Below are 72,089 nucleotides of genomic sequence, written 5' to 3'. Positions count from 1 at the left end.
GTTTGCACAGTTAATGCTTACTGCCGTGTTATTGGGGTTCAGTAACGTCAGCTGATCCCCAGCTGTGTGTCCGGCAAATTCTCCTGCTCTGTCCACATCCACTGTACTACAGATTTAAAACTTGCTCCAATTATACCTCTGGCTCCTCTGTTTTTAGTATTTACCCTTGGCTCCAGCATCGCTAGTTGCTGCTCAGAAGTGCCGTCTGCACAGTCAACGCTTGCTCCAGTGTTATTCGGGTTCAGTAACGTCAGCTGATGCCCAGCTGTGTGTCCGGCAAATTCTCCTGCTCTGTCCACATCCACTGTACTACAGATTTAAAACTTGCTCCAATTACACCTCTGGCTCCTCTGTTTTTAGTATTTACCCTGGGATCCAACACTGCTAGTTGCTGCTCAGAAGTGCCGTCTGCACAGTCAACACTTGCTGCCGTGTTATTGGGGTTCAGTAACGTCAGCTGATCCCCAGCTGTGTGTCCGGCAATTTCTCCTGCTCTGTCCACATCCACTGTACTACAGATTTAAAACTTGCTCCAATTACACCTCTGGCTCCTCTGCTTTTTGTATTTACCCTGGGCTCCAACACCGCTAGTTGCTTCTCAAAAGTGCCGTCTGCACAGTCAACGCTTGCTGCCATGTTATTGGGGTTCAGTAACGTCAGCTGATCCCCAGCTGTGTGTCCGGAAAATTCTCCTGCTCTGTCCACATCCACTGTACTACAGATTTAAAACTTGCTCCAATTACACCTGTGGCTCCTCGGCTTTTAGTATTTACCCTGGGCTCCAACACCGCTACTTGCTGCTCAGAAGTGCCGTCTGCACAGTCAACGCTAGCTCCAGTGTTACTGGGGTTCAGTAACGTCAGGTGATCCCCACCTGTGTGTCCAGCAAATTCTCCTGCTCTGTCCACATCCACTGTACTACAGATTTAAAACTTGCTCCAATTACACCTCTGGCTCCTCTGTTTTTATTATTTACCCTGGGCTCCAACACCGCTATTTGCTGCTCAGAAGTGCCGTCTGCACAGTCAATGCTTGCTGTCGTGTTATTGGGGTTCAGTAACATCAGCTTACCCCCAGCTGTGTGTCCGGCAAATTCTCCTGCTCTGTCCACATCCACTGTACTACAGATTTAAATCTTGCTCTAATTACACCTCTGGCTCCTCTGTTTTTAGTATTTTGCCTGGGCTCCAACACCGCTAGTTGCCGCTCAGAAGTGCCGTCTGCACAGTCAACGCTTGCTCCAGTGTTATTGGGGTTCAGTAACGTCAGCTGATCCTCAGCTGTGTGTCCAGCAAATTCTCCTGCTCTGTCCACATCCACTGTACTACAGATTTAAAATTTGCTCCAATTACACCTCTGGCTCCTCTGTTTTTAGTAATTACTCTGGGCTCCAACACCGCTAGTTGCTTCTCAGAAGTGCCGTCTGCACAGTAAACGCTTGCTGTCGTGTTATTGGGGTTCAGTAACGTCAGCTGATCCCCAGCTGTGTGTCCGACAAATTCTCCTGCTCTGTCCACATCCACTGTACTACAGATTTAAAACTTGCTCCAATTACACCTCTGGCTCCTCTGTTTTTAGTATTTACCCTGGGCTCCAACACCTCTAGTTGCTGCTCAGAAGTGCCGTCTGCACAGTCAATGCTTGCTCCAGTGTTTTTGGGGTTCAGTAACGTCAGCTGATCTTCAGCTGTGTGTCTGGCAAATTCTCCTGCTCTGTCCACATCCACTGTACTACAGATTTAAAACTTGCTCCAATTACACCTCTGGCTCCTCTGTTTTTAGTATTTACCCTGGGCTCCAACACCTCTAGTTGCTGCTCAGAAGTGCCGTCTGCACATTCAACGCTAGCTGTCGTGTTATTGGCTTTCAGTAACGTCAGCTGATGTCCAGCTGTGTGTCCCACAAATTCTCCTGCTCGGTCCACATCCACTGTACTACAGATTTAATACTTGCTCCAATTACACCCCTGGCTCCTCTGCTTTTAATATTTACCCTGGGCTCCAACACGGATAGTTGCTGCTCAGAAGTGCCGTCTGCACAGTCAACGCTTTCTGCCATGTTTTTGGGGTTCAGTAACATCAGCTGATCCCCAGCTGTGTGTCCGTCAAATTCTCCTGCTCTGTCCACATTCACTGTACTACAGATTTAAAACTTGCTCCAATTACTCCTCTGGCAACTCTGTTTTTAGTATTTACCCTAGGCTCCAACACTGCTAGTTGCTGCTCAGAAGTGCCGTCTGCACAGTCAACTCTTGCTCCAGTATTATTGGGGTTCAGTAATGTCAGCTGATCTTCAGCTGTAAGTCCAGCAAATTCTCCTGCTCTGTCCACATCCACTGTACTACAGATTTTAATCTTGCTCCAATTACACCTCTGGCTCCTCTGTTTTTAGTAATTACCCTGGGCTCCAACAACGCTAGTTGCTGCTCAGAAGTGCCATTTGCACAGTAAACGCTTGGTGTCGTGTTATTGGGGTTCAGTAACGTCAGCTGATCCCCAGCTGTGTGTCCGGCAAATTCTCCTGCTCTGTCCACATCCACTGTACTACAGATTTAAAACTTGCTTCAATTACACCTCTGGCTCCTCTGTTTTTAGTATTTACCCTGGCTCCAACACCACTAGTTGCTGCTCAGAAGTGCCGTCTGCACAGTCAACGCTTGCTGCCGTGTTATTGGGGTTCAGTAACGTCAGCTGTTCCCCAGCTGTGTGTCCGGCAAATTCTCCTGCTCTGTCCACATCCACTGTACTACAGATTTAAAACTTGCTCCAATTACACCTCTGGCTCTTCTGTTTTTAGTATTTACCCTGGGCTCCAACACCGCTAGTTGCTGCTCAGATGTGCCGTCTGCACAGTCAACGCTTGCTCCAGTATTATTGGGGTTCAGTAACGTCAGCTGATGCCCAGCTGTGTGTCCAGCAAATTCTCCTGCTCTGTCCACATCCACTGTACTACAGACTTAAAACTTGCTCCAATTACACCTCTGGCTCCTCTGTTTTTAGTATTTACCCTGGGCTCCAACACCGCTAGTTGCTGCTCAGAAGTGTCGTCTGCACATTCAACGCTTGCTGTCAGGTTATTGGCTTTAAGTAACGTCAGCTGATGTCCAGCTGTGTGTCCCGCAAATTCTCCTGCTCTGTCCACATCCACTGTACTACAGATTTAAAACTTGCTCCAATTACACCTCTGGCTCCTCTGCTTTTAGTATTTACCCTGGGCTCCAACACGGCCAGTTGCTGCTCAGAAGTGCCGTCTGCACAGTCAACGCTTGCTGCCGTGTTTTAGGGGTTCAGTAACATCAGCTGATCCCCAGCTGTGTGTCCGGCAAATTCTCCTACTCTGTCCACATCCACTGTACTACAGATTTAAAACTTGCACCAATTACACCTCTGGCTCCTCTGTTTTTAGTATTTACCCTGGGCTCCAACACCGATAGTTGCTGCTCAGAAGTGCCATCTGCACAGTCAATGCTTGCTCCAGTGTTATTGGGGTTCAGTAACGTCAGCTGATCCCCAGCTGTGTGTCCGGAAAATTCTCCTGCTCTGTCCACATCCACTGTACTACAGATTTAAAACTTGCTCCAATTACACCTCTGGCTCCTCTGTATTTAGTATTTACCCTGGGCTCCAACACCGCTATTTGCTGCTCAGAAGTGCCGTCTGCACAGTCAACGCTTGCTCCAGTGTTATTGGGGTTCAGTAACTTCAGCTGATCCCCAGCTGTGTGTACGGCAATTTCTCCTGCTCTGTCCACATTCACACTACTAGAGATTTTAAAGTTGCTCCAATTACACCTCTGGCTCCTCTGTTTTCAATATTATCCCTGAGCTCCAACACCACCAGTTGGCGCTCAGAATTGCCGTCTGCACATTCAACACTTGCTGCCGTGTTATTGGGGATCAGTAACATCAGCTGTTCCCCTGCTGTTTGTCGGGCAATTTCTCCTGCTCTGTCCACATTCACACTACTACAGATTTTAAACTTGCTCCAATTAGGCCTCTGGCTCCACTCTGTTTTTAGTATTTACCCTGTGTTCCAGCACCGCCAGCTGTTTCCCAGCAGTGTCTTTGGCACGGGTATTCCCTCCTGCCCAGCCTGGTTCCAGCACGCCAGCTGTTTCCGGGTAGTGTCAACGTCACTTTGCCTCCAATGCGTTGTCCTGTCGTGTTGCGGTCGTGTAAGCCGACTCTATGGTGCCTGCAGTTTAGGTGACTCCTATGTGGGCTGCGGGATCTAGCAATGAAGGTTGGTTCCATAGTGCCAATAAGACAAGCACCCACCTGTAGGACTGTGGGTTTCGATAACTGCGGCCGGCTCGCGGCCTTGCAACTTTTTTTTTCATGGGTACCTTCTGCTACCCATCCGGGTTCCAGTACCGTCAGCTGGTTCTCGGAAGTGCCTTTGGCTTAGGTGCCTCCTTCTCGGTATCCAAGTTCCACCAACGTCTGCTGGTCCTTGGTAGTGCTTTCTGGCACAGGTACCTCCTGCTTAGTAACCGGGTTCCAGTACCGTCAGCTGATCCTCGGTAGTTCCATTGGCTCTTGTACCTTCTGCTACCCATCCAGGTTCAAGTACCGTCAGCTGGTCCTCGGTAGTTTCGTTTGCTCTAGTACCTTCTGCTACCCATCCGGGTTCCAGTACCGTCAGCTGGTTCTCGGCAGTGCCTTTGGCTTAGGTGCCTCCTTCTCGATATCCAAGTTCTACCAACGTCTGCTGGTCCTTGGTAGTGCTTTCTGGCACAGGTACCTCCTGCTTTGTAACCGGGTTCCAGTACCATCAGCTGGTCCTCGGTAGTTCCATTGGCTCTTGTACCTTCTGCTACCCATCCGGGTTCCAGTACCGTCAGCTCGTTCCCGGCAGTGTCTTTGGCACGGGTACTCCCTCCTGCCCAGCCTTGTTCCAGCATGCCAGCTGTTTCCGGGTAGTGTTAACGTCACTTTGCCTCCAATACGTTGTCCTGTCGTGTTGCGGTCAGGTTAGCCGACTCTATGGTGCCTGCAGTTTAGGTGACTCCTATGTGGGCTGCGGGATCTGGCAATGAAGGCTGGTTCCATAGTGCCAATAAGACAAGCACCCCCTGTAGGACTGTGGGTTTCGGTAACGGCGGCCGGCTCGCGGCCTTGCAACTTTTTTTTTCATGAGTACCTTCTGCTACCTATCGGGGTTCCAGTACCGTCAGCTGGTTCTTGGAAGTGCCTTTGGCTTAGGTGCCTCCTTCTCGGTATCCAAGTTCCACCAATGTCTGCTGGTCCTTGGTAGTGCTTTCTGGCACTGGTACCTCCTGCTTAGTAACCGAGTTCCAGTACCGTCAGCTGGTCCTCGGTAGTTCCATTGGCTCTTGTACCTTCTGCTACCAGTTCGGGTTCCAGTACCGTCAGCTGGTTCTCGGCAGTGCCTTTGACTTAGGTGCCTCCTTCTCTTTATCCAAGTTCCACCAACGTCTGCTGGTCCTTGGTAGTGCTTTCTGGCACAGGTAACTCCTGCTTAGTAACCGCGTTCCAGTACTGTCAGCTGGTCCTTGGTAGTTCCATTGGCTCTTGTACCTTCTGCTACCCATCCGGGTTCCAGTACCATCAGCCGGTTCTCGGCAGTTCCTCAGCCTTCTTGTACCTTCTGCTACATTTCCAAGCTCAAGCTTTTTGAAATGGTTCTTGGTAATCACTCTGGATCTCCCTGACGAGGACCCTGAAGACGAGGACCCTGAAGACCACCCCGAAGAAGACGAGGACCCCGAAGACAAGGACCCTGAAGACCACCCCGAAGAAGACGAGGACCCCGAAGACAACGACCCTGAAGACGACAACCCTGAAGACCACCCCGAAGAAGACGAGGACCCCGAAGACGACGACCCTGAAGACGAGGACCCTGAAGATGATGACCCTGAAGATCACCCCGAAGAAGACGAGGACACCGAAGACGACGACCCTGAAGACGAGGACCCTGAAGACCACCCAGAAGAAGACGAGGACCCCGAAGATGACGACCCTGAAGACGACCCTGAAGACCCCCCGAAGAAGACCAAGAAGATGACCCTGAAGAAGATGACCAAGAGGACAAAGAACAAGAAGACAACCACCAAGATACAGAAGAACAAGAGACAGAAAACCAAGAAGCAGAAGTACAAGAAGCTGCAGAACAAAAAGCGGAAGAACATTAAGCATAAGACTAAAAATCAGAGCAAAAGATATTATCTAAATTATAAGCAGAAGATGACTAAGCCTTGTATGGGGGTGAGTCCATTCCTCCTGGTGCCCCTGGAAAAGACCTGCTGCTGCAGGCCAAACTGAACGCGGACAAATCCTGTTGTAAATCTTTTGTGACGGGCAGAATGAAAGGTGTAATGTTCAAACTTTTATAGATAACAACTACAGGAATGCCTGTCACAAATAAGAATATGATGAAGAAGAAGAATATGAAGAAGATGAAGAAGTAGAATATGAAGAAGAATAATAGTTGAATAAGAAGAATGTAAAAAAAAGAATAATACAAAGAAGGTGAAGAAGAAGAAGATGAAAAAGATGCTGATGCTGAGGATGATGAAGGAGAAAGTGTGGGAGAAGTAAAAAAGAAGGTGAAGAGCATGGAAGTAGTGAAACATAAATATCTGACAAAATATAAAAATACTTAACATAGTCAATATTTCCGTAACTCAGAACTAGAGATGAGCGTTGTTCTACTCGAACTGTTCGCCAATCTCAAATTCGAGCTGTTTTGGGCGGTGTTCGAGCCGGTCGGCGAACACGAACAATTTGAGAAAAATTCGGCTGTTCGAGGTTATGTTCGATAACTGTTCGTGCACCAAAATCATAACTGGATTTTTTCTCAGTAATGATGAAAATTAATGTTAATACGCAGTTTGAGTGTACAGCGGGGCGGGGGGAGGGGCAGGGGATGGATCTCTGCAGGAACAATGAAGATCTCCATTTTTTTTTCTCTTTCCCGCATTTGCAGTGGGGAGGTGCAATCTGTCAGCCTATCAGCAGCGCACACACGGAGCGAAGTGCTTTTTTTCACACAAGCAAGGGCATGTGTGATTGGCAGTGTATGTCACATGTCCTTGCCCTATAAGACCAAGCCATTTTCCCCGTCGCCACCATTTTCTCACTGCTGCAGCTGCGTGTTAGACGGCACCGCTGTTGCTGTGTGCGCTATACCTTGTTAATTTCAAGCCAATTTTCGCACAAATATACAGATAGCTTGGGAGTAGGGAATAGTTGTGATTGCAGTCCTTTTAAGGACTAGGTTACAGCATTTCCTACGACTTTTATCAGGCAGGTCTGTGCTCTTAAATAGATAGATTGTGGGAGTAAAGACTAATTGTAATTGGAGTCCTTTTCAGGACTAGGTTACATCAGTTCCTATCAGTTTTTGCCAGGCAGGTCTGTGCCAGTGCTGTGCAAGTTTTTTTCACAGCATTTGGCTGAATCTAGCAAAGCTAATCCTTTTTGGCCTATTGCAGAGTGTGTTAGTCAGTGGAGTAGCCTATCTGTGTTGCAAGATATACCACCTGTGTATAGAATACCAATTTTTTTACTGCACCTAGTGAAGTAAAATCTTTTGGGCATAGCATCATTCTATTAGTCCATCTATACTGACCTCCATCAGGTTGCAAACTGAATATAATTTTTTTCTGCATCTAGCTCTGAAAAAATATTTGGGCTTCTAGCAGTGTGTGGGACTTGTTCTATTAGTCCTTCTATACTGACCTACAGCAGGTTGCAAATTAAAAATAATTTTTTTCTGCATCTAGCTCTGAAAAAATATTTGGGCTTCTAGCAGTGTGTGGGACTTGGTCTATTAGTCCATCTATACTGACCTCCATCAGGTTGCAAATTAAAAATAATTTTTTTCTTCATTTATCTCTGAAAAAATATTTGGGCTTCTAGCAGCGTGTGGGACTTGTTCTATTAGTCCATCTATACTGACCTCCATCAGGTTGCAAATTAAAAATAATTTTTTTCTGCATCTAGCTCTGAAAAAATATTTGGGCTTCTAGCAGTGTGTGGGACTTGGTCTATTAGTCCATCTATACTGACCTCCATCAGGTTGCAAATTAAAAATAATTTTTTTCTGCATCTAGCTCTGAAAAAATATTTGGGCTTCTAGCAGTGTGTGGGACTTGGTCTATTAGTCCATCTATACTGACCTCCATCAGGTTGCAAATTGAATAAAAAAATTTTCTGCATCTAGCTCTGAAAAAATATTTGGGCTTCTAGCGGTGTGTGGGACTTGGTCTATTAGTCCATCTATACTGACCTCCATCAGGTTGCAAATTAAAAATAATTTTTTTCTGCATCTAGCTCTGAAAAAATATTTGGGCTTCTAGCAGTGTGTGGGACTTGGTCTATTAGTCCATCTATACTGACCTCCATCAGGTTGCAAATTAAAAATAATTTTTTTCTGCATCTAGCTCTGAAAAAATATTTTGGCTTCTAGCAGTGTGTGGGACTTGGTCTATTAGTCCATCTATACTGACCTCCATCAGGTTGCAAATTGAATAAAAAAAATTTCTGCATCTAGCTCTGAAAAAATATTTGGGCTTCTAGCGGTGTGTGGGACTTGGTCTATTAGTCCATCTATACTGACCTCCATCAGGTTGCAAATTAAAAATAATTTTTTTCTGCATCTAGCTCTGAAAAAATATTTGGGCTTCTAGCAGTGTGTGGGACTTGGTCTATTAGTCCATCTATACTGACCTCCATCAGGTTGCAAATTAAAAATAATTTTTTTCTTCATTTAGCTCTGAAAAAATATTTGGGCTTCTAGCAGTGTGTGGGACTTGTTCTATTAGTCCTTCTATACTGACGTCCAGCAGGTTGCAAATTGAATATAATTTTTTTCTGCATCTAGCTCTGAAAAAATATTTGGGCTTCTAGCGGTGTGTGGGACTTGGTCTATTAGTCCATCTATACTGACCTCCATCAGGTTGCAAATTAAAAATAATTTTTTTCTGCATCTAGCTCTGAAAAAATATTTGGGCTTCTAGCGGTGTGTGGGACTTGGTCTATTAGTCCATCTATACTGACCTACATCAGGTTGCAAATTAAATATAATTTTTTTCTGCATCTAGCTCTGAAAAAATATTTGGGCTTCTAGCAGTGTGTGGGACTTGGTCTATTAGTCCATCTATACTGACCTCCATCAGGTTGCAAATTGAATAAAAAAAATTTCTGCATCTAGCTCTGAAAAAATATTTGGGCTTCTAGCGGTGTGTGGGACTTAGTCTATTAGTCCATCTATACTGACCTCCATCAGGTTGCAAATTAAAAATAATTTTTTTCTGCATCTAACCCAGCCAATAGTTTTGGCCTAATACCACAGTTTGGCCACTCAGCTCTGCTCGGTTACCATCCATTGTTTTTTTGTGCAAACAACTCCAGAGTTGTGAATTAGTTAACCACCAAAATGAGTGGAAAAAGGCCTGCTGCTGGTGGAAAGGGGAATAGGCGTGTTGGGAAGGGGAAAAAAGGTTGTGTCCGTGGGGTAGGTGCAGAAGAAAGACCATCTTCCAGCCAAACTAAAATGTCTACTTCTTTTAGCGGACAATGTGATAAGATCCCTTTCTTACGGCCACGCCAATCGCTACAAATTCCAGATGAGGCACAAAAACAGCAGGTGCTTCAACGGATATCAAGTGCTCCTTTAAGTGGGCTCTCCTCCACATCAACTTCAACATCACAAATACTCCAGTCCTCAAAGGTGTCACCCAAATCGCACTTGCTTCCTCACAGCTCCCAAATCTCCAGCTGCCCGTCTGAGTATGAGGTAGAACAGATGGTTGAGTCTGCAGAGCTGTTTACTCATACTATAGCCTGGGAATCAGAGGTCGACTCCAGCGCTTCTGTGAATCCAGACGAGGAAATGATCTGCACTGATGCCCAGAATCTTTATGAGTCGGATCCAGGACCAGACGCAGAAGGTTCTGACCATAATGTAGACCCTCATTCCCAAACTGTAACTCCTGTTGGTGGAGACAATGAGGAAGACGATGATAAGACTCAAATACCTGATTGGAGCGACAACTTTAGTTTTTTGTCAGGGCAGGAACAGGTTGGCTCTGAGGACGACGGGTGTGATAACGCACAGGGTGATGATGATGAGGTCGGAGATCCCACTTACTGTCAACCCACAGTCAGCCAAGAGATGAGGTCAGCAGAGGAGGTGGAGGAAGATGCTAGTGACGACGAGGTCAGGTTGCGCCTTCCTGGACAGAGACGTAGTACTGGAAGCACGTCAACAACTGCATCCTCAAACACAACTCTGCCTCTCACCACAAGTCGTGGTGGCTCTTCAGGTCGCATGGGTGCTAAGCCTTGCATAGCCTGGGCATTTTTTCAGATCGATAAAGATGACCCAACTCGTGTTATCTGTAACATTTGTCAGCAAAAGCTAAGTAGAGGCCAAAAAATACATAGTTTGAGTACTTCATGCATGAATCGGCACATGGACATGAAGCATAAGTTGCAGTGGGAAGCTCAGTGTGCTACAATGCGGTCTAGCCGGCCGGGCCAACCACCGTCTGCCATATCTTGTGCATCCGCGGCCTCTTCATCCTCTGTGACTGGGGGGAAAGCAGTCACACCTGTTTTGGGGCGCAGACCTGCCACCTCTTTACCCGCAACAGCCAGCGTGATTGGCAGGTCATCATTTTCTTTGGAGGTGGTAACACCAGCTGGTCTTGAGCGCTGTCCGACATCGATAGCACCACCTTTGGATCAAGGCAACCTAACATGTCCGCCTGCATCTTCCTCACAGACCGGCAGTTTGCCGGGGACACCCTTATCAACCCCGTCTAAGCACAATAGCCAGCCCTCGGTCCCTCAGATGTGGACAAGTAAAAGACCATTTCCTCCTAGCCATGAGAAAGCTAAGAGGTTGAATTTCACCATCTGCAAGCTCTTGGCTACAGAAATGCTGCCTTTCCGCCTGGTGGACACAGAGGATTTTCGAGACCTTATGTCCGTCGCAGTGCCCCAGTACCAGATGCCCAGTCGGCACTACTTCTCAAAGAAAGGTGTGCCTGCTCTCCACCAGCATGTCGCACACAACATCACCGCTTCTTTGAGAAACTCTGTGTGTGACAGGGTGCATTTCACCACAGACACTTGGACGAGTAGGCATGGACAGGGGCGTTACATGTCGCTGACTGGGCACTGGGTAACTATGGTGACAGCAGGACAAGGGGCTGCTGTCCAAGTCTTGCCGTCCCCACGAGTTGTGCGTCAATCCTCTTTATGTCATTTTTCCTCCACTGCTTCTGCCTCCTCAACCTCCTCTCGGTCTTCCACCTGCACCCAAAGCCTGTCTGGTCATGCCACAAGCTTTCTAACTGCGCAGAAGGGATCCTGCACACCTCCTTACTATGCTGGCAGTAGGGCTCAACGTCATCAGGCGGTTTTTACATTGAAATGTCTGGGAAATGTGAGTCACACAGCTGAGGAGTTGTGGTCAGCTCTGGAGAACCAATTTCATGAATGGTTGTCTCCACTGGACCTGAAACCAGGGAAGGCCGTGTGCGACAATGCTGCAAACCTGGGTGCGGCCCTTCGCCGGGGCAATGTCACACACGTGCCTTGTATGGCTCACGTGTTGAACCTGGTTGTCCAGCAATTTTTAGCCCACTATCCCAGACTAGATGGCCTTCTGCAGAGGGCACGGTCGCTGTGTGCTCACTTCCGCCGTTCGCATCCCGCAGCTCAGCGACTTACATCTCTACAGAAGTCGTTGGGCCTGCCACTTCTCCGGCTAAAATGCGATGTGCCTACCCGGTGGAATTCAACTCTGCACATGTTGCAGCGACTGTGGCAGCACCGACAAGCCCTGGTGCAATACGTTCTGACATATAGCCTGGGCCAACGAGATTCAGAGGTGGGGCAAATCACGCTGGAGGAGTGGTCTCAGATCAGGGACCTATGCACCCTTCTGCACAGTTTTGAAATGGCGACGAAGATGTTTAGTGCTGACGATGCCATTATCAGCATGACTATTCCGGTGATTTACATGCTGGAGCACATGTTAAACAGAATTCGGAGTCAGGTGGTGGCACAAGAGGAGGTGGAGGAAGTAGAGGAGGAGGAGTTGTATGCGGAAGGGCTAACATCTGCAAGGTCCAGACGGTCGGCAGCACCAAGGCGGCAGGCATGTGAGGGTGGGGGAGATGGTTTTACCAGGGCGCATGGTAGCAGCCAAACTAGTGAGGAAGGTGCAGGAGCCCAGGAAGAAGTGGAGGACGAACTGATGGAAGACTCATCAGATGAGGGAGACCTTGATCACATTTCTGTTGTGCAAGGTTGGGGGGAGAGGACAGAGGAAGGAAGCATGATTGTTACCTCGCCACCAACACAACAGGGACTTGGTGCTCCTGGATGCGCAACACACATGAGTGCCTTCTTGCTGCACTACCTGCAACATGACCCTCGAATTGTGAGAATTAGAAATAATCCTGACTACTGGGTTGCCACACTGTTAGATCCCCGGTACAAAAAGTAAATTTGCAGAAATTATTCCTGCCATAGAAAGGGATGCACGCATGCAGGAGTATCAGCAGAGACTGTTGCAGAATCTTACATGTGCTTTTCCACAAAATACCAGTGGTGCACGTAGTGAATCTCACAGTTCCAACTTGCCAACCGTGGGACCGTCAAGTGTTCAGCACTCAAACCGTAACAGAACCACAGTATCTGGTGGTAACATCAATTTTGCGGAATCATTTCACCACTTTTTTAGCCCATCCTTTGCAAGGCCACAGGAGACAAGAAGTCTGACACATAGTCAACGCCTAGAGACGATGGTACAGGAGTATCTCCAAGTAAACATTGAAGCCACGACTGTGTCACTGGACCCTTGCTCTTTTTGGGCTTCCAATCTGGATAAAAGGCCGGAGCTAGCCACTTACGCCTTGGAGATCTTGTCATGCCCCGCAGCCAGCGTTCTGTCTGAACGTGTGTTCAGCGCTGCTGGTGGTGTGCTGACAGATAAGCGCACGCGGCTCTCCACTGATAATGTAGACAGACTCACGTTCATAAAGATGAACAAATCATGGATCCGAAACGACTTTTCTACCCCTGTGTCATCCTGTGGAGAGTAAAAGCTTGATGATTGTTTAAAATCACCCTACCAACCGTTTTAAGCTTTCAAATTACTAATCATGTTTATCTGTATCTTGACTGGAAAATAATTTGGGCTTTGTAGCAGTGTGCAGCACTGATCCTATTAGGCCATCTATAATAAGCTCCACCAGATTTCAAATTAAAAATAATTTTTAGCTGCATCTAGCCCGGAAAATAATTTTGGGGCTCCGAGATGCGCAAGACACATAAGTGCCTTCTTGCTGCACTACCTGCAGCATGACCCTCATATTGTCAGAATTCGAAGTAATCATGACTACTGGGTTGCCACACTCTTAGATCCCCCAAACTTTTCGATCAACCTTTTCATTTTAATAAAGACCAAAAAAATGGTCATTTTTGAAATTATAAGCATTAGCAGGTTGTTAGAAACTGAAATCAAACAGTTTTCAACTCAAAACTTTATTCTAGGTGATGTTACATTTTCACATAGGACCCCTTGTTCGAAAGGAGCTTCTGAACTCTCTCGTCCATTGAATTTGTCAGGTTTTGGATGGTTTCTGCTTCAATTGTTTTGCATGAGGACAGAATACCCTCCCAGAGCTGTTGCTTAGATGTGAACTGCCTCCCGCCATCATAGACACTCCTTTTAATGATGCTCCAAAGGTTCTGAATGGGGTAGAGGTCAGGGGAGCATGGGGGTCACACCATAAGTTTGTCCCCTTTTATGCCCATATCAGCCAGAGATGCAGATGTTTTATGTGCAGCATGAGATGGTGCATTATCATGCAGAAAAATGATCTTGCTGTGAAATACACGGTTCTTCTTCTTGAACCATGGCAGGAAGTGCTGTTTGAGAAAATCCACATACATTATGGAGTTCATCTTTAGCGCCTTCAGGGATCCTAAAGGGGCCGACAATCTCTCTCCCCATGATTCCAGCCCAAAACATTACTCCACCTCCTCCTTGTTGGCGCTGTAGCCGTGTTTGCGTGGGGTGTCCATCAACCAGCCATCCTCCACTCCATCCATCTGGACCATCGAGCGCTGCACGGCACTCATCCGTGAACAAAACAGTTTTGAAATCAGTCTTCATGTAATGTTTGGCCCACTGGAGCCGTTTCTGCTTGTGTGAAGTGGATAGAGGAGGTCGACAGGATGGCGTATGCACAGCTGCAAACCTCTGAAGGACCCTGCATCTTGTTGTTCGGGGGACGTTGGAGGCACAAGCAGCTTCAAAAACTTGTCTGCTGCTATGACAAGGCTTTTTTGCCGCTGCTGTTTCAACCTGACGTAATTGCCTGTAGGAAAGAGTCCTCAATTTGCCCTTATCAGCACGCACACGTGTGTACTGTGAATCAGCTACATACTTCTTGATTGCCAAGACACTTCATCCTGATCATCGCACAATGTTGATTGTAGTCATGCCTTGACCTAAACACTCCACAATTTGTTGCTTCTCAGCAGCCGACACATCCTTTTTCTTTCCCATTTTGGTAGAAAATGTAGGCTGCTTAATAATGTGAGAGAGCCTTCTTAAGTAGTCTTGCCTTTCATTGGACACACCTGCCAAACTAATTAGCACAGGTGTCTGCAATTGCTTACAGTGATATAAAGAGCCCTGACACACATCACCATCAATGAGTTTAACTGACAAACAAACAAATTCTTCCCTTATCACTCCTAAACACTTTTTGCATAATAATTTGGAACACAGTGTACATGTGCTTTTCCACAAAACACCAGTGGTTCACGTAGTGAATCTTACAGTTCTAACTTGCCAACCGTGGTCTGTATGGAGTTGTTCAATAAAGGGCCCAAAATTAAGATAACATAGATGGGAGAGGTCTCTATGAATAGGAATTCCTAAGTATGTGATACCCTGTGAGGGCCAGGCAAAGGGAAAGTTGGACTGGATGGAATCCTATATGGATTTGGGGAGGGAGACATCGAGGGCCTCAGACTTCGCTGCATTGATTTTAAAATTTGACCATGTAACAAAGTGATCTATTTCAGCCATAACAGCATGGATGGATATATGTGATTGAGTGATATATACTAGGACATCATCAGCAAATAGAGAGCACTTGTACTCGGTGCCTCCCACCTCAATCCACCTAATATTGGGGTTATGGCGAATTGATGAGAGCAGGTGCTCCGTCACTAGGATGTATAAGAGAGGGGACAGAGAACATCCCTGCCTTGTCCCATTGGTGATTGTGAAAGGTGATGAAAATGTTCTGACGCGCCCCCTGGGCCTTGGGACACCCGGAGCCGGACCCTTTTTGGTGGATGCTGGTGGTTGTAGTCTTCGTGGCGGCGATCCGGTTCCGTGGCTCAGGGCGGTCAAACCAGTGGCGGAACTATTTATGTGGTTTTGATGTTTAAATGTCCGACTACGCCACCCGTGGATTGCGGTCAGAGTGAACCGCCGCTACAGGGCAGACCGCTAAGTCTGGTGTTGTGGGTGCAGCAGAGCATAGCATAACTCCCCACGGGAGGAGTATAGCCTCAGGGCAATGTATGCGGAGGATGGGGGTGATGGTGCAGGGCAGCAGCAGTAACGACACGGAGTCAGTGATGCAGTTCAGGGCCTTTACTCACAGTTCTTATTATCCAGACCACGTCTGCAGGTAACGGCTGCCCACGTCGTACTGTGCTCACCAGGTGAGGGGCTCAGACAACTCCCAGATAACTTTGGAGCGCTTCACAGGACCCCCTTTGTGTGTCCTTTGTCTGGCCTTTCTTACCAACACTTCTGTCCGGCTGCCTCGGGCCTCCTCTTGGTAAACTTGGCGCCAGTTTCCCTGACCCTATGTGGTGCCTTCCTAGCGGGTGGAGCAAGGGGCTGCGCCACATAAAATGTCAGAGCCTCCGGTTTCTAGCTGAGGGTCGTTTCCTGCCTCCACTAGTTCGGGGACCGGTCTCCCCCTTTGGCCTGACCCCTCCACGCAGGTGGATTCGGGCGTGCGGTGGCGACTCGCCCGTCCGCACCCCTGGGATCCCTTCATTCCTCGTTCCTGGAGCCTTCTCCGCTCCTCTTCCTTCCTTCTCCCTCTTGCAGGCCTGGGCCTCTGTTACTAGGCCCGCCTCCGGAGCAGAGCTCATGCAGAGCCCCTGCTCCCTGCCACTTCTGCTCAGACTTCTCTGCACTGAACTAAGATGGTGCCCACCTTTTATACTCCCTTCTCAATGCACCCAGGAACTGCTTCCTCCCTGCTCCTGCACTGCAGGGTTCCCCTTCCTCAGTGTTCCCTCCCCCCACTCCAGCCAGGGACAGGGACTGTCGTGCCCATCTCAGGGGCATATTGGTCGCCCTGCCCCACGGCAATGTGGTGTAATGCATGCAGGTGTCGGGTCCTGATCCACACTCCATCCTTATCTGAGAGTGAGATATCACACCTCTGGGTGAGGTGCAATACGTCTGTAGCAACCGAGCCCTCGGTGCTACAGTTCCATTTATCTTCAGCCTAGGTGACGTATTGTGATACAGGGCCGTGATTTTGGCTATAAAAGGGTCCCCTAGACCCCTACCCCAAGCTTTTTAAGAGAATCATATATGGCGTGCCAGGAGACTCTATGGAATGCTTTCTCAGCATCCAACGAGAGTATCTACTTACAAATTTTTAACTGCATCTAGCCCAGGAAATACTTTGTGCCTAGTAGCAGTGTCTGCTAGTCAGCGGATTATCCTGGCTGTTAAGCAAGCTACACCACCTGTAGTTTGGACACTTAATTTTTTCAAAGGAAATGCTTCGGGACCACGGGATACTTAGTGAAGAGCATCAGGAGGCACCCCAAGGCATAGGGGCTGGGACTGGCACTAGGATGCCTTGCGGTGGACAGCCGAGCTCGATCCTTATAAAAGCTTTTTAACTGCAGCAGCTTTAGTGGACGCTACTGGAGCTGGAATTACGCGGCTGCTGGCATGAGACTTGCCCTCCAATAGATCCTTGTAAATGGATTTAAAGTGTATTCATTCAAATTAGAGGGACAATTTAAATTAAAAAGCTTAGAGCTGCCTCCACCACAGGGGGGCTCTCTCGACCCACCAGCGGACAGGCACCAGTATTGGGAGAGGGGGGCTGGCCGTCAGGGTTCACCGCGGCTCTGGCACAAACCCGGCGACACGGAGGTGGCACGGGCAGGAGCGGACTGGCCGTCTCGGCTTCTCACTTTTTGGATTTTAGAAGAGCATGACATGCCTATATCTGTGTCTCCCCCTCCTTTTACTCCTCCACCTCTTTTCTTTTCGCATGACTATATGTACTTGTCACTTTTCCATGTGTTAGTTGTGTCTTCTGAGCAGTTTGTCAGCTTTTGGACACCTTTGAAGGTGTTTTCTATGTGTTTCTATGTGTTTTTGTTTGCCTGCCACTGGTTTTAATGGTGTTCGAAGGTGTTCGACGAACAGTTCGACGAACAGTTCGGCGAACACACGGGTGTTCGACGAACCGAACCGAACTCGAACACTACGGGGGTGGCTCAACACTACTCAGAACGTCTTAAAAAAATATTAATTCCTGCTATTCCATTTGATTGGGCTAAACCTCTATGCCTTTATTGCCTCCCCCACCTCCCCCAATATATTCGACATTATTCCTAGTTGTTTTCCTTCATGTAGAATTAACCTACAAGGAAAGAAAGGGTTTATTTTTATTCCGATATTTCTGTCCCATTGACTTGCATTGCGTTCTGGTATCGGAATCGGCGATATCTGATACTTTTTGGGTATCGGTCCGATCCAATCTGATCCGATATTTCCCGATATCGGAAGGTATCACTCAACACTAGTTAGCACATATACCAACATATGCTCCGGCTCAATTTTTTTGTTTTTGTTTTTTGTACTTTGTACAAACAGTGGTATGGCTCCCTCTTTTTGGGCTGTTCATTTTGTTTATACAGTTTTCCTTGGGCAGATGTCTGAAAAGTCTTGCTTTGTTCTTATCTATTTTGATGTCTGCTGACACATCGTGAGTAGAGATGAGCGTTGTTCTACTCGAACTGTTCGCCAAACTCAAATTCGAGCTGTTTTGGGCGGTGTTCGAGCCGTTCGGCGAACACGAACAATTTGAGAAAAATTCGGCTGTTCGAGGTTATGTTCGATAACTGTTCGTGCACCAAAATCATAACTGGATTTTTTCTCAGTAATGATGAAAATTAATGTTAATACGCAGTTTGAGTGTACAGCGGGGCGGGGGGAGGGGCAGGGGATGGATCTCTGCAGGAACAATGAAGATCTCCATTTTTTTTTCTCTTTCCCGCATTTGCAGTGGGGAGGTGCAATCTGTCAGCCTATCAGCAGCGCACACACGGAGCGAACTGCTTTTTTTCACACAAGCAAGGGCATGTGTGATTGGCAGAGTATGTCACATGTCCTTGCCCTATAAGACCAAGCCATTTTCCCCGTCGCCACCATTTTCTCACTGCTGCAGCTGCGTGTTAGACGGCACCGCTGTTGCTGTGTGCGCTATACCTTGTTAATTTCAAGCCAATTTTCGCACAAATATACAGATAGCTTGGGAGTAGGGAATAGTTGTGATTGCAGTCCTTTTAAGGACTAGGTTACAGCATTTCCTACGACTTTAATCAGGCAGGTCTGTGCTCTTAAATAGATAGATTGTGGGAGTAAAGACTAATTGTAATTGGAGTCCTTTTCAGGACTAGGTTACATCAGTTCCTATCAGTTTTTGCCAGGCAGGTCTGTGCCAGTGCTGTGCAAGTTTTTTTCACAGCATTTGGCTGAATCTAGCAAAGCTAATCCTTTTTGGCCTATTGCAGAGTGTGTTAGTCAGTGGAGTAGCCTATCTGTGTTGCAAGATATACCACCTGTGTATAGAATACCAATTTTTTTACTGCACCTAGTGAAGTAAAATCTTTTGGGCATAGCATCATTCTATTAGTCCATCTATACTGACCTCCATCAGGTTGCAAACTGAATATAATTTTTTTCTGCATCTAGCTCTGAAAAAATATTTGGGCTTCTAGCGGTGTGTGGGACTTGGTCTATTAGTCCATCTATACTGACCTCCATCAAGTTGCAAATTAAAAATAATTTTTTTCTGCATCTAGCTCTGAAAAAATATTTGGGCTTCTAGCAGTGTGTGGGACTTGGACTATTAGTCCATCTATACTGACCTCCATCAGGTTGCAAATTAAAAATAATTTTTTTCTGCATCTAGCTCTGAAAAAATATTTGGGCTTCTAGCAGTGTGTGGGACTTGGTCTATTAGTCCATCTATACTGACCTCCATCAGGTTGCAAATTGAATAAAAAAATTTTCTGCATCTAGCTCTGAAAAAATATTTGGGCTTCTAGCGGTGTGTGGGACTTGGTCTGTTAGTCCATCTATACTGACCTCCATCAGGTTGCAAATTAAAAATAATTTTTTTCTGCATCTAGCTCTGAAAAAATATTTGGGCTTCTAGCAGTGTGTGGGACTTGGTCTATTAGTCCATCTATACTGACCTCCATCAGGTTGCAAATTAAAAATAATTTTTTTCTGCATCTAGCTCTGAAAAAATATTTGGGCTTCTAGCAGTGTGTGGGACTTGGTCTATTAGTCCATCTATACTGACCTCCATCAGGTTGCAAATTAAAAATAATTTTTTTCTTCATTTATCTCTGAAAAAATATTTGGGCTTCTAGCAGCGTGTGGGACTTGTTCTATTAGTCCATCTATACTGACCTCCATCAGGTTGCAAATTAAAAATAATTTTTTTCTGCATCTAGCTCTGAAAAAATATTTGGGCTTCTAGCAGTGTGTGGGACTTGGTCTATTAGTCCATCTATACTGACCTCCATCAGGTTGCAAATTAAAAATAATTTTTTTCTGCATCTAGCTCTGAAAAAATATTTGGGTTTCTAGCAGTGTGTGGGACTTGGTCTATTAGTCCATCTATACTGACCTCCATCAGGTTGCAAATTGAATGAAAAAAATTTCTGCATCTAGCTCTGAAAAAATATTTGGGCTTCTAGCAGTGTGTGGGACTTGGTCTATTAGTCCATCTATACTGACCTCCATCAGGTTGCAAATTGAATAAAAAAATTTTCTGCATCTAGCTCTGAAAAAATATTTGGGCTTCTAGCGGTGTGTGGGACTTGGTCTATTAGTCCATCTATACTGACCTCCATCAGGTTGCAAATTAAAAATAATTTTTTTCTGCATCTAGCTCTGAAAAAATATTTGGGCTTCTAGCAGTGTGTGGGACTTGGTCTATTAGTCCATCTATACTGACCTCCATCAGGTTGCAAATTAAAAATAATTTTTTTCTGCATCTAGCTCTGAAAAAATATTTGGGCTTCTAGCAGTGTGTGGGACTTGGTCTATTAGTCCATCTATACTGACCTCCATCAGGTTGCAAATTAAAAATAATTTTTTTCTTCATTTATCTCTGAAAAAATATTTGGGCTTCTAGCAGCGTGTGGGACTTGTTCTATTAGTCCATCTATACTGACCTCCATCAGGTTGCAAATTAAAAATAATTTTTTTCTGCATCTAGCTCTGAAAAAATATTTGGGCTTCTAGCAGTGTGTGGGACTTGGTCTATTAGTCCATCTATACTGACCTCCATCAGGTTGCAAATTAAAAATAATTTTTTTCTGCATCTAGCTCTGAAAAAATATTTGGGCTTCTAGCAGTGTGTGGGACTTGGTCTATTAGTCCATCTATACTGACCTCCATCAGGTTGCAAATTGAATAAAAAAATTTTCTGCATCTAGCTCTGAAAAAATATTTGGGCTTCTAGCAGTGTGTGGGACTTGGTCTATTAGTCCATCTATACTGACCTCCATCAGGTTGCAAATTGAATAAAAAAATTTTCTGCATCTAGCTCTGAAAAAATATTTGGGCTTCTAGCGGTGTGTGGGACTTGGTCTATTAGTCCATCTATACTGACCTCCATCAGGTTGCAAATTAAAAATAATTTTTTTCTGCATCTAGCTCTGAAAAAATATTTGGGCTTCTAGCAGTGTGTGGGACTTGGTCTATTAGTCCATCTATACTGACCTCCATCAGGTTGCAAATTAAAAATAATTTTTTTCTGCATCTAGCTCTGAAAAAATATTTGGGCTTCTAGCAGTGTGTGGGACTTGGTCTATTAGTCCATCTATACTGACCTCCATCAGGTTGCAAATTAAAAATAATTTTTTTCTTCATTTATCTCTGAAAAAATATTTGGGCTTCTAGCAGCGTGTGGGACTTGTTCTATTAGTCCATCTATACTGACCTCCATCAGGTTGCAAATTAAAAATAATTTTTTTCTGCATCTAGCTCTGAAAAAATATTTGGGCTTCTAGCAGTGTGTGGGACTTGGTCTATTAGTCCATCTATACTGACCTCCATCAGGTTGCAAATTAAAAATAATTTTTTTCTGCATCTAGCTCTGAAAAAATATTTGGGCTTCTAGCAGTGTGTGGGACTTGGTCTATTAGTCCATCTATACTGACCTCCATCAGGTTGCAAATTGAATAAAAAAATTTTCTGCATCTAGCTCTGAAAAAATATTTGGGCTTCTAGCAGTGTGTGGGACTTGGTCTATTAGTCCATCTATACTGACCTCCATCAGGTTGCAAATTGAATAAAAAAATTTTCTGCATCTAGCTCTGAAAAAATATTTGGGCTTCTAGCGGTGTGTGGGACTTGGTCTATTAGTCCATCTATACTGACCTCCATCAGGTTGCAAATTAAAAATAATTTTTTTCTGCATCTAGCTCTGAAAAAATATTTGGGCTTCTAGCAGTGTGTGGGACTTGGTCTATTAGTCCATCTATACTGACCTCCATCAGGTTGCAAATTAAAAATAATTTTTTTCTGCATCTAGCTCTGAAAAAATATTTGGGCTTCTAGCAGTGTGTGGGACTTGGTCTATTAATCCATCTATACTGACCTCCATCAGGTTGCAAATTAAAAATAATTTTTTTCTTCATTTATCTCTGAAAAAATATTTGGGCTTCTAGCAGCGTGTGGGACTTGTTCTATTAGTCCATCTATACTGACCTCCATCAGGTTGCAAATTAAAAATAATTTTTTTCTGCATCTAGCTCTGAAAAAATATTTGGGCTTCTAGCAGTGTGTGGGACTTGGTCTATTAGTCCATCTATACTGACCTCCATCAGGTTGCAAATTAAAAATAATTTTTTTCTGCATCTAGCTCTGAAAAAATATTTGGGCTTCTAGCAGTGTGTGGGACTTGGTCTATTAGTCCATCTATACTGACCTCCATCAGGTTGCAAATTAAAAATAATTTTTTTCTTCATTTATCTCTGAAAAAATATTTGGGCTTCTAGCAGCGTGTGGGACTTGTTCTATTAGTCCATCTATACTGACCTCCATCAGGTTGCAAATTAAAAATAATTTTTAGCTGCATCTAGCCCGGAAAATAATTTTGGGGCTCCGAGATGCGCAAGACACATAAGTGCCTTCTTGATGCACTACCTGCAGCATGACCCTCATATTGTCAGAATTCGAAGTAATCATGACTACTGGGTTGCCACACTCTTAGATCTCCCAAACTTTTCGATCAACCTTTTCATTTTAATAAAGACCAAAAAAATGGTCATTTTTGAAATTATAAGCATTAGCAGGTTGTTAGAAACTGAAATCAAACAGTTTTCAACTCAAAACTTTATTCTAGGTGATGTTACATTTTCACATAGGACCCCTTGTTCGAAAGGAGCTTCTGAACTCTCTCGTCCATTGAATTTGTCAGGTTTTGGATGGTTTCTGCTTCAATTGTTTTGCATGAGGACAGAATACCCTCCCAGAGCTGTTGCTTAGATGTGAACTGCCTCCCGCCATCATAGACACTCCTTTTAATGATGCTCCAAAGGTTCTGAATGGGGTAGAGGTCAGGGGAGCATGGGGGTCACACCATAAGTTTGTCCCCTTTTATGCCCATATCAGCCAGAGATGCAGATGTTTTATGTGCAGCATGAGATGGTGCATTATCATGCAGAAAAATGATCTTGCTGTGAAATACACGGTTCTTCTTCTTGAACCATGGCAGGAAGTGCTGTTTGAGAAAATCCACATACATTATGGAGTTCATCTTTAGCGCCTTCAGGGATCCTAAAGGGGCCGACAATCTCTCTCCCCATGATTCCAGCCCAAAACATTACTCCACCTCCTCCTTGTTGACGCTGTAGCCGTGTTTGCGTGGGGTGTCCATCAACCAGCCATCCTCCACTCCATTCATCTGGACCATCGAGCGCTGCACGGCACTCATCCGTGAACAAAACAGTTTTGAAATCAGTCTTCATGTAATGTTTGGCCCACTGGAGCCGTTTCTGCTTGTGTGAAGTGGATAGAGGAGGTCGACAGGATGGCATATGCACAGCTGCAAACCTCTGAAGGACCCTGCATCTTGTTGTTCGGGGGACGTTGGAGGCACAAGCAGCTTCAAAAACTTGTCTGCTGCTATGACAAGGCTTTTTTGCCGCTGCTGTTTCAACCTGACGTAATTGCCTGTAGGAAAGAGTCCTCAATTTGCCCTTATCAGCACGCACACGTGTGTACTGTGAATCAGCTACATACTTCTTGATTGCCAAGACACTTCATCCTGATCATCGCACAATGTTGATTGTAGTCATGCCTTGACCTAAACACTCCACAATTTGTTGCTTCTCAGCAGCCGACACATCCTTTTTCTTTCCCATTTTGTCAGAAAATGTAGGCTGCTTAATAATGTGAGAGAGCCTTCTTAAGTAGTCTTGCCTTTCATTGGACACACCTGCCAAACTAATTAGCACAGGTGTCTGCAATTGCTTACAGTGATATAAAGAGCCCTGACACACATCACCATCAATGAGTTTAACTGACAAACAAACAAATTCTTCCCTTATCACTCCTAAACACTTTTTGCATAATAATTTGGAACGCGGTGTACATGTGCTTTTCCACAAAACACCAGTGGTTCACGTAGTGAATCTTACAGTTCTAACTTGCCAACCGTGGTCTGTATGGAATTGTTCAATAAAGGGCCCAAAATTAAGATAACATAGATGGGAGAGGTCTCTATGAATAGGAATTCCTAAGTATTTGATACCCTGTGAGGGCCAGGCAAAGGGAAAGTTGGACTGGATGGAATCCTATATGGATTTAGGGAGGGAGACATCGAGGGCCTCAGACTTCGCTGCATTGATTTTAAAATTTTACCATGTAACAAAGTGATCTATTTCAGCCATAACAGCAGGGATGGATATATGTGATTGAGTGATATATACTAGGACATCATCAGCAAATAGAGAGCACTTGTACTCGGTGCCTCCCACCTCAATCCACCTAATATTGGGGTTATGGCGAATTGATGAGAGCAGGTGCTCCGTCACTAGGATGTATAAGAGAGGGGACAGAGGACATCCCTGCCTTGTCCCATTGGTGATTGTGAAAGGTGATGAAAATGTTCTGACGCACCCCCTGGGCCTTGGGACACCCGGAGCCGGACCCTTTTTGGTGGATGCTGGTGGTTGTAGTCTTCGTGGCGGCGATCCGGTTCCGTGGCTCAGGGCGGTCAAACCAGTGGCGGAACTATTTATGTGGTTTTGATGTTTAAATGTCCGACTAAGCCACCCGTGGATTGCGGTCAGAGTGAACCGCCGCTACAGGGCAGACCGCTAAGGCTGGTGTTGTGGGTGCAGCAGAGCGTAGCATAACTCCCCACGGGAGGAGTGTAGCCTCAGGGCAGTGTATGCGGAGGATGGGGGTGATGGTGCAGGGCAGCAGCAGTAACGACACGGAGTCAGTGATGCAGTTCAGGGCCTTTACTCACAGTTCTTATTATCCAGACCACGTCTGCAGGTAACGGCTGCCCACGTCGTACTGTGCTCACCAGGTGAGGGGCTCAGACAACTCCCAGATAACTTTGGAGCGCTTCACAGGACCCCCTTTGTGTGTCCTTTGTCTGGCCTTTCTTACCAACACTTCTGTCCGGCTGCCTCGGGCCTCCTCTTGGTAAACTTGGCGCCAGTTTCCCTGACCCTATGTGGTGCCTTCCTAGCGGGTGGAGCAAGGGGCTGCGCCACATAAAATGTCAGAGCCTCCGGTTTCTAGCTGAGGGTCGTTTCCTGCCTCCACTAGTTCGGGGACCGGTCTCCCCCTTTGGCCTGACCCCTCCACGCAGGTGGATTCGGGCGTGCGGTGGCGACTCGCCCGTCCGCACCCCTGGGATCCCTTCATTCCTCGTTCCTGGAGCCTTCTCCGCTCCTCTTCCTTCCTTCTCCCTCTTGCAGGCCTGGGCCTCTGTTACTAGGCCCGCCTCCGGAGCAGAGCTCATGCAGAGCCCCTGCTCCCTGACACTTCTGCTCAGACTTCTCTGCACTGAACTAAGATGGTGCCCACCTTTTATACTCCCTTCTCAATGCACCCAGGAACTGCTTCCTCCCTGCTCCTGCACTGCAGGGTTCCCCTTCCTCAGTGTTCCCTCCCCCCACTCCAGCCAGGGACAGGGACTGTCGTGCCCATCTCAGGGGCATATTGGTCGCCCTGCCCCACGGCAATGTGGTGTAATGCATGCAGGTGTCGGGTCCTGATCCACACTCCATCCTTATCTGAGAGTGTGATATCACACCTCTGGGTGAGGTGCAATACGTCTGTAGCAACCGAGCCCTCGGTGCTACAGTTCCATTTATCTTCAGCCTAGGTGACGTATTGTGATACAGGGCCGTGATTTTGGCTATAAAAGGGTCCCCTAGACCCCTACCCCAAGCTTTTTAAGAGAATCATATATGGCGTGCCAGGAGACTCTATGGAATGCTTTCTCAGCATCCAACGAGAGTATCTACTTACAAATTTTTAACTGCATCTAGCCCAGGAAATACTTTGTGCCTAGTAGCAGTGTCTGCTAGTCAGCGGATTATCCCGGCTGTTAAGCAAGCTACACCACCTGTAGTTTGGACACTTAATTTTTTCAAAGGAAATGCTTCGGGACCACGGGATACTCAGTGAAGAGCATCAGGAGGCACCCCAAGGCATAGGGGCTGGGACTGGCACTAGGATGCCTTGCAGTGGACAGCCGAGCTCGATCCTTATAAAAGCTTTTTAACTGCAGCAGCTTTAGTGGACGCTACTGGAGCTGGAATTACGCGGCTGCTGGCATGAGACTTGCCCTCCAATAGATCCTTGTAAATGGATTTAAAGTGTATTCATTCAAATTAGAGGGACAATTTAAATTAAAAAGCTTAGAGCTGCCTCCACCACAGGGGGGCTCTCTCGACCCACCAGCGGACAGGCACCAGTATTGGGAGAGGGGGGCTGGCCGTCAGGGTTCACCGCGGCTCTGGCACAAACCCGGCGACACGGAGGTGGCACGGGCAGGAGCGGACTGGCCGTCTCGGCTTCTCACTTTTTGGATTTTAGAAGGGCATGACATGCCTATATCTGTGTCTCCCCCTCCTTTTACTCCTCCACCTCTTTTCTTTTCGCATGACTATATGTACTTGTCACTTTTCCATGTGTTAGTTGTGTCTTCTGAGCAGTTTGTCAGCTTTTGGACACCTTTGAAGGTGTTTTCTATGTGTTTCTATGTGTTTTTGTTTGCCTGCCATTGGTTTTAACGGTGTTCGAAGGTGTTCGACGAACAGTTCGACGAACAGTTCGGCGAACACACGGGTGTTCGACGAACCGAACCGAACTCGAACACTACGGGGGTGGCTCAACACTAATCGTGAGGTGAACATATGCTCAGGATCAGTTTTTCTAACAATATTACTGTCATAAAATGAATGAATATCACCATACAGTGACTGAAAATACAGTGACTGAACAATAGCTTCATATATACAGTATCAACTAATACAGCTATTCAATAACTAATTTTGCCCTTCTATATAATTACTAATGGGACCAAACTGTGGGTAATTAATACTATTATACAATGACTAAATATTGTGGTTGTACTGTGTTATTAACATTAGCAAACAGTAACAGAATAATAGCTCCATACTGTGACAGAAAAATAGAGATATTGAATAAAAGGTCCAGATTGTTACTGAATGCTACTGTATAATACTACAATACTATAAATGAAAAACATCCTCATACTGTGAATGAATAATACCACTATACATTGACTAGATAATATAACACTATTGGGAGTTATTGATCTTAACAAGAAATGACTGAATAATATGGTTATACTGTAAGTATTAAATATCACCATAGCTTGATTAAATACTGACAATACTATACTTTAATTCAATAGTAATGCTATACAGTGACTGCTTAATTAATACTACTATACAGTACAGACCAAAAGTTTGGACACATCTTCTCATTTAAAGATGTTTCTGTATTTTCATGTCTATGAAAATTGTACATTCATACTGAAGGCCTCAAAACTATGAATTAACACATGTAGAATTATATACTTAACAAAAAAGTGTGAAACAACTGAAAACATGTCTTATATTCTAGGTTCTTCAAAGTAGCCACCTTTTGCTTTGATGACTGCTTTGCACACTCTTGGCATTCTCTTGATAAGCTTCAAGAGGTAGTCACCTAAAATGGTTTTCTCTTCACAGGTGTGCCCTGTCAGGTTTAATAAGTGGAATTTCTTGCCTTATAAATGGGGTTGTGTGGTGCAGAAGTCTGGTGGATACACAGCTGATAGTCCTACTGAATAGACTGTTAGAATTTGTATTATGGCAAGAAAAAAGCAGCTAAGTAAAGAAAAATGAGTGGCCATCATTACTTTAAGAAATGAAGGTCAGTTAGTCTGAAAAATTGGGAAAACTTTGAAAGTGTCCCCAAGTGCAGTTGCAAAAACCATCAAGCGCTTCAAAGAAACTGGCTCACATGAGGACCGCCCCAGGAAAGGAAGACCAAGAGTCACCTCCGCTTCTGAGGATAAGTTTATCCGAGTCACCAGCCTCAGAAATTGCAGGTTAACAGCAGCTCAGATTAGAGACCAGGTCAATGCCACACAGAGTTCTAGCAGCAGACACATCTCTCCAACAACTGTTAAGAGGAGACTTTGTGCAGCAGGCCTTCATGGTAAAATAGCTGCTAGGAAACCACTGCTAAGGACAGGCAACAAGCAGAAGATGAGCATCAGTCGGTGGCGCTAGTAGGTGGTCCTAAGGGTATGCAGCAAATTTTAGAAAAGGAGCCACTACCTGTCCAGAAGGAATCAGAGATAGAAACCTGGATAAAAAACTAGATTAATTTGCGCTGCCCTGTGGGCCAAAGTAATTAGATCTCAGGTGTTAGCAGGTATATAAAAGCGGCTGAATAACAACCTAAATAGATTGGTAAATTAAAATAACAATTTAATGGTAAAGTTTAAAAGGACAATGACAATTTAATATAGAAAATTAAAAGTACAACGAATATAAAATATTAAAATGGCTAGAGGTAATGACAATGATTGAGATAAATGGTGGGTATCGGCGTGGAATAAAAGGTGCAAGTGAAGTCCTTGTCAGATCCTGGTTAGTCAGCTGGTTAGCAGTTCGTAAGAGTCCGCTTGTATAATAGTAGGAAGCGGGGGCCAAAGTATGGGTGACAGTCCAGTTGCTGGGTCTAGAAAAAATGGAGGAGGGGGAAACTAATATAGGGAAGGTAACTGATGTAATAGCTGAATAGAGATGAATGGTAGTTACCTAAGGTACTAGGTTTGGTGTAAGTACTCAAGTGGCGGGAGGCCTTGTGAAGACACTGTGAAAGGTATAAACAAGAAAAATCAGTATAATGCTAGCAAACAAATAAGTGGAGTGTAAATGGTAGTTACCAGTAAAGATGGATGTGAGCCTTGTTAGGTAGGATGAAGAGTGAGCCCACTAATAGATGTTAAAAGGTTCTTTGGAGACCTGTGTAGATGGGAGAATACAAGGTGAAAATAGGGATGAGGTTGATTGTTGATTCTAAATGATGGAGGTAGAGGTTATTACTTGCTTGAATGGGGAACGTGTGTGGTCCCAAAAATAGGGGCACGCTCCTAGGTGGTAAAAGGACCGATGTTCTGGCTGGGAGGGGGGGGGGGGTGGGTATGACCCCCAAAGTCCAATTGGCTGTTATGATCAATAGGATGATGCTTGGATCACTTAGGTGATCTGAGGAGGGAATAAGAATGGAGGTTAAAAAAAAAAAAAAATGGCACTGAATGGTAGTTCACTTAATGTACTGAGGGACTTGGAACAAATAGGGTGAAATCTGGGGGAGGGAAAAGAGAGTGCCGACTATATTGGTTGTTTATGGTAGGCTAGAGCGTCGGAGGTTTTGCAGCCTACTTCCTTGGTAGAAGAGATCTTTGCTGTAGTGGTCAGTGCGCGTTTCTTGAATGATAATGATGAAGCTTGATGGTAGGAGGTTTTGGGGCTTACCTTCTGGATGTTGAAGGTGGAAGCCTGCGTCTTCGAGTGTCCGTCTGAGCAGAGATGAAAGGGCGGTTCTTACCTCTGTTCCTATGGTGGAGTCCCCCGGGTGGGTAGCTGGAGAGGAGGATGGGCGGGGGATGCAGGAGCAGAGTCCCGGCCGGCGACTACTGCTCTGTACCTTACCGCACGTGTAATTGTGGAACTGGTGCAGGACCTAGGAGGACCTGATGTGACGTCACAGTCACGTGTAGATCACGTGATTCAATGGAAGACGGTGTGGCAGAAGGACCAATTCCTACTAGTTTCGAAAGCTCCGTCTTTCTTCATCAGGGATGGTTGTTCTTCTGCCCATGGTCCTTTTTATACTTGATGGTTAATTGATAGAAAAAAAAAAAAAAGCTGGAACAGCAGTCAGTCTTCGTTAAAAGCAAAGATCTCAATCTCTGCATTAAGTCCCTTAGGTTTCAAAGTGTCCAATTCAAAGATCCAGAAACTTTCTCTCTTTGACATCATTTTTATGTAGTTGCCTTTTCTCCAATTTTTTGGAACAGTCTCTAAGCCTACTATTTTGGTGCCTGTAATTTTTCCTCCGTGTATTTCAGCATAATGAACTGAAAGGGGGTGTCCTTGAAATTGGTTTGTAATGTTCCTTAGGTGTTCATTTATGCGTTTGAACATGGGACGTGTAGTACGTCCTATGTATACCTTATCGCATGGACATTTTAAATAGTAAATGACACCAGTTGTGGAACATGTGATAAAGTCATTAATTGTGTATTCCTTATGTGGTATGGTGATATTTGTTTGTTTGGACGTGAGTGAGTGTTTGCAGGCTTTACATTTTCTACATGGAAAAAAGCCTCTCAAATTTTTAGTGAGTGTATTGGAGTGATTATAGTGCTTGGGTGGATTGCGCACAGAAGGAGCAATTAAGTTCCCCAAATTTTGGGCTTTTCTAAAGACGAATCTCGGGGTTGGCGCTAATTTGCTCCCTAAGATTTTATCGTCTCTAAGTAAGTCCCAGTGTTTTGTTACAATTTTACGAATAAAATGAATATTTGAGTTATATTGTAAAATTATGGGGATGTCTATAATTGTAACGTGGTCAGTGGATTTGGGATTAGGCTCTTTGTCTTTCAGTAGCCTGCTCCTAGGGATTTTTTGGATTCTGTCTTTTGTTGTTTCCAAAAATGTGGCTTGATACCCTTTTTCCAAGAATTTTTTTGTGAGAGCATTTGCTTCAATTTCGAAGTCTTGAGATAGAGAGCAGTTTCGGTGGAGCCTAGTATATTGACTTTGTGGTATATTAAGCAACCATTGTGGTAGATGGCAGCTATCTAATGGAATAAAGCTGTTAGCGTCCGTGGGTTTAGAGTAGGTTCGAGTTTGTAAACATCCTTTGTCGATGTATATATCTAGGTCTAGGAAGTTAATTTGGTTGGGACTAATATGAGATGTAAATTCCAAATAGTAATCGTTTTTATTAATATCTAGCAGGAACTGATTGAGTGACATTTGATCTCCTGACCAGATGAATATGATGTCATCAATAAATCTGTACCAGAGGACCAGGTTTGAGCGTAGTGTGCCTCCAGAGTAGATGGCGGTCTCTTCCCATGTACCTACGTATAAATTGGCATAACTGGGGGCAAACCTGGTCCCCATTGCGGTGCCCCATTGCTGGGTATAGTAGTGCTCGTCGTGTACAAAATAGTTGTGTGTCAAAATGAAGTACATACAGTCTTTTAGAAAGAGATTTGTTCTGATGGTGTTTGACTGGAATGAGATAAGTAGTAGGCGGCTGATTCACATCCTTTATCGTGTTTTATAACCGTGTAGAGAGCAGTAATGTCCAGGGTACCCAGTATATAGTTGTCCTTCCAAACGATTTTCTGCAGTAGTTGTAATAAATGTTTGCTGTCCTTAATATACGAGGGGAGTTTTTGGACAAGGTTTTGGAGGTGATGGTCCACAAATCTTGATAAATTAGAGGTGAGGCAATGTATGCCGGATATAATGGGTCTCCCTGGAGGATTAGAAAGGGATTTGTGTATCTTAGGTAAATAATAAAAAACGGCGGTCCTTGGATGGGTGATGTTGATATAATCAAACTCCTGTTTGTTTATATATCCAAATTCTAGGCCTTTTGATGTTAGGCCCTTTAATTCGAGTTTATAAGCGTTAGTGGGGTCTTTCTTTAGGATTTTATAAGTGCGTGTATCATTTAGGATACGGGCGGCTTCAAGCTGGTAATGGCTAGAGTCCAGAATGACAATACCGCCTCCTTTATCCGCAGGCCTGATAACAATGTTTTTATTGTTTTGCAATTGTTTTATAGCTTTTTCCTCTGGCTTGGTGAGATTATTCTTAAATTTTACACATTTTTTATCACTCAGGTGGCGGATATCAGAAATGGTGTTCTTTTGGAAGCTTAAAAAAGCTTCCGAGTACTCATTAAGGGGGTTGAAGTTGGATTTGTTTTTCAACTGGGTGTGTATATATGTAGTGTTAGGTTCTTCTGTAGCTAAGTTGTCTGTAGCTAAATTTTCTATTTTTGGTTTGTTCTTCAAAAAATGTTTTTTGATGGCGAGTTTACGCATGAATTGCTTGATCCCTATGAAGGCCTCGAATTTTTGAAATTTGGAGGATGGGGCATATTTGAGGCCTTTGTTTAATAGAGAAATTTCATTTTGTTTTAAAGAATGCGTACTTAGATTGAAGATGCCTTTGTTTAAGATATGGTGTTTGATAGGCTTCTGAGGTTGTGTTTTCTTTTTGGTGAGCTTCCCCCCCCTTGTGCCCCTCTTAGATCTCTTTTTGGGGCCAACTGAAAAAAATTAGATTTACTGATTCTTTTTCTAACTTGTGGGGGGTTGGTAGTACATTCAGTATTTGGTACAGTTGGGTTCTGAGAGTGACTGCATGAAGGTGCATTATTTGGTGTGATTTCGTTATAATCGTTTAATGGGTCGAATCTATTTTGCGTGTGAATAGGAGTCATTGGGAATGGGTTGGTATTTGTTACTGACGGATTGGGTACAAGAATAGAACCTTGTTGAGGTGATTCAGTATTTTGTTGGTGGGTTGAGGGGGAACCTTCTTCGGAGATTGGATAAATGGAAAATAAGTCATCTGAATTTTGTGAGTTTGGAGTAGTGGGTCCAACTTCATCGATAATTTCAAATCTGCGGTCACCTTTTTCGTAGTGTAGTTTGTGGTTTTCGTCGTGTCGTTTATTGTTTACTGAAGTGGTGTCCCTATCAAATTTGCGTTGTTTTCTGTCCACAATGTCTTTTTCTTTATTGTTAATCCGGTTTCTAATGTTGTTGGAGAGGCGGACTATTTCCGGGAGATTTTGATATGGTTTTATTTCTTTAAATAATTCGGCTATTTTTGTTTTGCTGTCTATTACTTGGGATCTCCTTTTGTCAATGATAAATTTGACAGCTTGCCGGGAAAACATTTTAAACATGTGTTCCCATTCTAGGAGGGTAGCTGGGTCTCCTATATCGCCTGATAATGGTTTTGAAACTATGAGACCTTGTGGGATGAGATCCTGTGCCAAATATTGCTCCAAAGTAGCTATTTCCCATAAGTCTCTCATCTCTTTTAATAGTAATTGTTCCAATAATTTAAGGGATTCTTTGATGGTACTGATCTTATCCTTATCGGGTGGACAGAAATTAGGTTCATGTGGTATCTGGAAGAATTTTTGAATATTATGGAGCCGTGTTTTTCTATCATTCCAGAGGTCTGTCATTCCTGTGTTGAAGGTTTTTTATTGGAGAAGGTGAAAGAAATATATATATGGGTGATCCTACTGTGCTGTCTCCGTAGTGGTTATAGTAAAAATCAGTAAATGAGCATCAGTCGGTGGCGCTAGTAGGTGGTCCTAAGGGTGTGCAGCAAATTTTAGAAAAGGAGCCACTACCTGTCCAGAAGGTATCAGAGATAGAAATCTGGATAAAAAACTAGATTAATTTGCGCTGCCCTGTGGGCCAAAGTAATTAGATCTCAGGTGTTAGCAGGTATATAAAAGCGGCTGAATAACAACCTAAATAGATTGGTAAATTAAAATAACAATTTAATGGTAAAGTTTAAAAGGACAATGACAATTTAATATAGAAAATTAAAAGTACAACGAATATAAAATATTAAAATGGCTAGAGGTAATGACAATGATTGAGATAAATGGTGGGTATCGGCGTGGAATAAAAGGTGCAAGTGAAGTCCTTGTCAGATCCTGGTTAGTCAGCTGGTTAGCAGTTCGTAAGAGTCCGCTTGTATAATAGTAGGAAGCGGGGGCCAAAGTATGGGTGACAGTCCAGTTGCTGGGTCTAGAAAAAACGGAGGAGGGGGAAATTAATATAGGGAAGCAAATGCTCTCACAAAAAAATTCTTGGAAAAAGGGTATCAAGCCACATTTTTGGAAACAACAAAAGACAGAATCCAAAAAATCCCTAGGAGCAGGCTACTGAAAGACAAAGAGCCTAATCCCAAATCCACTGACCACGTTACAATTATAGACATCCCCATAATTTTGCAATATAACTCAAATATTCATTTTATTCGTAAAATTGTAACAAAACACTGGGACTTACTTAGAGACGATAAAATCTTAGGGAGCAAATTAGCGCCAACCCCGAGATTCGTCTTTAGAAAAGCCCAAAATTTGGGGAACTTAATTGCTCCTTCTGTGCGCAATCCACCCAAGCACTATAATCACTCCAATACACTCACTAAAAATTTGAGAGGCTTTTTTCCATGTAGAAAATGTAAAGCCTGCAAACACTCACTCACGTCCAAACAAACAAATATCACCATACCACATAAGGAATACACAATTAATGACTTTATCACATGTTCCACACCTGGTGTCATTTACTATTTAAAATGTCCATGCGATAAGGTATACATAGGACGTACTACACGTCCCATGTTCAAACGCATAAATGAACACCTAAGGAACATTACAAACCAATTTCAAGGACACCCCCTTTCAGTTCATTATGCTGAAATACACGGAGGAAAAATTACAGGCACCAAAATAGTAGGCTTAGAGACTGTTCCAAAAAATTGGAGAAAAGGCAACTACATAAAAATGTTGTCAAAAAGAGAAAGTTTCTGGATCTTTGAATTGGACACTTTGAAACCTAAGGGACTTAATGCAGAGATTGAGATCTTTGCTTTTAACGAAGACTGACTGCTGTTCCAGCCTTTTTTTTTTTTTCTATCAATTAACCATCAAGTATAAAAAGGACCATGGGCAGAAGAACAACCATCCCTGATGAAGAAAGCCGGAGCTTTCGAAACTAGTAGGAATTGGTCCTTCTGCCACACCGTCTTCCATTGAATCACGTGATCTACACGTGACTGTGACGTCACATCAGGTCCTCCTAGGTCCTGCACCAGTTCCACAATTACACGTGCGGTAAGGTACAGAGCAGTAGTCGCCGGCCGGGACTCTGCTCCTGCATCCCCCGCCCATCCTCCTCTCCAGCTACCCACCCGGGGGACTCCACCATAGGAACGGAGGTAAGAACCGCCCTTTCATCTCCGCTCAGACGGACACTCGAAGACGCAGGCTTCCACCTTCAACATCCAGAAGGTAAGCCCCAAAACCTCCTACCATCAAGCTTCATCATTATCATTCAAGAAGCGCGCACTGACCACTACAGCAAAGATCTCTTCTACCAAGGAGGTAGGCTGAAAAACCTCCGACGCTCTAGCCTACCATAACAACCAATATAGTCGGCACTCTCTTTTCCCTCCCCCAGATTTCACCCTATTTGTTCCAAGTCCCTCAGTACATTAAGTGAACTACCATTCAGTGCCATTTTTTTTTTTTTTAACCTCCATTCTTATTCCCTCCTCAGATCACCTAAGTGATCCAAGCATCATCCTATTGATCATAACAGCCAATTGGACTTTGGGGGTCATACCCACCCCCCCCCCTCCCAGCCAGAACATCGGTCCTTTTACCACCTAGGAGCGTGCCCCTATTTTTGGGACCACACACGTTCCCCATTCAAGCAAGTAATAACCTCTACCTCCATCATTTAGAATCAACAATCAACCTCATCCCTATTTTCACCTTGTATTCTCCCATCTACACAGGTCTCTAAAGAACCTTTTAACATCTATTAGTGGGCTCACTCTTCATCCTACCTAACAAGGCTCACATCCATCTTTACTGGTAACTACCATTTACACTCCACTTATTTGTTTGCTAGCATTATACTGATTTTTCTTGTTTATACCTTTCACAGTGTCTTCACAAGGCCTCCCGCCACTTGAGTACTTACACCAAACCTAGTACCTTAGGTAACTACCATTCATCTCTATTCAGCTATTACATCAGTTACCTTCCCTATATTAATTTCCCCCTCCTCCGTTTTTTCTAGACCCAGCAACTGGACTGTCACCCATACTTTGGCCCCCGCTTCCTACTATTATACAAGCGGACTCTTACGAACTGCTAACCAGCTGACTAACCAGGATCTGACAAGGACTTCACTTGCACCTTTTATTCCACGCCGATACCCACCATTTATCTCAATCATTGTCATTACCTCTAGCCATTTTAATATTTTATATTCGTTGTACTTTTAATTTTCTATATTAAATTGTCATTGTCCTTTTAAACTTTACCATTAAATTGTTATTTTAATTTACCAATCTATTTAGGTTGTTATTCAGCCGCTTTTATATACCTGCTAACACCTGAGATCTAATTACTTTGGCCCACAGGGCAGCGCAAATTAATCTAGTTTTTTAAACAAGCAGAAGAGACTTGTTTGGGCTAAAGAACACAAGGTATGGACATCAGACCAGTGGAAATCTGTGCTTTGGTCTGATGAGTCCAAATTTGAGATCTTTGGTTCCAACCACCGTGTCTTTGTGCGATGCAGAAAAGGTGAACGGATGGACTCTACATACCTGGTTCCCACCGTGAAGCATGGAGGAGGAGGTGTGATGGTGTGGGGGTGCTTTGCTGGTGACACTGTTGGGGATTTATTCAAAATTGAAGGCACACTTAACCAGCATGGCTACCACAGCATCTTGCAACGGCATGCTATCCCATTCCAGGCTGTGTAAGGGCTATTTGACCAAGAGGGAGAGTGATGGGGTACTACGTCAGATGACCTGGCCTCCACAGTCACCAGACCTGAACCATATCGAGATGGTTTGGGGTGAGCTGGACCGCAGAGTGAAGGCAAAAGGGCCAACAAGTGCTAAGCATCTCTGGGAACTCCTTCAAGATTGTTGGAAGACCATTTCCGGTGACTACCTCTTGAAGCTCATCAAGAGAATGCCAAGAGTGTGCAAAGCAGTCATCAAAGCAAAAGGTGGCTACTTTGAAGAACCTAGAATATATGACATATTTTCAGTTGTTTCACACTTTTTTGTTAAGTATATAATTCCACATGTGTTAATTCATAGTTTTGATGCCTTCAGTGTGAATGTACAATTTTCATAGTCATGAAAATACAGAAAAATCTTTAAATGAGAAGGTGTGTCCAAACTTTTGGTCTGTACTGTACTTTAACTGAATAGCATCTCCATTTTGTGACTAATTCCACTAATACCACAGTGACTAAATAATAACACCATACTAAAAGTTGCTAATTCCACCATACACTGACTAAATAACACCATACTGCAAGAAAATAATTCTATTATACAATGACTGGCTAATATAATGCCTGAATAAAAACATACTGTGAGTTACTAATACCACCATATAATTACATAAATAATAACACCATGCTGTAAGTTTTACGACCATATAATGAATAGTGTTGAGCCACTCCCGTAGTGTTTGAGTTCGGTTCGTCGAACACCCGTGTGTTCGCCGAACTGTTCGTCGAACTGTTCGTCGAACACCTTCGAACACCGTTAAAACCAAAGGCAGGCAAACAAAAACACATAGAAACACATAGAAAACACCTTCAAAGGTGTCCAAAAGCTGACAAACTGCTCTGAAGACACAACTAACACATGGAAAAGTGACAAGTACATATAGTCATGCGAAAAGAAAAGAGGTGGAGGAGTAAAAGGAGGGGGAGACACAGATATAGGCATGTCATGCCCTTCTAAAATCCAAAAAGTGAGAAGCCGACACGTTCAGTCCGCTCCTGCCCGTGCCACCTCCGTGTCGCCGGGTTTGTGCCAGAGCCGCGGTGAACCCTGACGGCCAGCCCCCCTCTCCCAATACTGGTGCCTGTCCGCTGGTGGGTCGAGCGAGCCCCCCTGTGGTGGAGGCAGCTCTAAGCTTTTTAATTTAAATTGTCTCTCTAATTTGAATGAATACACTTAAAATCCATTTACAAGGATCTATTGGAGGACAAGTCTCATGCCAGCAGCCGTGTAATTCCAGCTCCAGTAGCGTCCACTAAAGCTGCTGCAGTTAAAAAGCTTTTATAAGGATCGAGCTCGGCTGTCCACCGCAAGGCATCCTACTGCCAGTCCCAGCCCCTATGCCTTGGGGTGCCTCCTGATGCTCTTCACTGAGTATCCCGTGGTCCCGAAGCATTTCCTTTGAAAAAATTAAGTGTCAAAACTACAGGTGGTGTAGCTTGCTTAACAGCCGGGATAATCCGCTGACTAGCAGACACTGCTACTAGGCACAAAGTATTTCCTGGGCTAGATGCAGTTAAAAATTTGTAATTAGATACTCTCGTTGGATGCTGAGAAAGCATTCCATAGAGTCTCCTGGCACGCCATATATGATTCTCTTAAAAAGCTTGGGGTAGGGGTCTAGGGGACCCTTTTATAGCCAAAATCACGGCCCTGTATCGCAATACGTCACCTAGGCTGAAGATAAATGGAACTGTAGCACCCTGAGGGCTCGGTTGCTACAGAGGTATTGCACATCACCCAGAGGTGTGATATCTCACTCTCAGGTAAGAATGGAGTGTGGATCAGGACCCGACACCTGCATGCATTACACCACATTGCCGTGGGGCAGGGCGACCAATATGCCCCTGAGATGGGCACGACAGTCCCTGTCCCTGGCTGGATTGGGGGGAGGGAACACTGAGGAAGGGGAACCCTGTAGTGCAGGAGCAGGGAGGAAGCAGTTCCTGGGTGCATTGAGAAGGGAGTATAAAAGGTGGGCACCATCTTAGTTCAGTGCAGAGAAGTCTGAGCAGAAGTGGCAGGGAGCAGGGGCTCTGCATGAGCTCTGCTCCGGAGGCGGGCCTAGTAACAGAGGCCCAGGCCTGGAAGAGGGAGAAGGAAGGAAAAGGAGCGGAGAAGGCTCCAGGAATGAGGAATGAAGGGATCCCAGGGGTGTGGACGGGCGAGTCGCCACCGCACGCCCGAATCCACCTGCGTGGAGGGGTCAGGCCAAAAGGGGAGACCGGTCCCCGAAACTAGTGGAGGCAGGAAACGACCCTCAGCTAGAAACCGGAGGCTGTGACATTTTATGTGGCGCAGCCCCTCGCTACACCCGCTAGGAAGGCACCACATAGGGTCAGGGAAACTGGCGCCAAGTTTACCAAGAGGAGGCCCGAGGCAGCTGGACAGAAGGGTTGGTAAGAAAGGCCAGACAAAGGACACACAAAGGGGGTCCTGTGAAGCGCTCCAAAGTTATCTGGGAGTTGTCTGAGCCCCTCACCTGGTGAGCACAGTACGACGTGGGCAGCCGTTACCTGCAGACATGGTCTGGATAATAAGAACTGTGAGTAAAGGCCCTGGACTGCATCACTGACTCCGTGTTGTGACTGCTGCTGCCCTTCACCATCACCCCCATCCTCTGCATACACTGCCCTGAGGCTATACTCCTCCCGTGGGGAGTTATGCTACGCTCTGCTGCACCCACACCAGCCTCAGCGGTCTGCCCTGGAGCGGCGGTTCACTCTGACCGCAATCCACGGGTGGCGTAGTCGGACATTTAAACATCAAAACCACATAAATAGTTCCGACACTGGTTTGACCGCCCTGAGCCACGGAACCGGGTCGCCGCCACGGAGACTACAACCACCAGCATCCACCAAAAAGGGTCTGGCTCCGGGTGTCCCAAGGCCCAGGGGGCGCGTCAGAACATTTTCATCACCTTTCACAATCACCAATGGGACAAGGCAGGGATGTTCTCTGTCCCCTCTCTTAAACATCCTAGTGACGGAGCACCTGCTCTCATCAATTCGCCATAACCCCAATATTAGGTGGATTGAGGTGGGAGGCACCGAGTACAAGTGCTCTCTATTTGCTGATGATGTCCTAGTATATATCACTCAATCACATATATCCATCCATGCTGTTATGGCTGAAATAGATCACTTTGTTACATGGTCAAATTTTAAAATCAATGCAGCGAAGTCTGAGGCCCTCGATGTCTCCCTCCCCAAATCCATATAGGATTCCATCCAGTCCAACTTTCCCTTTGCCTGGCCCTCACAGGGTATCAAATACTTAGGAATTCCTATTCATAGAGACCTCTCCCATCTATGTTATCTTAATTTTGGGCCCTTTATTGAACAACTCCATACAGACCACGGTTGGCAAGTTAGAACTGTAAGATTCACTACGTGAACCACTGGTGTTTTGTGGAAAAGCACATGTACACTGTGTTCCAAATTATTATGCAAAAAGTGTTTAGGAGTGATAAGGGAAGAATTTGTTTGTTTGTCAGTTAAACTCATTGATGGTGACGTGTGTCAGGGCTCTTTATATCACTGTAAGCAATTGCAGACACCTGTGCTAATTAGTTTGGCAGGTGTGTCCAATGAAAGGCAAGACTACTTAAGAAGGCTGTCTCACATTATTAAGCAGCCTACATTTTCTGCCAAAATGGGAAAGAAAAAGGATGTGTCGGCTGCTGAGAAGCAACAAATTGTGGAGTGTTTAGGTCAAGGCATGACTACAATCAACATTGTGCGATGATCAGGATGAAGTGTCTTGGCAATCAAGAAGTATGTAGCTGATTCACAGTACACACGTGTGCGTGCTGATAAGGGCAAATTGAGGACTCTTTCCTACAAGCAATTACGTCAGGTTAAAAGAGCAGCGGCAAAAAAGCCTTGTCATAGCAGCAGACAAGTTTTTGAAGCTGCTGGTGCCTCCAACGTCCCCCGAACAACAAGATGCAGGGTCCTTCAGAGGTTTGCAGCTGTGCATACGCCATCCTGTCGACCTCCTCTATCCACTTCACACAAGCAGAAACGGCTCCAGTGGGCCAAACATTACATGAAGACTGATTTCAAAACTGTTTTGTTCAAGGATGAGTGCCGTGCAGCGCTCGATGGTCCAGATGGATGGAGTGGAGGATGGCTGGTTGATGGACACCCCACGCAAACACGGCTACAGCGCCAACAAGGAGGAGGTGGAGTAACGTTTTGGGCTGGAATCATGGGGAGAGAGATTGTCGGCCCCTTTAGGATCCCTGAAGGCGCTAAAGATGAACTCCATAATGTATGTGGATTTTCTCAAACAGCACTTCCTGCCATGGTTCAAGAAGAAGAACCGTGTATTTCACAGCAAGATCATTTTTTTGCATGATAATGCACCATCTCATGCTGCACATTAAACATCTGCATCTCTGGCTGATATGGGCATAAAAGGGGACAAACTTATGGTGTGACCCCCATGCTCCCCTGACCTCTACCCCATTCAGAACCTCTGCAGCATCATCAAAAGGAGTGTCTATGATGGCGGGAGGCAGTTCACATCTAAGCAACAGCTCTGGGAGGGTATTCTGTCCTCATGCAAAACAATTGAAGCAGAAACCATCCAAAACCTGACAAATTCAATGGACGAGAGAGTTCAGAAGCTCCTTTCGAACAAGGGGTCCTATGTGAAAATGTAACATCACCTAGAATAAAGTTTTGAGTTGAAAACTGTTTGATTTCAGTTTCTAATAACCTGCTAATGCTTATAATTTCAAAAATGACCATTTTTTTGGTCTTTATTAAAATGAAAAGGTTGATCGAAAAGTTTGGCGGATCTAAGAGTGTGGCAACCCAGTAGTCATGATTACTTCGAATTCTGACAATATGAGGGTCATGTTGCAGGTAGTGCAGCAAGAAGGCACTTATGTGTCTTGCGCATCTCGGAGCCCCAAAATTATTTTCCGGGCTAGATGCAGCTAAAAATTATTATTAATTTTAAATCTGGTGGAGCTTAGTATAGATGGCCTAATAGGATCAGTGCTGCACACTGCTACAAAGCCCAAATTATTTTCCAGCCAAGATACAGATAAACATGATTAGTAATTTTAAATCTGGTGGAGCTTATTATAGATGGCCTAATAGAATCAGTGCTGCACACTGCTACAAAGCCCAAATTATTTTCCAGCCAAGATACAGATAAACATGATTAATAATTTGAAAGCTTAAAATGGTTGGTAGGGTGATTTTAACCAATCATCCATCTTTTACTCTCCCCAGGATTACACAGGGGTAGAAAAGTCGTTTCGGATCCATGATTTGTTCATCTTTATGAACGTGAGTCTGTCTACATTATCAGTGGAGAGCCGCGTGCGCTTATCTGTCAGCACACCACCAGCAGCGCTGAACACACGTTCAGACAGAACGCTGGCTGCGGGGCATGACAAGATCTCCAAGGCGTAAGTGGCTAGCTCCGGCCATTTATACAGATTGGAAGCCCAAAAAGAGCAAGGGTCCAGTGACACAGTCATGGCTTCAATGTTTACTTGGAGATACTCCTGTACCATCGTCTCTAGGCGTTGACTATGTGTCAGACTTCTTGTCTCCTGTGGCCTTGCACAGGATGGGCTAAAAAAGTGGTGAAATGATTGCGCAAAATTGATGTTACCAGCAGATACTGTGGTTCTGTTATGGTTTGAGTGCTGAACACTTGACGGTCCCACGGTTGGCAAGTTGGAACTGTGAGATTCACTACGTGCACCACTGGTGTTTTGTGGAAAAGCACATGTAAGATTCTGCAACAGTCTCTGCTGATACTCCTGCATGCGTGCATCCCTTTCTATGGCAGGAATAATTTCTGCAAATTTACTTTTGTACCGGGGATCTAACAGTGTGGCAACCCAGTAGTCAGGATTATTTCTAATTCTCACAATTCGAGGGTCATGTTGCAGGTAGTGCAGCAAGAAGGCACTCATGTGTGTTGCGCATCCAGGAGCACCAAGTCCCTGTTGTGTTGGTGGCGAGGTAACAATCATGCTTCCTTCCTCTGTCCTCTCCCCCCAACCTCGCACAACAGAAATGTGATCAAGGTCTCCCTCATCTGATGAGTCTTCCATCAGTTCGTCCTCCACTTCTTCCTGGGCTCCTGCACCTTCCTCACTAGTTTGGCTGCTACCATGCGCCCTGGTAAAACCATTTCCCCCACCCTCACATTCCTGCCGCCTTGGTGCTGCTGACCGTCTGGACCTTGCAGATGTTAGCCCTTCCGCATACAACTCCTCCTCCTCTACTTCCTCCACCTCCTCTTGTGCCACCACCTGACTCCGAATTCTGTTTAACATGTGCTCCAGCATGTAAATCACCGGAATAGTCATGCTGATAATGGCACCGTCAGCACTAAACATCTTCGTCGTCATTTCAAAACTGTGCAGAAGGGTGCATAGGTCCCTGATCTGAGACCACTCCTCCAGCGTGATTTGCCCCACGTCTGGATCTCGTTGGCCCAGGCTATACGTCAGAACGTATTGCACCAGGGCTTGTCGGTGCTGCCACAGTCGCTGCAACATGTGCAGAGTTGAATTCCACCGGGTAGGCACATCGCATTTTAGCCGGTGAAGTGGCAGGCCCAACGACTTCTGTAGAGATGTAAGTCGCTGAGCTGCGGGTAGCGAACGGCGGAAGTGAGCACACAGCGACCGTTCCCTCTGCAGAAGGCCATCTAGTCTGGGATAGTGGGCTAAAAATTGCTGGACAACCAGGTTCAACACGTGAGCCATACAAGGCACGTGTGTGACATTGCCCCGGCGAAGGGCCGCACCCAGGTTTGCAGCATTGTCGCACACGGCCTTCCCTGGTTTCAGGTCCAGTGGAGACAACCATTCATGAAATTGGTTCTCCAGAGCTGACCACAACTCCTCAGCTGTGTGACTCACATTTCCCAGACATTTCAAAGTAAAAACCGCCTGATGACGTTGAGCCCTAATGCCAGCATAGTAAGGAGGTGTGCAGGATCCCTTCTGCGCAGTTAGAAAGCTTGTGGCATGACCAGACAGGCTTTGGGTGCAGGTGGAAGACCGAGAGGAGGTTGATGAGGCAGAAGCAGTGGAGGAACTTTGACATAAAGAGGATTGACGCACAACTCGTGGGGACGGCAAGACTTGGACAGCAGCCCCTTGTCCCGCTGTCACCATAGTTACCCAGTGCCCAGTCAGCGACATGTAACGCCCCTGTCCATGCCTACTCGTCCAAGTGTCTGTGGTGAAATGCACCTTGTCACACACAGAGTTTCTCAAAGAAGCGGTGATGTTGTGTGCGACATGCTGGTGGAGCGCAGGCACACCTTTCTTTGAGAAGTAGTGCCGACTGGGCATCTGGTACTGGGGCACTGCGACGGACATAAGGTCTCGAAAATCCTCTGTGTCCACCAGGCGGAAAGGCAGCATTTCTGTAGCCAAGAGCTTGCAGATGGTGAAATTCAACCTCTTAGCTTTCTCATGGCTAGGAGGAAATGGTCTTTTACTTGTCCACATCTGAGGGACCGAGGGCTGGCTATTGTGCTTAGACGGGGTTGATAAGGGTGTCCCCGGCAAACTGCCGGTCTGTGAGGAAGATGCAGGCGGACATGTTAGGTTGCCTAGATCCAAAGGTGGTGCTATCGATGTCAGACAGCGCTCAACACCAGCTGGTGTTACCACCTCCAAAGAAAATGATGACCTGCCAATCACGCTGGCTGTTGCCGGTAAAGAGGTGGCAGGTCTGCGCCCCAAAACAGGTGTGACTGCTGTCCCCCAGTCACAGAGGATGAAGAGGCCGCGGATGCACAAGATATGGCAGACGGTGGTTGGCCCGGCCGGCTAGGCCGCATTGTAGCACACTGAGCTTCCCACTGCAACTTATGCTTCATGTCCATGTGCCGGTTCATGCATGAAGTACTCAAACTATGTATTTTTTGGCCTCTACTTAGCTTTTGCTGACAAATGTTACAGATAACACGAGTTGGGTCATCTTTATCGATCTGATAAAATGCCCAGGCTATGCAAGGCTTAGCACCCATGCGACCTGAAGAGCCACCACGACTTGTGGTGAGAGGCAGAGTTGTGTTTGAGGATGCAGTTGTTGACGTGCTTCCAGTACTACGTCTCTGTCCAGGAAGGCGCAACCAGACCTCGTCGTCACTAGCATCTTCCTCCACCTCCTCTGCTGACCTCATCTCTTGGCTGACTCTGGGTTGACAGTAAGTGGGATCTCCAACCTCATCATCATCACCCTGTGCGTTATCACACCTGTCGTCCTCAGAGCCAACCTGTTCCTGCCCTGACAAAAAACTAAGGTTGTCGCTCCAATCAGGTATTTGAGTCTCATCATCGTCTTCCTCATTGTCTCCACCATCTGGAGTTACAGTTTGGGAATGAGGGTCTACATTATGGTCAGAACCTTCTGCGTCTGGTCCTGGATCCGACTCATAAAGATTATGGGCATCAGTGCAGATCATTTCCTCGTCTGGATTCACAGAAGCGCTGGAGTCGACCTCTGATTCCCAGGCTATAGTATGAGTAAACAGCTCTGCAGACTCAACCATCTGTTCTACCTCATACTCAGCTGGAGATTTGGGAGCTGTGAGGAAGCAAGTGCGATTGGGGTGACACCTTTGAGGACTGGAGTATTTGTGATGTTGAAGTTGATGTGGAGGAGAGCCCACTTAAAGGAGCACTTGATATCCGTTGAAGCACCTGCTGTTTTTGTGCCTCATCTGGAATTTGTAGCGATTGGCGTGGCCGTAAGAAAGGGATCTTATCACATTGTCCGCTAAAAGAAGTAGACATTTTAGTTTGGCTGGAAGATGGTCTTTCTTCTGCAGATGTTACTGTTGCTTTAACACCTACCCCACGGAAACAACCTTTTTTCCCCTTCCCAACATGCCTATTCCCCTTTCCACCAGCAGCAGGCCTTTTTCCACTCATTTTGGTGGTTAACTAATTCACAACTCTGGAGTTGTTTGCACAAAAAAACAATGGATGGGAACCGAGCAGAGCTGAGTGGCCAAACTGTGGTATTAGGCCAAAACTATTGGCTGGGTTAGATGCAGAAAAAAATGATATTCAATTTGCAACCTGATGGAGGTCAGTATAGATGGACTAATAGAACAAGTCCCACACACAGCTAGAAGCCCAAATATTTTTTCAGAGGTAGATGCAGAAAAAAAAATATTCAGTTTGCAACCTGATGGAGGTCAGTATAGATGGACTAATAGAGAAAGTCCCACACTCTGCTAGAAGGCCAAATATTTTTTCAGAGCTAGATGCAGACAAAAAATTATTTTGAATTTGCAACCTGATGGAGGTCAGTATAGGTGGACTAATAGAACAAGTCCCACACACTGCTAGAAGGCCAAATATTTTTTCAGAGCTAGATGCAGAAAAAAATTATATTCAGTTTGCAACATGATGGAGGTCAGTATAGATGGACTAATAGAGAAAGTCCCACACACTGCTAGAAGGCCAAATATTTTTTCAGAGCTAGATGCAGAAAAAAATTATATTCAGTTTGCAACCTCATGGAGGTCTGTATACATGGATTAATAGAACAAGTCCCACACACAGCTAGAAGCCCAATATTTTTTCAGAGGTAGATGCAGAAAAAAATATATTCAGTTTGCAACCTGACGGAGGTCAGTATAGATGGACTAATACAACAAGTTCCACACACAGCTAGAAGCCCAATATTTTTTCAGAGCTAGATGCAAAAAAAAATTATATTCAATTTGCAACCTGATGGAGGTCAGTATAGATGGAGTAATAGAACCAGTCCCACACACAGCTAGAAGCCCAAATATTTTTTCAGAGCTAGATGCAGATAAAAATTATTTTTAATTTGCAACCTGATGGAGGTCAGTATAGATGGACTAATAGAGAAAGTCCCACACACTGCTAGAAGGCCAAATATTTTTTCAGAGCTAGATGCAGAAAAAAATTATATTCAGTTTGCAACCTGATGGAGGTCTGTATAGATGGACTAATAGAGAAAGTCCCACACACTGCTAGAAGGCCAAATATTTTTTCAGAGCTAGATGCAGAAAAAATTATTTTGAATTTGCAACCTGATGGAGGTCAGTATAGGTGGACTAATAGAACAAGTCCCACACACTGTTAGAAGGCCAAATATTTTTTCAGAGCTAGATGCAGAAAAAAATTATATTCAGTTTGCAACCTGATGGAGGTCTGTATAGATGGATTAATAGAATAAGTCCCACACACAGCTAGAAGCCCAATATTTTTTCAGAGATAGATGCAGAAAAAAATATATTCAGTTTGCAACCTGACGGAGGTCAGTATAGATGGACTAATACAACAAGTTCCACACACAGCTAGAAGCCCAATATTTTTTCAGAGCTAGATGCAGAAAAAAATTATATTCAATATGCAACCTGATGGAGGTCAGTATAGATGGAGTAATAGAACCAGTCCCACACACAGCTAGAAGCCCAAATATTTTTTCAGAGCTAGATGCAGATAAAAATTATTTTTAATTTGCAACCTGATGGAGGTCAGTATAGATGGACTAATAGAGAAAGTCCCACACACTGCTAGAAGGCCAAATATTTTTTCAGAGCTAGATGCAGAAAAAAATTATATTCAGTTTGCAACCTGATGGAGGTCAGTATAGATGGACTAATACAACAAGTTCCACACAGCTAGAAGCCCAATATTTTTTCAGAGCTAGATGCAGAAAAAAATTATATTCAATTTGCAACCTGATGGAGGTCAGTATAGATGGAGTAATAGAACAAGTCCCACACACAGCTAGAAGCCCAAATATTTTTTCAGAGCTAGATGCAGATAAAAATTATTTTTAATTTGCAACCTGATGGAGGTCAGTATAGATGGACTAATAGAGAAAGTCCCACACACTGCTAGAAGGCCAAATATTTTTTCAGAGATAGATGCAGAAAAAAATTATATTCAGTTTGCAACCTGATGGAGGTCTGTATAGATGGACTAATAGAGAAAGTCCCACACACTGCTAGAAGGCCAAATATTTTTTCAGAGCTAGATGCAGAAAAAAATTATTTTGAATTTGCAACCTGATGGAGGTCAGTATAGGTGGACTAATAGAACAAGTCCCACACACTGCTAGAAGGCCAAATATTTTTTCATAGCTAGATGCAGAAAAAAATTATATTCAGTTTGCAACCTGATGGAGGTCAGTATAGATGGACTAATAGAGAAAGTCCCACACACTGCTAGAAGGCCCAATATTTTTTCATAGCTAGATGCAGAAAAAAATTATATTCAATTTGCAACCTGATGGAGGTCAGTATAGATGGAGTAATAGAACCAGTCCCACACACAGCTAGAAGCCCAAATATTTTTTCAGAGCTAGATGCAGATAAAAATTATTTTTAATTTGCAACCTGATGGAGGTCAGTATAGATGGACTAATAGAGAAAGTCCCACACACTGCTAGAAGGCCAAATATTTTTTCAGAGCTAGATGCAGAAAAAAATTATATTCAGTTTGCAACCTGATGGAGGTCTGTATAGATGGATTAATAGAACAAGTCCCACACACAGCTAGAAACCCAATATTTTTTCAGAGGTAGATGCAGAAAAAAATATATTCAGTTTGCAACCTGATGGAGGTCAGTATAGATGGACTAATACAACAAGTCCCACACACAGCTAGAAGCCCAATATTTTTTCAGAGCTAGATGCAGAAAAAAATTATATTCAATTTGCAACCTGATGGAGGTCAGTATAGATGGAGTAATATAACAAGTCCCACACACAGCTAGAAGCCCAAATATTTTTTCAGAGTTAAGTGCAGATAAAAATTATTTTTAATTTGCAACCTGATGGAGGTCAGTATAGATGGACTAATAGAGAAAGTCCCACACACTGCTAGAAGGCCAAATATTTTTTCAGAGCTAGATGCAGAAAAAAATTATATTCAGTTTGCAACCTGATGGAGGTCTGTATAGATGGATTAATAGAACAAGTCCCACACACAGCTAGAAGCCCAATATTTTTTCAGAGGTAGATGCAGAAAAAAATATATTCAGTTTGCAACCTGATGGAGGTCAGTATAGATGGACTAATACAACAAGTTCCACACACAGCTAGAAGCCCAATATTTTTTCAGAGCTAGATGCAGAAAAAAAATTATATTCAATTTGCAACCTGATGGAGGTCAGTATAGATGAAGTAATAGAACAAGTCCCACACACAGCTAGAAGCCCAAATATTTTTTCAGAGCTAGATGCAGATAAAAATTATTTTTAATTTGCAACCTGATGGAGGTCAGTATAGATGGACTAATACAACAAGTTCCACACACAGCTAGAAGCCCAATATTTTTTCAGAGCTAGATGCAGAAAAAAATTATATTCAATTTGCAACCTGATGGAGGTCTGTATAGATGGATTAATAGAACAAGTCCCACACACAGCTAGAAACCCAATATTTTTTCAGAGGTAGATGCAGAAAAAAATATATTCAGTTTGCAACCTGATGGAGGTCAGTATAGATGGACTAATACAACAAGTCCCACACACAGCTAGAAGCCCAATATTTTTTCAGAGCTAGATGCAGAAAAAAATTATATTCAATTTGCAACCTGATGGAGGTCAGTATAGATGGAGTAATATAACAAGTCCCACACACAGCTAGAAGCCCAAATATTTTTTCAGAGTTAAGTGCAGATAAAAATTATTTTTAATTTGCAACCTGATGGAGGTCAGTATAGATGGACTAATAGAGAAAGTCCCACACACTGCTAGAAGGCCAAATATTTTTTCAGAGCTAGATGCAGAAAAAAATTATATTCAGTTTGCAACCTGATGGAGGTCTGTATAGATGGATTAATAGAACAAGTCCCACACACAGCTAGAAGCCCAATATTTTTTCAGAGGTAGATGCAGAAAAAAATATATTCAGTTTGCAACCTGATGGAGGTCAGTATAGATGGACTAATACAACAAGTTCCACACACAGCTAGAAGCCCAATATTTTTTCAGAGCTAGATGCAGAAAAAAATTATATTCAATTTGCAACCTGATGGAGGTCAGTATAGATGAAGTAATAGAACAAGTCCCACACACAGCTAGAAGCCCAAATATTTTTTCAGAGCTAGATGCAGATAAAAATTATTTTTAATTTGCAACCTGATGGAGGTCAGTATAGATGGACTAATAGAGAAAGTCCCACACACTGCTAGAAGGCCAAATATTTTTTCAGAGCTAGATGCAGAAAAAAATTATATTCAGTTTGCAACCTGATGGAGGTCTGTATAGATGGATTAATAGAACAAGTCCCACACACAGCTAGAAGCCCAATATTTTTTCAGAGGTAGATGCAGAAAAAAATATATTCAGTTTGCAACCTGATGGAGGTCAGTATAGATGGACTAATACAACAAGTCCCACACACAGCTAGAAGCCCAATATTTTTTCAGAGCTAGATGCAGAAAAAAATTATATTCAATTTGCAACCTGATGGAGGTCAGTATAGATGGAGTAATAGAACAAGTCCCACACACAGCTAGAAGCCCAAATATTTTTTCAGAGGTAGATGCAGATAAAAATTATTTTTAATTTGCAACCTGATGGAGGTCAGTATAGATGGACTAATAGAGAAAGTCCCACACACTGCTAGAAGGCCAAATATTTTTTCAGAGCTAGATGCAGAAAAAAATTATATTCAGTTTGCAACCTGATGGAGGTCTGTATAGATGGATTAATAGAACAAGTCCCACACACAGATAGAAGCCCAATATTTTTTCAGAGGTAGATGCAGAAAAAAATATATTCAGTTTGCAACCTGATGGAGGTCAGTATAGATGGACTAATACAACAAGTCCCACACACAGCTAGAAGCCCAATATTTTTTCAGAGCTAGATGCAGAAAAAAATTATATTCAATTTGCAACCTGATGGAGGTCAGTATAGATGGACTAATAGAGAAAGTCCCACACACTGCTAGAAGGCCAAATATTTTTTCAGAACTAGATGCAGAAAAAAATTATATACAGTTTGCAACCTGATGGAGGTCTGTATAGATGGATTAATAGAACAAGTCCCACACACAGCTAGAAGCCCAATATTTTTTCAGAGGAAGATGCAGAAAAAAATATATTCAGTTTGCAACCTGATGGAGGTCAGTATAGATGGACTAATACAACAAGTCCCACACACAGCTAGAAGCCCAAATATTTTTTCAGAGCTAGATGCAGAAAAAAATTATATTCAATTTGCAACCTGATGGAGGTCAGTATAGATTTAGTAATAGAACAAGTCCCACACACAGCTAGAAGCCCAAATATTTTTTCAGAGCTAGATGCAGATAAAAATTATTTTTAATTTGCAACCTGATGGAGGTCAGTATAGATGGACTAATAGAGAAAGTCCCACACACTGCTAGAAGGCCAAATATTTTTTCAGAGCTAGATGCAGAAAAAAATTATATTCAGTTTGCAACCTGATGGAGGTCAGTATAGATGGATTAATAGAACAAGTCCCACACACAGCTAGAAGACCAATATTTTTTCAGAGGTAGATGCAGAAAAAAATTATATTCAATTTGCAACCTGATGGAGGTCTGTATAGATGGAGTAATAGAACAAGTCCCACACACAGCTAGAAGCCCAAATATTTTTTCAGAGGTAGATGCAGAAAAAAATTATATTCAGTTTGCAACCTGATGGAGGTCTGTATAGATGGATTAATAGAACAAGTCCCACACACAGCTACAAGCCCAATATTTTTTCAGAGGTAGATGAAGAAAAAAATATATTCAGTTTGCAACCTGATGGAGGTCAGTATAGATGGACTAATAGAGAAAGTCCCACACACTGCTAGAAGGCCAAATAATTTTTCAGAGGTAGATGCAGAAAAAAATTATATTCAGTTTGCAACCTGATGGAGGTCTGTATAGATGGATTAATAGAACAAGTCCCACACACAGCTACAAGCCCAATATTTTTTCAGAGGTAGATGCAGAAAAAAATATATTCAGTTTGCAACCTGATGGAGGTCAGTATAGATGGACTAATAGAGAAAGTCCCACACACTGCTAGAAGGCCAAATATTTTTTCAGAGCTAGATGCAGAAAAAAATTATATTCAATTTGCAACCTGATGGAGGTCAGCATAGATGGACTAATAGAATGATGCTATGCCCAAAAGATTTTACTTCACTAGGTGCAGTAAAAAAATTGGTATTCTATACACAGGTGGTATATCTTGCAACACAGATAGGCTACTCCACTGACTAACACACTCTGCAATAGGCCAAAAAGGATTAGCTTTGCTAGATTCAGCCAAATGCTGTGAAAAAAACTTGCACAGCACTGGCACAGACCTGCCTGGCAAAAACTGATAGGAACTGATGTAACCTAGTCCTGAAAAGGACTCCAATTACAATTAGTCTTTACTCCCACAACCTATCTATTTAAGAGCACAGACCTGCCTGATAAAAGTTGTAGGAAATGCTGTAACCTAGTCCTTAAAAGGACTGCAATCACAACTATTCCCTACTCCCAAGCTATCTGTAGATTTGTGCGAAAATTGGCTTGAAATTAACAAGGTATAGTGCACACAGCAACAGCGGTGCCGTCTAACACGCAGCTGCAGCAGTGAGAAAATGGTGGCGACGGGGAAAATGGCTTGGTCTTATAGGGCAAGGACATGTGACATACACTGCCAATGACATATGCCCTTGCTTGTGTGAAAAAAAGCAGTTCGCTCCGTGTGTGCGCTGCTGATAGGCTGACAGATTGCACCTCCCCACTGTAAATGCGGGAAAGAGAAAAAAAAATGGAGATCTTCATTGTTCCTGCAGAGATCCATCCCCTGCCCCTCCCCCCCGCCCCGCTGTACACTCAAACTGCGTATTAACATTAATTTTCATCATTACTGAGAAAAAATCCAGTTATGATTTTGGTGCACGAACAGTTATCGAACATAACCTCGAACAGCCGAATTTTTCTCAAATTGTTCGTGTTCGTCGAACTGCTCGAACACCGCCCAAAACAGCTCGAATTTGAGATTGGCGAACAGTTCGAGTAGAACAACGCTCATCTATAATAATGAATAGATAACATTACCATACTATAAGTAAATAATACCACCATACAGTTACTATATATTTTCACCATGCTGTAAGTAAATACTAATTAATACCTGGATACTGTAATGAAATAATACCAACATACAATGACTAAATAATAACACCATACTGCAAGTAAATAAGATTAATATACAATGACAAAATAATAACAGCATACTGTAAGTAAATAATATCACCATACCATGAACAAATAATAACTCCATATTGTAAGGTGAATAATATCACCAGTGACTGAATAGTAACAGGATACTGTAATTAAATTATGACACCATACAATGACTAAATAATAACAGCCTACTGTAGATAATAACACCATACAGTGACTATATAATAACACCATAACACCATACTGTAAGTAAATAATGCCAACATATGATTACTAATCAATAACAGAATACTGTAAGTAAATAATATAACCATACTGTGACTAAATAACAGCACCATATCGTAAGTATGTAATACCAACATATGGTGACTAAATAATAACAGCACGCTGTAAGTAAATACCAACATACAGTGACTACATGATAACAGCCTATAGTAAGTGAATAATATCACCACCATACAGTGACTAAATAATTACACCATACTATTAGTAAAAAATACCACCATATAGTGACTAATAAATAAAAGAATACTGTAAGTAAACACCACTATACAATGACATAAAATAACAGCATAATGTAAGCAAATAGTGCCACTATATAGTGACTAAATAATAACACCATATTGTAAGTAAATCATACCACTATACAGTTTCTTAATAATAACAGCATATTATAAGTAAATAATACCACAATACAGTGATTAAATAACACCATTTTGTAGTGACTAAATAATAATACTATACTGTTAATAAATATCACCATACAGTGACTAAATAATGACAGCATACTATTATTTTTATTATTTATTGATCTAACGCCATTAATTCCATGGTGGTTTACATATGAAAAAGAGGTATACATACAAAAACAATTACAGTAATCTTGAACAAAATGTGATGGCGACTGGTACAGGAGGAGCGAGGACCCTGCCCATGAAGGCTCACAGTCTACAAGGGATGGGTGAGGATATAGTAGGTGGGGGTAGGGCTAGTCGTGCAGCGGTATGGTGAGGCGAGGGTTACTGCAGGTTTAAGGCTTCTCGGAAGAGGTGGGTCTTCAGGTTCCTTTTGAAGGTTTCCATGGTAGGAGAGAGTCTGATATGTTGGGGTAGAGAGTTCCAGAGTAGGGGGGATGCAAGGGAGAAATCTTGTATGCGATTGTGGGAAGAGGAGACAAGAGCGGAGTAGAGCAGGAGATCTTGTGAGGATCGGAGATTGCGTGCAAGTATATATCGGGAGACTAAGTCACAAATATATAGCAGAGACAGGTTGTGGATGGTTTAGTATGCCATGGTTAGGGTTTTGAACTGGAGTCTCAGGGCAATGGGGAGCCAGTGAAGAGATTTACAGAGAGGAGAGGCCGGGGAATAGCGGGGGGACAGGTGGATTAGTCGAGCAGCAGAGCTTAGGATAGATTGGAGGCATGTGAGAGTGTTGGAAAGGAGGCCACAGAGCAGGAGGTTGCAGTAGTCAAGGCAGGAGATGATGAGGATGTGCACTAGTGTTTTTGCAGATTCGTGGTTGAGGAATGTGGGGATTTAGGAGATATTTTTGAGTTGGAGTCAGCAGGAAGTGGAAAGGGCTTGGATATGTGGTTTGAAGGAAAGATCAGAGTCCAGGGTTACCCCAAAGCAGCGAGCTTGTGGGACTGGGGAGAGTGAACAGCCATTGATGTTGATAGATACAGTAGGTCAGGTGGGGGGATGAATGAGATGGTGTAAAGATGATGAATTCAGTTTTATCCATGTTAATTTTAGAAATCTAGCAGAGAAGAAAGAAGAAATAGCTGACAGACATTGTGGGATTTTCGTTAGCAGGGAGGAGATATTGGGTCTAAAGAGGTAGATCTGTGTGTCATCAGCATAGAGGTGATACTGAAAGACGTGAGACTCTATGAGCTGTCCCAGGCCAAAGGTGTAGATGGAGAAGAGCAGGGATCCTAGAACTGAACCATTGGGGACACCAACAGATAGGGGGCGAGATGAAGAGGTGGTGTGTGAGTGGGAGAGACTGAATATCCTGTCTGTTAGGTATAAAGAGATCCAAGGTAGGGCCAAGTCTGTGATGCTGAGAGATGAAAGAGTCTGCAGTAAGAGGGAATGGTCCACTGTGTTGAAGGTAGATGACAGGTCTTGAAGGAGGAGGACAGAGACAGAGTAAAGTTGCTTGGGTTTGGCGGTTGGTAGGTCATTGGTGACCTTAGTCAGGGCAGTTTCAGTAGAATGGTGCAGTCGGAAGCCAGATTGGAGGCGGTCAAAGAGAGAGCAGGAGGAGAGGTGGGAGGACAGTTCAAAGTGGACATGTTGTTCCAGTAGTTTTGAGGCATAGGGGAGAAGTGATATGGTGTGGTAGCTTGTCAGAGAGGATGGGTCAAGGGAGGGCATTTTGAGGATGGGTGTGATTGAGGCATGTTTGAAGCATGAGGGGAAGACACCAGTTGTTAGTGACAGGTTGAAATGGTGGGTTAGGGCTGGGATGAAGATAGTGGTAAGGTTGGGGATGAGGTGGGGTGAGATTGGGTCAAGTTCACAGGTGGTGAGGTGTGATTTGGAGAGTAAAGAGGAAAATTGATCTTCCGTAATGGTGGAGAAGCTGGTCTTGGAGGAGGAGGATTGAGTAGGTGTGAGGAGGGGCTGGGGGTACTTTAGACAAAAACTTTGTCTGATTGTGTCAATCTTCTGCTTGAAGAATGAGGCAAAGTCTTCGGCTGAGATGAAAGTAGTGGGAGGAGGTGCTGGGGGGTAGAGGAGAGAATTGAAGATGTTGAATAGCTGTTTAGGGTTGTGAGACAGGGAGGATATTTGAGATGAGAAGTTGAGTTTGTTTAGCTCAGTGAGTGTGGACTTGAAGGTAGTGAGGGACTGTTTGAATGAGATGAAGTACTTATTGGAGTGGGACCTTTTCCATCTATGCTCAGCAACCCTGGAGGCCTGTCACAGTTCTTCGGTTAGGCTGGTGTGCCAGGGTTGCCTGTTGATTGTGCAAGCTTTGGTATGTGTGAGGGGAGCAACCAAATTGAGAGCTGCAGCTGTTGTGGTCTTATATAAAGCAGCAGCAACATCTGCGTCATGTAAGGAACTGATGTCCGTAAGAGGGAGGAGGGATTCAGAAAGTGAGTGTAGGTCAAGGTGTTTAAGATTTCTGTGAGGGTATGCAAGTTTGTGGAGTGGGAATTGTTGCCCTTGAGAGAAGAGGGTAGAGAATGTAAGTAGGTTGTGGTCAGAAAGAGGGAGGGGTGAGTTAGAGAGGTTAGACAGGGAACAGAGGTAGATGAAGATGAGGTCCAGATTGTGGCCATCTTTGTGAGTGGCTGCGGAAGACCATTGGGAAAGGCCAAAGGAAGAAGTGAGGGATGGAAGCTTAGAGGCAGCTGAGAGAGAAGTGTCAATGGGGATGTTGAAGTTGCCCAGGATGATAGTGGGGATGTCAGCGGAAAGGAAACGAAGAAGCCAGGTGGTGAAATGGTCTAGGAAGGTGGTGGCTGGTCCTGGGGGGCGGTAAATGACAGCCAGTTGGAGGTTGGAGGGGGAGTAGATGAGCACACAGTGCACTTCAAAAGAGGGGAGAGTAACGGAGGGTGGCATTGAGATTTCGGTGAAGGAGCAGTTATCTGGCAGAAGAAAACCTACTCCTCCACCATGCTTGCCAATGGGGCCGGGTTTGTGGGAAAGGTGGAATCCACCATACGAAAGTGCAGCTGGGGAGGCTGTGTCAGAGGGGGTGAGCCAGGTTTCGGTGATGCAGAGGAAGGAAAGTTTGTTAGTGATGAAACGATCATGGATGTAGGAAAGTTTGTTGAAGACAGAGCGAGCGTTCCATAGAGCTCCTGTTAGTGGGACTGGGGAAGCGGGGGCTGGGCGGATGTGCATGAGGTTAGAAGTGTTGTGAGAGTTTGCGATAAATCATGGATAGGAGGTGGAAGTGACTGTGGGGATATGGTGAGGAGGGCCAGGATTTGGGGAGATATCGCCATCAGTGAGGTGGAGTAAGTAAATAATACCAAAATACAGTGACTATTTATTAACACCATACTGTAAGCAAATTATACCATCATGCAGTAATTAAATAATAACATTATACGGTAAGTAAATATTCCCACCATACAGTGACTAAATAATAACAGCATGCTATAAGTAAATAATATCACTATACAGTAACTATATATTAACACCATACTGTAAAAAATAATATCATTATACACTGATTAAACCACAGCACAGGGCCGGCGTCAGCACCCGGCGCACCCGGGCAAATGCCGGGGCCCTGAGCAGGCAGAGGGGCCCACTGGCGGTCGCGCACCCCGCTGGGCTATGTGCGGAGGAGAGCGGTGTCAGCGCCCGCCTTTCTCCGCCGCTTGCTCAGGGCCCCGGCAGCAGGATACTTACCTCTCCCCGTGCCTCCGCAGATCAGCTGTCTTCCTGCTCTGCGCTTCCTGTGACGTGTCAGGTCAGAGGGTGCGGTGACGTCTTTACACCGCACCGTCCCCCTAAGCCGTCACAGGGAGCGCTGAGCGGGAAGACGCCAACAACGCTGGAGTTCGGACCCGAGCAGCGGGCAGCTGGTAGCAGGTGAGGAGAAGGGAGGTGAGTATTTGATTTTTTTTTTTTAATGTATGGAGGCATGAGGCAGTATAAAGAGAAGGGGGGGGCATCCTGCATGGGGCATTATAAAGAGGGGGGGGGCATCCTGCATGGGGCATTATAAAGAGGGGGGGGGCATCCTGCATGGGGCATTATAAGGTGGGGAACAGCCTGCATGGGGCATTATAAAGAGAGGGGGGGGGCATCCTGCATGGGGCATTATAAGGTGGGGAACAGCCTGCATGGGGCATTATAAAGGGGGGGGCAGCCTGCATGGAGCATTATAAGGAGGGGGGGCAGCCTGTATGGGGCATTATGTGGGGGGTAACAGCCTGCATGGAGCATTAAAAGGGGGGGGCCTGTATGGGGCATTATGTGGGGGGTAACAGCCTGCATGCAGCGTTATAAGGGGACCGGTATCCTGTATGGAGCGTTATAAGGGGACCAGTATCCTGTATGGAGTTTTATAAGGGGACCAGTATCCTGTATGGAGCATTATATGGGGGCCAGTATCCTGTATGGAGCTTTATAAGGGGACCAGTATCCTGTATGGAGCGTTATATGGGGGCCAGTATTCTGTATGGAGCCTTATATAGGGGGAAGTATTCCGTATGGAGCCTTATATGGAGGCCAGTATTCCGTATGGAGCCTTATATGGGGGCCAGTATTCCGTATGGGGCCTTATATGGGGGCCAGTATTCCGTATGGAGCCTTATATGGGGGCCAGTATTCCGCATGGAGCCTTATATGGGGACCAGTATTCCGTATGGGGCCTTATATGGGGGCCAGTATTCCGTATGGGGCCTTATATGGGGGCCAGTATTCCTTATGGGGCCTTATATGGGGGCCAGTATTCCGTATGGGGCCTTATATGGGGGCCAGTATTCCGTATGAAGCGTTATATGGGGGCCAGTATTCCGTATGGAGCCTTATATGGGGGCCAGTATTCCGTATGAAGCGTTATATGGGGGCCAGTATTCCGTATGGAGCCTTATATGGGGGCCAGTATTCCGTATGGAGCCTTATATGGGGGCCAGTATTCCGTATGAAGCGTTATATGGGGGCCAGTATTCCGTATGGAGCCTTATATGGGGGCCAGTATTCCGCATGGAGCCTTATATGGGGGCCAGTATTCTGTGTGGAGCGATTCACCGGTTTCTGAGCTATTGTGGAATTTACAATAGATATCGCTCATGTAATGTAAGAAGTGAAATCTTTGCATTGTACTATATATATATATATTTCTCTGCGGTATCTGTGCATCATGAATCGTGTATGTGTTAAAGGGGCCACTGAGAATCTTTCGCCCGGGGCCCAGAAAAACCTGGAGCCGGCCCTGCCACAGCATACTGTAAGTAAGTACTATTACCATCCAGTTACTAAATAAAAACAGCATAATGTAAGTAAATAGCAACACCATACAGTGACTACATTTTATAACCATACTGTAAATAAATAATATCACCATAAATTCATTAAATATTATCAGCATAATATATGCAAATCATACCACCATAGAGTGACTAAATAATACCACCATACTGTAATTAAATCATATCCCCGTACAGTGATTGAATATTACCACCATACTGTAAGTAAATAATACCACCATATGACAAATAAATAATAGCAGAATACCATAAATAAATAATACCACTATACTGAGATTGATTAAATAATAATAATAATAAATCAATTAATAATATCACCAGACTGTGATGCTATCTCATCTATGGTGAAAAAACAAAGGAATACATTACTGATCAGGCCTAGTCATATATAAACCAAAAAATGAACACATTCAATAAGTACAATGGCTTGTGAAAGTATTCATCCCCTTTGCTTTTTACCTATTTTGTTACATTACAACTTGTGTTTAAATATTTTTGTAATCCGATTTGTGTGTGATCAGGGGTGGATTAAGAGTAGCAAGGGCCCCGGGCAGTTTAGAAGGCGTGGGCCCCCCCCCCACACACACACACCTGATTTATCACGTGACATGTCACATGATCCCCTGTGATAGATCATGTGATAGTTCACGTGAAATTAATTTGGCACAATATTAATTATAATATTTTTTTTTAGGCTGTGTGCCCACTATGCGTCTTCGCCGCCATTGACTTGCATTAGAACACATGGAATCCGCATCCCTGCATCTGTACATGCAGAATCCATGCGTTTCAATGTGCGGATGGTACCCGGGTGTGGAGGACAGGAGACTCTCCTCTGGACCCGGGTACCATAGAACCTGTAAAAAAAGAATAAAATAAAAAATAAATATTATACTTACCTTCTGATGGCCCCCAGTGTCTTTATCCGATGCGTCCTGGCTTGCCGGCAGCTCGCGATGGTCTGAAAATGACCTGCCGTGACGTCATTTAGTCATGTGACTGGTCACACGACCGCTGACATCGGCAGGCCATCAGAAGATAAGTATATATTTTTTATTTTTTACCATTCTTTTACGGTCACACTATGTATGCTGGTTGCCGGTTGCATGGATTTATATAGTGTGACCAAGTTGTCAAGCACTTTCCAAGTGATGCTAAAATCGCTTGTCAACCCGTATGCGGAAATGCATGTGAAGAACGCTTCACATCCACATGTCCCTGGCAGGAAAATGCATGTACAATCCGCATGTAAAATCCGCATGCGTTTTTTCTGCCAGGGCGATGCAGAAACGCTCAAAAAAAATCTGGAACATTTCTGTATCGTGGGAACATAGCCTTACATTAATTGTATGACTCAATATTGAGCACACGTAGCCATCTATACACAGCGGGATGCTGCACGGTGCCATCTATAAACAGCGGGAGGCCGCAAGTATCCATCTATACACAGCAGGGGGTGGCACGGCGCCATCTATACTCAGCAGGAGGCCGCACGTAGCCATCTATACACAGCAGGAGGCCGCACGTAGCCATCTATACACAGCGGGAGGCCGCACGTAGCCTTCTATACACAGCGGGAGGCCGCACGTAGCCATCTATACACAGCGGGAGGTCGCACGTAGACATCTATACACAGCGGGAGGCCGCACGTAGCCATCTATACACAGCGGGAGGCCGCACGGCACCATCTATACACAGCAGGAGGCCGCACGGCGCCATCTATACACAGCGAGAGGCCGCACGGCGCCCCCCCAGAGACAGCAGAAGGCCGCACGGCGCCATCTATACTCAGCAGGAGGCCACTCGTAGCCATCTATACACAACAGGAGGCCGCACGGCGCCATCTATACACAGCAGGAGGCCACACGGCGCCATCTATACACAGCAGGAGGCCGCACGGCACCATCTATACACAGCAGGAGGCCCCACGGCACCATCTATACACAGCAGGAGGCCGCACGGCGCCATCTATACTCAGCAGGAGGCCGCACGTAGCCATCTATACACAGCAGGAGGCCGCACAGCACCATCTATACACAGCAGGAGGCCACACGGCACCATCTATGCACAGCAAGAGGCCGCACGGCACCATCTATACACAGCAGGAGGCCGCGCGGAGCCATCTATACACAGCAGGAGGCCGCACGGTGCCATCTATACACAGCAGGGGGCCACACGGCGCCATCTATACTCAGCAGGGGGCCGCACGGCGCCATCTATACATAGCAGGGGGCCGCACAGCGCCATCTATACGCAGCAGGGGGCTGCACGGCGCCATCTATGCACAGCAGGGGGCTGCATGGCACCATCTATACACAGCAGGAGGCAGCATGGCGCCATCTATACACAGCAGGAGGCCGCACGGCGCCATCTATACACAGCAGGAGGCCGCACGGCGCCATCTATACACAGCAGGGGGCAGCACAGCACCATCTATACACAGCAGGAGGCAGCACAGCACCAACTATACACAGCAGGAGGCCAAATGGCGCCATCTATACACAGCAGGAGGCCGCACGGCGCCATCTATACACAGCAGGGGGCCGCACGGCACCATCCATACACAGCAGGAGGCCGCACGGCACCATCTATACACAGCAGGGGGCCGCATGGCACCATCTATACACAGCAGAGGGCCGCACGGCACCATCTATACACAGCAGGGGGCCGCACGGCGCCGTCTATACACAGCGGGAGGCCGCACGGCGCCATCTATACATAGTGGGAGGCTGCACGGCACCCCCCGAGACAGCAGGAGGCCGCACGGTGCCAACTATGCTCAGCAGGAGTCGCACGCAGTCACGCATGCAGTCACATACACACACAAACATATACAGACATATACATACACGCATAAACACATTTGAAACACAAAAATACATATAAACAGACATCACACAATGATATCTGCCTGCGCACACACACACACACACATATACATACACACATACATACACATACACACAGACTCACCATCCCCCGGCTCCATTCCTCCTGCCTGCTCTGACTTCTCCGTTGCAGCAGTGCAGGCTGGGAGCGCACTGCGTGACATCACAGCTAGTAGACACGGCCGCGCACAGGGCCGTGTCTCCTAGCAGTGACGCGGCCGGGCCAGCACAGGGAAGTTAACTGCTGCAGTGCTGGCCCGGCCGATGAAGAAGTAGCGGCCGTGCGCCGCTGCTAGGGGAGCGATCCGTGGCCCCCCCTCCCGCCACTGCTACCGGTATGTGCCACTGCGGCCCGCACATATAATGAGGGCAATCCGGCATTAGACACCCCGCCCGGAGCCGCGGGCCCCCAGCAGGCTCGGGGCCCTGGGCGGTAGCCCGGATTGCCCTCATTATAATCTGCCTAAGTGTGTGATGCATCAGAACTAAATAGTCTAAGTTGGTGAAGTGATGTGAAAAATATAGGCATAAATTAAATTTATCGCATCAAATAACTAAAAATTGTCATGTGCATATGTATTCATCCCTTTTGCGATAAAGCCCCTAAAATCTTCTGGTGCAAGCAGTTACAGTTATATGAAAAAGTTTGGGCACCCCTATTAATCTTAAGCTTATTGTTTTATAAAAATTGGTGCTTTTGCAACAGCTATTTCAGTTTGATATATGTAATAACTGTTGGACACAGTAATGTTTCTGCCTTGAAATGAGGTTTATTGTACTAACAGAAAATGTGCAATCTGCATTCAAACAAAATTTGACAGGTGCATAAGTATGAGCACCTCACCAGAAAAGTGACATTAATATTTAGTAGATCCTCCTTTTGCAAAAATAACAGACTCTAGTCGCTTCCTGTAGCTTTTAATGAGTTCCTGGATTCTGGATGAAGGTATTTTTGACCATTCCTCTTTACAAAACAATTCCAGTTCAGTTAAGTTTGATGGTCGCCGAGCATGGACAGCCCTCTTCAAATGATCCCACAGATGTTCAATGATATTCAGGTCTAGGGACTGGGATGGCCATTCCAGAACATTGTAATTGTTCCTCTGCATGAATGCCTGAGTAGATTTGGAGCGGTGTTTTGGATCATTGTCTTGCTGAAAGATCCATTCCCTGCGTAACTTCAACTTTATCACTGATTCTTGAACATTATTGTCAAGAATCTGCTGATACTGAGTGGAATCCATGCGTCCCTCAACTTTAACAAGATTCCCGGTGCCGGCATTGACCACAGAGCCCCAAAGCATGATGGAACCTCCACCAAATTTTACTGTGGGTAGCAAGTGTTTTTCTTGGAATGCTGTGTTTTTTTGCCACCATGCATAACGCCTTTTTGTATGACCAAACAACTCAATCTTGGTTTCATCAGTCCACAGGACCTTCTTCCAAAAAGAAATTGGCTTCTCCAAATGTGCTTTTGCATACCTTAGCCAACTCTGTTTGTGGCGTGCTTGCAGAAACGGCTTCTTTCGCATCACTCTCCCATACAGCTTCTCCTTGTGCAAAGTGCGTTGTATAGTTGACCGATGCACAGAGACACCATCTGCAGCAAGTTGATGCTGCAGCTCTCTGGAGGTGGTCTGAGGATTGTCCTTGACTCATCTCACCATTCTTCTTCTCTGCCTTTCTGATGTTTTTCTTGGCCTGCCACTTCTGGCCTTAACAAGAACTGTCCCTGTGTTCTTCCATTTCCTTACTATGTTCCTCACAGTGGAAACTGACAGGTTAAATCTCTGAGACAGCTTTTTGTATCCTTCCCCTGAACAACTATGTTGAATAATCTTTGTTTTCAGTGGCCACTTTAAGTAGCTTTTCTCATGATTGCATACACCTGGCTATGAAGTTCAAAACTCAATGAGGTTACAAAACCAAAAAAAGTGCTTTAGTAAGTCAGTAAAAAGTAGGTAGGAGTATTTAAAGCAAGAAAATGATAAGGGTGCCCATACTTATGCACCAAAATTAATTGACATGCTGCGGATTTTTGAGCGCAGCGTTTACGCTGCGGAAAAATCCGCATCATGGGCACAGCACATGCGGATTTCAATTGGGGAACATTGCTGCCCTTCTACCATGCGTTTTTAATGCGTTTCCGCGGCGTTTACGCAACTGCAAAAACGCCGCGGAAACGCATTAAATACGAATCGTGTGAACTCAGCCTAAACCTCATTTCAAGGCAGAAACATTACTGTGTCCAACAGTTATTACATATATCAAACTGAAATAGCTGTTGCAAAAACACCAATTTTTATAAAACATTAAGCTTAAGATTAATAGGGGTGCCCAAACTTTTTCACATAACTGTATCTTCATGAGTCACATGCCTAGTGACAGGAAGTCCACCTGTGTGCAATCTAAGTGTCACATGGTCTGTCAGTACATACACACCTTTTCTGAAAGGCCACAGAGGCTGCAGCACCATTAAGCAAGAGGCACCACTAACCAAACACCACCATGAAGACCAAGGAGATCTACAAACAAGTCAGGGACAAAGTTGTTGAGAAGTACAAGTCAGGGTTGGGTTATAAAAAAATATCCCAATCTCTGATGATCCCCTGGAGCACCATCAAAATGATTATCATCAAATGGAAAGAACATGGTACCACAACAAACCTGCCAAGAGAGGGCCGCTCACCAAAACTCTCAGCCCGGGCAAGGAGGGTATTAATCAGAGAGGCAGCACAGAGACCAAAGGTAACCCCGATGGAGCTTCAGAGTTCCCAAGCAGAGACTGGAGCATCTGTCCATATGACAACAATGAGCGATACTCTCTATAGAGGTGACCTTTATGAAGAGTGAGCAGAAAAACGTTTTTAGCTACAAAAACTGTAAGGCTCATTTTCAGTTTGCCAAAAGACATATGGGAGACTCTAAAAGTGTATGGAGGAAGGTGCTGTGGTTAGATGAGACCAAAATTTAACTTTTTAACCGCCAAGGTAAACGCTATATCTGGCGCCAAACCAACACAGCTCATAACTAGTGATGGGTGAACCACTGGATGTTCAGGTTCAGCGGGTTTGTCCGAACATCTAAAAAAATTTGGTTTCGGGTACCACAACGGGTGTACTAGCTCAAAGGGGTGCTTCTACTCAATACTGAGCAAATACTTATGACCACATGATATTTCAGTTGTTCTTTTTTAATAAATTTGCAAAAATTTCTACATTTCTGGTATTTTTCAGTCAAGATGGGGTGCAGAGTGTACTTTAATGAGAAAAAAATGAACTTTTTAAAATTTACCAAATGGCTGCAATGAAACAAAGAGTGAAAAATGTAAAGGGGTCTGAATACTTTCTGTACCCACTGTAACTGCGGTACAAATCCAGCCATTTGAAGAGACCGTGCAAAATATTATCCTCCATTTAAATTGGGCAAGACGCGGGGCAAGTGACTGGGACGTGATGGTGTTGGTGCATGCAGAGGCCGAGGCCATGGGCAAGCTGAAATTGTGCCACAACAAAAGCCCACATCTTGTCGCCCGACTTTCCTGTCCCAATTACTAGGGAACCGCAGCACACCACTATTGAACTCCGAACAGTGTCAAAAGGTTGTTGGTTGAATAGCAGATAATGCTTCCAGTCACTTTGCCACCACCACCACCACCATACCTTCCACATGGTCAAGTCTCAGTAACCGTGAGTCTGGACCGCATATTCATCACCCTGATCCTCCTTCCTCCCACCATTCCGAGTGCCTGGAGATAACTGATCCCCCACTTGGACACTCCGAAGAGCTGTTCACTTTTCCATTCATAAATTCTGGCCTTTCGCCCGGCCACCTTCAAGTGGGGCAAAAGGAGATCACATGTAGGGATGCCCAAATATTTGAGCAGCCACGGTCACACAAAGGCGATGGTAGGAAAGCGCAATTACTGTCACAAAAGGTGGATGATGATGAGACACAATTGCCAGAAAGTCAAGAGAAGGACCAGGGTACGGAAGTGGAAGACGAGGTGGTGGACGATGAAGTCACTGACCCAACCGGGCAAGGTTGACATACAGAGCGAGGACAGCAGCACATAAGGGGAGGGAGGTGTAGCACTACAACAGTCAGGAACAAGCAGTGTGGTGGCCACAGACACAAGGCAGGCAACCGTTCCCCGAAACACTAACAAGACTGAAATTGCCAGTAAAACTGTTAGGTCTTTCCGAATCTGGTTGTTTTTAAAGACTTTGCATATAACCCCAAAAAGGCCATTTGCAACCTCTGTCAGGCCAACATCAGCAGGGGTAGCAAAACTAGCAGCCTAACCACCACCAGCATGCTCAGGCACATGACAGCAAAGCACCCAACTTGGTGGGCCGAACACCGGGGTCCAGAAACAATGTCTGTGGGTTACATCACTGCTTGTTCCCCTGTTGTGTATGCACGGCAAGCCCCAGTCCATGGTGCATGCGAAGATGCCTCCCGACCTGCACCTTTCGTTGCACACTTGCAACTACCACCATCAGCAACCACGTCCACGTCCTTGTCCCAGCGCAGTGTTCAGTTGTCCCTACCTCAGTCCTTGGAATGCAAGCGCAAATACACAGCCTTCACGCCACAGGCCACACCACTAAACATTTCGCGAATGCTTGAGCTATAAATGTTTCCTTTTAGGATTGTGGAGACGGAAGCTTTCTGTAACCTGCTGGTGGTGGCTGTCCCTCAGTACTTGGTCCCCAGCTGCTACTATTTCTTTTGGTGTGCCATCCCTGCATTACACAAGCATATGTCCCAGAACATTAGTTGTGCCCTCAACAGCGCAGTTACTGGGAAGGTTCACCTAACCACAGACATATGGACAAGTGCTTGTGGGCAGGGATGGTACATCTCACTGACTGCAGACTGGGTTAATATAGTGGTAGCCGGGACCCAGTCGGACCTTGGGATGAAACACGTCCTCCTGACGCCGAGGATTGCGGGCCCTGGGTCAATCATGGTTTCCCCCACATTCTACAGCTCCTGCACCTCCTCCTTCTCTTCAGCCTCCATCTCCATAATGACCATATCAGTCAGAAGCTGGAAGTACTACAGCACTGCCTCGGCCAAGCGGCAACAGGCAGGAGGATGAGGAGGAAAACATGGTCAGTCGTTCTCTTGGTAAGGACATGAAAGTCTTGCCTGTTAGCAGTCTGGCACGCATGGCTGAGTTTATGTTCCTCTGCCTTTCCCGTGATGGCATTCTCCAAATTTTGTGTGAGAGTCATTACTTGTTGGTGAAACTTCTAGATTCACACTACAAAGAGAACTTTCTATCTCTCATTCTCGCGGCGGACAGGTCTACTAAAATGGTGCAGTACCAGAAGACCCTTGTTGCAGAATTATTAAAAAAATTCCCATCTGAGAACACTGGCGGCAGAGGTCACAGATCGTTGGACAACCAAGAAGTACAGGCAAGAGAGAAACAAATATGATCCAGCAGAGGCAGGGGAACACTGTCAAAGGTCTGGGAGAGTTTTCTCAGACCCTCCCATTGCACAGGCCCTGATGCGCAGGGTACTCTCACAAGGAGGGATAATTTTACAAAGATGTTGAAGGAGTACCTTGCTGACCGTACCAACGTCCTCTGTGATTCCTCTGTGCCTTATAATTTTTGGCTATCCAAGCTGGACACGTGGCTCTCTATGCCTTGGAGGTCCTGGCCTGCCCTGCCGCTAGCCTTTTGTCAGAGCAGGTTTTTAGTGCTGCCGGGGGAATTATAACCGATAGGTGCATCCGCCTGTCAGCTGAAAATGCTGACAGGCTGACTCTTCTCAAAATGAATAAGGACTGGATTGGGCCAGCCTTTTCAACACCACCGGATGATAGCATAAGTAAAAAAGGTTATTTTTCCTGCTCACCTGTCCCTTTGTGCCTGGCTGCAATCCCAAAGAGTCCAATAGAAGCATGAAGAAATCCGGCACCAAAGCAATATGTTTCAAAGCTTTATTCCAAAAAGTTCTTAGGTATAAAAACACAGGCCAACATTTTTTGGAGGTGGAGGGCTTAATCCAGCAAGGTCCCAGGACACTGGTTTATGCGTTTCAGGGCTATATGTGCCCCTTAATCATAACCTAGCTGTATGGCTGTGTTATGGGGATTTTAAACTAGCCGGGCAAACATGTCCCACCTCCCTTGTCACAAGACTTACAAAACCTCTGTATCAAACACATTTTAAAATGCCAATACAAAACACATATACAAGTTTAAAAACAAATTACAATATTATAACAAGGTGCTATAAATGTGATTCGTGAACATTTCTAATACAATAGAATCAAATCCGAGCGTTTGTTCAGGCCGGTGGGGTGGGCGGTCTCCATCATCAGAATCCAGTAGGTTTCCCGACTCAGGAGTTTCTGTCTCCAAGCCCCACCTCTCCTAGGTTTATTGAATCTTTCTATCCCAAAGAATTGGAAACCCCTCAGATCTCCTCCATGTACTTGAAAAAAATGCTTGGATACATTGGATGGATTAGAGGTTTCACCGTTCACTAATCACGAAGATGTTCATAAATACGCTGTCACAATTTCCTCATAGTGCAGACTATGTATGAGAGATTACAGACATTGCAGGTAATTATATAAATGAGCTACTGCAGTGGATAAAATTCTGAATTTTGAACATTTCTGGTTTCGCTATTTTCTGAAATTGTTAAGTATTCACTGCATATCTACATGTACCACACCTATTATTACCACATTTAAAAAAACTTTTGTAGCTAGCCATGTTCTATTTCCCAAACCTGTCATCACCAGACTTGGTGATAAAAGATTGGACAAAGTTGGAGCTTTCCTAGTTGAAAATAAGCAGCCTTCCTTCAGAATGTGATCTGGATTTGGTCACTTTTTAACATTGGCAAATATTTTTTAATGATTGATTCAATCTGACTATATTCCTTACTATATGTTGTTACAAATACCGGCTTTTTATTTTTTTTCCTCTGCTGATTTTTACACTTGCCCACCATATCTAACCGGGGAATTTTTTCCACTGATTTAATTGCTCTGGTAAGAGACCAGTCCTGATAACCTCTTTTTTTGAGTCTACAGCAGATATGGTTCCTCTCCTGGATATAACATTCGTGATCACTGCAGGTTCTTTTAGATCTATACATCTCACCCCTTGGAATATTAACCCTTATGTGTCTTGGATGACAAGAATCAGCTCTGAGGATAGTATTTCCCATGGTTTCCTTACGAAAAGTCGATGTTTTTACTTTACCAGCAGATACATTTGCAGAAATTTTTAAATCCAAAAAACTAATCTCTGCCTTACTGCACCTGTAAGTAAAAAAAATTGCAATTGTTGGCATTAACATATTCTATAAATTGGGGAACATTGGCAACGTCTGTGGACAACAAAATGATCATATCGTCCATATATCTCGCATAATGTGATACACTGGACTGGAAAGGATTGTCAGCTGATTTGCTAATTTATTCATTTCTTGGTGGGAAGAGTCAAGTATTTGGAACATATTGCTTTGGTGCCGGATTTCTTCATACTTCTACAGGATGATAGCAGCAGAACATAAAGTTAAATCCAGTGCCTTTTTTTTGGGGGGGGGTCTGTTCCCATGCACCTCTTCAAAACCCAGACATGGGTATACGCTCCCTGATTTTGTCTATTTTCTGTTGTCCTCCTCCTTCTCATCCTTCACCACCATATCACCAGGGTGACTGTGATGCAACACCCACATAATTTTTTTAAGGGTGTTTATGATGCCCTAGGAAATTTTTTTAGAGGCCTACCTGTAACATTTTGTATGATATGCAACATGTTCATGTATACCCCCAAGGGGTAAATGTTTTTCAACCCCTGCACTTAGTGCATGGGCATTACAAGTATAGGACACCCACTCCTTTGTAATTGGAACATTTTTTTAATGATGCCCTCCTCTACGTCTCTTCCAAGGGGTATTGGAGTGCTTCCAAATTTTTGGCAGCCCTTGCAGTCACTGCATACGAAAGAACAGTATAGGAAACCAGCTACTTTATAATGTGAACATTTTGTTACTGAGACACTCCTCTACGTCTTTTCAAAGGGGTATTGGGATGCGTTGAAAATTTAGTCAGCTGTTACAGTCACTGCATACGCAATAACTGTATAGCAGAACCGCTCCTTTATAATGGGAAAATTTTATTACTGAGGCCCTCCTCTACGTCTCTTCAAAGGGGTATTGGGAATGCGTCAAAAATTTAGGCAGCCATTGCAGTCACTGCATACGCAATGACTGTATAGCAGAACCGCTTTTTTATAATGGAAACATGTTGTTACAGAGGCCCTCCTCTATGTGTCATTAAATTGGTATTGAGGTTTATACTAAATTTAGGCAGACATTGCAGTCACTGCATACTCAATAACTGTATAGCAGAACCGCTACTTTATAATGGAAACATTTTGTTACGGATGCCCACCTCTATGTGTCTTTAGTAGAGATGAGCGTTGTTCTACTCGAACTGTTCGCCAATCTCAAATTCGAGCTGTTTTGGGCGGTGTTCGAGCCGTTCGGCGAACACGAACAATTTGAGAAAAATTCGGCTGTTCGAGGTTATGTTCGATAACTGTTCGTGCACCAAAATCATAACTGGATTTTTTCTCAGTAATGATGAAAATTAATGTTAATACGCAGTTTGAGTGTATAGCGGGGCGGGGGGAGGGGCAGGGGATGGATCTCTGCAGGAACAATGAAGAACTCCATTTTTTTTTCTCTTTCCCGCATTTGCAGTGGGGAGGTGCAATCTGTCAGCCTATCAGCAGCGCACACACGGAGCGAAGTGCTTTTTTTCACACAAGCAAGGGCATGTGTCATTGGCAGTGTATGTCACATGTCCTTGCCCTATAAGACCAAGCCATTTTCCCCGTCGCCACCATTTTCTCACTGCTGCAGCTGCGTGTTAGACGGCACCGCTGTTGCTGTGTGCGCTATACCTTGTTAATTTCAAGCCAATTTTCGCACAAATCTACAGATAGCTTGGGAGTAGGGAATAGTTGTGATTGCAGTCCTTTTAAGGACTAGGTTACAGCATTTCCTACGACTTTTATCAGGCAGGTCTGTGCTCTTAAATAGATAGATTGTGGGAGTAAAGACTAATTGTAATTGGAGTCCTTTTCAGGACTAGGTTACATCAGTTCCTATCAGTTATTGCCAGGCAGGTCTGTGCCAGTGCTGTGCAAGTTTTTTTCACAGCATTTGGCTGAATCTAGCAAAGCTAATCCTTTTTGGCCTATTGCAGAGTGTGTTAGTCAGTGGAGTAGCCTATCTGTGTTGCAAGATATACCACCTGTGTATAGAATACCAATTTTTTTACTGCACCTAGTAAAGTAAAATCTTTTGGGCATAGCATCATTCTATTAGTCCATCTATACTGACCTCCATCAGGTTGCAAATTGAATATAATTTTTTTCTGCATCTAGCTCTGAAAAAATATTGGGCTTCTAGCTGTGTGTGGGACTTGTTCTATTAATCCATCTATACAGACCTCCATCAGGTTGCAAACTGAATATATTTTTTTCTGCATCTACCTCTGAAAAAATATTGGGCTTCTAGCTGTGTGTGGGACGTGTTCTATTAATCCATCTATACAGACCTCCATCAGGTTGCAAACTGAATATATTTTTTTCTGCATCTACCTCTGAAAAAATATTGGGCTTCTAGCTGTGTGTGGGACTTGTTCTATTAATCCATCTATACAGACCTCCATCAGGTTGCAAACTGAATATATTTTTTTCTGCATCTACCTCTGAAAAAATATTGGGCTTCTAGCTGTGTGTGGGACTTGTTCTATTAATCCATCTATACAGACCTCCATCAGGTTGAAAACTGAATATATTTTTTCTGCATCTACCTCTGAAAAAATATTGGGCTTCTAGCTGTGTGTGGGACTTGTTCTATTAATCCATCTATACAGACCTCCATCAGGTTGCAAACTGAATATATTTTTTTCTGCATCTACCTCTGAAAAAATATTGGGCTTCTAGCTGTGTGTGGGACTTGTTGTATTAGTCCATCTATACTGACCTCCATCAGGTTGCAAACTGAATATATTTTTTTCTGCATCTACCTCTGAAAAAATATTGGGCTTCTAGCTGTGTGTGGGACTTGTTCTATTAATCCATCTATACAGACCTCCATCAGGTTGCAAATTGAATATAATTTTTTTCTGCATCTAACCCAGCCAATAGTTTTGGCCTAATACCACAGTTTGGCCACTCAGCTCTGCTCGGTTCCCATCCATTGTTTTTTTGTGCAAACAACTCCAGAGTTGTGAATTAGTTAACCACCAAAATGAGTGGAAAAAGGCCTGCTGCTGGTGGAAAGGGGAATAGGCGTGTTGGGAAGGGGAAAAAAGGTTGTGTCCGTGGGGTAGGTGTTAAAGCAACAGTAACATCTGCAGAAGAAAGACCATCTTCCAGCCAAACTAAAATGTCTACTTCTTTTAGCGGACAATGTGATAAGATCCCTTTCTTACGGCCACGCCAATCGCTACAAATTCCAGATG

At 44.5% G+C, this 72,089-nt stretch overlaps 2 long non-coding RNA genes across 2 annotated transcripts; one reads left to right on the top strand and one right to left on the bottom strand.

Moving 5' to 3' along the window:
• Positions 1-28,305: 28,305 nt before the first annotated feature.
• On the bottom strand, positions 28,306-28,882 carry LOC141257973 (uncharacterized). The gene is made up of 3 exons (XR_012318154.1): positions 28,791-28,882; positions 28,663-28,717; positions 28,306-28,582 (listed from the first exon to the last, which is right to left on the bottom strand). It is a non-coding gene; the product is annotated as an uncharacterized lncRNA (long non-coding RNA).
• A 6,618-nt stretch (positions 28,883-35,500) lies between these two features.
• Positions 35,501-36,057, top strand: LOC141257972 (uncharacterized). The gene is made up of 3 exons (XR_012318153.1): positions 35,501-35,572; positions 35,646-35,700; positions 35,781-36,057. It is a non-coding gene; the product is annotated as an uncharacterized lncRNA (long non-coding RNA).
• The last annotated feature ends 36,032 nt before the right edge of the window (positions 36,058-72,089 follow it).

This window comes from Phyllobates terribilis, unplaced genomic scaffold (genome assembly GCF_046119375.1).
Source record: "Phyllobates terribilis strain yellow unplaced genomic scaffold, ASM4611937v1 Scaffold_3__8_contigs__length_932513732, whole genome shotgun sequence".
Taxonomy (NCBI): Eukaryota; Metazoa; Chordata; class Amphibia; order Anura; family Dendrobatidae; genus Phyllobates; species Phyllobates terribilis.
Note: the sequence above shows the minus strand (reverse complement) of the source record. Positions and strands in the feature narration are given on the sequence as shown.